The 71,199-nt window shown below is 41.4% G+C and overlaps 4 protein-coding genes across 6 annotated transcripts in view; 2 read left to right on the top strand and 2 right to left on the bottom strand.

Moving 5' to 3' along the window:
• The window catches only part of LOC117814596 (hyaluronidase PH-20-like), a 6,672-nt gene extending 6,281 nt beyond the window's left edge, over positions 1 to 391 (top strand). For both annotated transcript variants that reach the window (XM_034686029.1, XM_034686030.1), the window contains exon 4: positions 1 to 391. This exon is cut by the window's left edge and continues 37 nt beyond it. In XM_034686029.1, the coding sequence (XP_034541920.1) occupies positions 1 to 293 (293 nt within the window). In that variant the 3' untranslated portion in view covers positions 294 to 391.
• An 11,800-nt stretch (positions 392 to 12,191) lies between these two features.
• LOC117814635 (hyaluronidase PH-20-like) lies at positions 12,192 to 21,171 on the top strand. 2 transcript variants are annotated; one of them, XM_034686088.1, is made up of 4 exons: positions 12,192 to 12,321; positions 17,179 to 18,143; positions 20,345 to 20,434; positions 20,629 to 21,171. In XM_034686088.1, the coding sequence occupies exons 2-4, from the start codon at positions 17,199 to 17,201 to the stop codon at positions 21,046 to 21,048; spliced, it is 1,455 nt and encodes a 484-aa protein (XP_034541979.1). In that variant the 5' UTR covers positions 12,192 to 12,321; positions 17,179 to 17,198; the 3' UTR covers positions 21,049 to 21,171. The 2 variants fall into 2 exon arrangements, with proteins under 2 accessions (XP_034541979.1, XP_034541978.1); XM_034686087.1 differs by lacking the exon at positions 12,192 to 12,321 and adding an exon at positions 16,890 to 17,066.
• Positions 21,172 to 46,368: 25,197 nt separating this feature from the next.
• gpr37a (G protein-coupled receptor 37a) lies at positions 46,369 to 65,015 on the bottom strand. The gene is made up of 2 exons (XM_034684985.1): positions 64,113 to 65,015; positions 46,369 to 48,214 (listed from the first exon to the last, which is right to left on the bottom strand). Exons 1-2 carry the CDS (start codon positions 65,010 to 65,012, stop codon positions 47,381 to 47,383), a joined length of 1,734 nt encoding a protein of 577 aa, XP_034540876.1. The 5' UTR covers positions 65,013 to 65,015; the 3' UTR covers positions 46,369 to 47,380.
• Positions 65,016 to 68,278: 3,263 nt separating this feature from the next.
• Positions 68,279 to 71,199, bottom strand: part of pot1 (protection of telomeres 1 homolog) — an 82,762-nt gene continuing 79,841 nt past the window's right edge. Inside the window, 4 exon segments of the mRNA XM_034686309.1 lie at positions 68,279 to 68,576; positions 68,844 to 68,949; positions 69,030 to 69,124; positions 69,219 to 69,301. Of these exon segments, the coding sequence (XP_034542200.1) occupies positions 68,437 to 68,576; positions 68,844 to 68,949; positions 69,030 to 69,124; positions 69,219 to 69,301 (424 nt within the window). The 3' untranslated portion in view covers positions 68,279 to 68,436.

Below are 71,199 nucleotides of genomic sequence, written 5' to 3'. Positions count from 1 at the left end.
CCTTGAACCCTTACATCGCCAACGTGACGGCGGCCGCCATGCTGTGCAGCGAGGTCTTGTGTCAGGGGATGGGTCGCTGCGTCAGGAAGAACTACGACTCCGCCCACTACCTGCACCTGAGCCCCGCCCACTTCAGCATCAAGAAGGCTGAGGGGAAGTACGTGGCGGTCGGTCTTCCTTCTGCTGACGACCTGGACGCCTGGGCCGGAAACTTCACCTGTCAGTGCTACAGGGGGTCGAGCTGCTCGCCAAAACTGCTGCGTCCAACCGCAGTCAGACGCATCTGGGTTTAATCTGAAGTGCAATGCAAATTTAGAGAGACACATTTTAACATTTTATAAAACAAAATGAAGTTAAAACACTTTTACTAAGAACAAAACAAACTACCCAGACTACATTCATTTTTTGTACCAGACTGTAAACATGTTTATTTCTGCTGTAAAGATCATCTTCTTTGAATGGGTGTGTATGTGGTTTCCTGTGTTTCTGCAGTCAGCCTCTAGTGGACACTTGATGAACTGCAGTTTTTAACGCTTCCACATTGGCTTCAATTCTCGCAGCCGGAGTTTGCCGCTTGGTCAGCGGTTTGTTTTGGTGGAGAGAAATGGACTGTCCTGCTAATCACAGGTCATTCTGATGTGTCCTTTCAAAATAAAAGGCAAACAAATTTTGGAAAACTAGCGATAATTCTAGTTATTTTCAATCAGAGATTATAAACAAACCTCAGTTTCCACTGACTCATTATAGTTCAGACTCATAGTGGACAACCTCGTGGTGTAATTCTGCCAATCACAGCTCGATCTGATGTGTACATTTAAAATATCAGCCATTTGAAATTGAGATTCTTTTAATTCCACTCATAGTGGAAAGCTATATTTTCAAATTTCAAATAGTTAATATTTTAAATATGCACATCAAATCAAGATGTGATTGGCAGAATTAAATTATGAGGTTGTCTACTATGAGTCTGAACTATAACGAGAATCTCTGAATGAAATTTATCAAGGATAATCGCTATTTTTCCGAATTTTGTGTGGCTTTTATTTTGAAAGGACACATCAGAATGACCTGTAATTGGCAGAATTAAATCCTGAGGTTATCTACTATGAGTCTGAACTATAATATGAACATCTGAGTGACAATAAAAGGGATAATCTCTAATTTTCCGAATTTCGTTTGGCTTTTATTTTGAAAGGACACATCAGAATGACCTGTAATTGGCAGAATTAAATTATGAGGTTATCTACTATGAGTCTGAACTATACCGAGAATCTCTGAATGAAAGTATCAAGGATAATTGCTATTTCTCCAAATTTTGTTTGGCTTTTCAGAACACATCAGAATGGCCTGTGATTGGCAGAATTAAATTATGAGGTTGTCTACTATGAGTCTGAACTATAATGAGAACATCTGAATGAAAATAAAAGGGATAATCGCTATTTTTCCAATTTTTGGGGGCTTTTATTTTGAAAGGACGCATCAGAATGACCAGTAATTGTCAGAATTAAATTATGAGGTTATCTACTTCAAGTCTGAACTTTAATAAGAACATCTGAATGACAATAAAAGGGATAATGGCTATTTTTCCACATTTTGTTTGGCTTTTATTTTGAAAGGACACATCAGAATGACCTGCGATTGGCAGAATTAAATTATGAGGTTGTCTACTATGAGTCTGAACTATAATGAGAACATCTGAATGAAAATAAAAGGGATAATCGCTATTTTTCCTATTTTTGGGGGGCTTTTATTTTGAAAGGACGCATCAGAATGACCAGTAATTGGCTGAATTAAATTATGAGGTTGTCTACTATGAGTCTGAACTATACCGAGAATCTCTGAATGAAAGTATCAAGGATAATTGCTATTTTTCCAAATTTTGTTTGGCTTTTCAGAACACATCAGAATGGCCAGTAATTGGCAGAATTAAATTATGAGGTTGTCTACTTCGAGTCTGAACTTTAATAAGAACATCTGAATGAAAATAAAAGGGATAATGGCTATTTTTCCAAATTTTGTTTGGCTTTTATTTTGAAAGGACACATCAGAATGACCTGTAATTGGCAGAATTAAATTATGAGGTTATCTACTATGAGTCTGAACTATAATGAGAACATCTGAATGAAAATAAAAGGGATAATCGCTATTTTTCCAATTTTTGGGGGGCTTTTATTTTGAAAGGACGCATCAGAATGACCTGTAATTGGCAGAATTAAATTATGAGGTTATCTACTATGAGTCTGAACTATAATGAGAACATCTGAATGAAAATAAAAGGGATAATCGCTATTTTTCCAATTTTTGGGGGGCTTTTATTTTGAAAGGACGCATCAGAATGACCTGTAATTGTCAGAATTAAATTATGAGGTTGTCTACTTCGAGTCTAAACTTTAATAAGAACATCTGAATGAAAATAAAAGGGATAATGGCTATTTTTCCAAATTTTGTTTGGCTTTTATTTTGAAAGGACACATCAGAATGACCTGTAATTGGCAGAATTAAATTATGAGGTTATCTACTATGAGTCTGAACTATAATGAGAACATCTGAATGAAAATAAAAGGGATAATCGCTATTTTTCCAATTTTTGGGGGGCTTTTATTTTGAAAGGACGCATCAGAATGACCTGTAATTGGCAGAATTAAATTATGAGGTTATCTACTATGAGTCTGAACTATAATGAGAACATCTGAATGAAAATAAAAGGGATAATCGCTATTTTTCCAATTTTTGGGGGGCTTTTATTTTGAAAGGACGCATCAGAATGACCTGTAATTGTCAGAATTAAATTATGAGGTTATCTACTATGAGTCTGAACTTTAATAAGAACATCTGAATGAAAATAAAAGGGATAATCGCTATTTTTCCAATTTTTTGGGGGCTTTTATTTTGAAAGGACGCATCAGAATGACCAGTAATTGGCTGAATTAAATTATGAGGTTATCTACTATGAGTCTGAACTATAATGAGAACATCTGAATGAAAATAAAAGGGATAATCGCTATTTTTCCAATTTTTGTGTGACTTTTATTTTGAAAGGACACATCAGAATGACCTGTAATTGGCAAAATTAAATTATGAGATTGTCTACTGTGAGTCTGAACTATAATGAGAACATCTGAATGAAAATAAAAGGGATAATCGCTATTTTTCCAAATTTTGTGTGGCTTTTATTTTGAAAGAACACATCAGAATGGCCTGTGATTGGCAGGACGGTCCGTTTCTCTCCGCCAAAACAAACCGCTCACTCGATCACTTCCTGTATTTGGTACACTCCATTTCAAGAAGAATCTGCTGTTTGCAAATTATTTTTGGGACTGGTAAAAATGTTCTGTCTCTTTAAAAGTGTTTGTGATTTTGCAAATTTGTTTTCTTCTTGGTAAAAGTGTTTTAAAGTCATTTTTTTTTATAAAATGTAAATTTGTCTCCAACTTTATAAAAGTGTTTCTGATTTTGCAAATTTGCATTGGACTTCCCAGCCACCGTAGCTTATACTAATCTAAGTGTTACACATTATCTAAGGCAGGGGTTCCCAAAGTGTGGGTCGGGACCCCTTGAGGGGTCGTGAGACACCAATGGAGGGTCGCGAGATGTCTTTCAGTTTTTTATATATTTTTTAAGTCATCTAAACTTGCTTATTTTACCCATTATTGTAAAAATATTGACAAAAATTGTAGTTACGTTTTAAATAAAACCCTGCAAATAAGTACATTTCATTAGTTTTCTGCCTTTCTTTGTTGCCAGATGACTCCTAAAGTTAGGGTTAGGGTTACATAACAGTTAATTATGTAGGTAAACTAATTTTTAAATTTAGGTAAATGAAGTATGAAGCAATATTCAATCACTTTGAGGGACAGTAGGGGTCACAAGTCTTTGTCACCTATATTTTGGGGGTCGCGGGCTGAAAAGTTTGGGAACCCCTGATCTAAGGGATCATGTATAGTGAGCAGGTGCGAATTAGAATCCAGACCCTGATGCAGAACTGCTCTCTGAGATCTGATGGACAGCTATCAAAATGTCAATTTGTGTCCTTAGAAGTGCCAAAAGCAAATCCCAAATCAAAGAAAATATGACTTTAATTTGAAGAGCCCAAAGGCAGCTGAATAAAAACTCACCTTCAAACCCTTTTTTGTGGTCATTGATGGTAACAGGATCTACTGACTGAAAGGTGAAACGACCACAAGACTGTACAAGTCAAGTCGAGACAGGTCCAATAAAACCACCACTTAAGTCAGTGAGTCTGAGACCAGGCGGGGATCAGTAGGATCACTTAACATGAAGAGATTGAGGATTAAAGTGAAACATAAACATTCAGGGATTTGATCTCCTCTTGGCGAACACTCAGACTCCACCATGTTTGTCTTTTTGGTGTGTGCCTGGCTGGTTTGGTGCTCTAAAGGTTCAGACCTTTCTCTCCACAGACGTCTTGACTTGTTATAGCAAGATTAAAGCTCACGTAATGTTCGTGACAGATCCTCTCCTTTTAGGTGTGTCAGAAAAACAGCATGTGCAGTATCAAGGGCCTGGCAAACCTTAATTAAGCACAGTCATCATGAAGCTCCAAGTTTCCACTGTGTGTGCAGGAATTTAGAGCTTTGGGCCAAATGTGAAATAAGATCACTTTGTGCCGTGAAATAATGAGGGGAACCAGCTCCATCACGAAGGGCAGGTTTAAGTGTTCTGTAAAAACTTCTAAAGATCACCAAATCTGAGTTACAGCTACAGAATCACACGCTGTTTGTCCCTCTCTGCACACCGTAGATGCACTGCTGCAGGGGCTTCCTGCTGCCGCCATGATGTGAAGTGAGGACACAGCTTTTTAACATTTTTAGAGCAATATTTGTGATCTCCACATTTAGTGTTGTGAAAAATAAATTTAAGTAACAACCACTGTTAAATCCAATTGCTAAATATAAAAAATGCTAAATATAAATGTTAAGCATAATTGTTAAACATAAATATAAATGCTTAATGTAAATGTTAAATGTTAAACATCAATATCAATGTAAAATCAAAATGTTAAATCCTATTGTGAAATGTTAAATAGCAATGTTGATTGTTAAATCTAAATATCAAATATAAATGCTTAATTAAATCAAAATGTTAAATCAAAATGTTAAATTTAAATGTAAATTGTAAATATGAACTGTTAAATAGAAAACGTTAAATGTTAAATCTAAGTGTCAAATGTTAAATACAAATGCTAAATATAAATATATATATATGAAATATTAAATATACATTTTTAAAAGAACTATACATTTTAAATTTGAAATATTAATGCTAAATGTAAATGTTAAATATAAATGTAAAATGTTAATTATAATGTTAAATCCTATTGTGAAATTTTAAATGTAAATATACATTTTAAATATTAGTGTTGATTGTTAAATCTAAATGTTAAATTTCAATGCAAAATGTTAAATACAAATGCTAAATATAAATATATAAATGAAATATTAAATATACATTTTTAAAAGAAATATACATTTTATATTGAAGTATAAATTTTAATTATTAATGTTGATGTTAAATCTAAATGTTCATTTTTAAATCTAAGTGTTAAATCTAAATGTTTAATGTTTGATAAAATATTGATTGTTGAATCTAAATTTTAAATATTAATGCTAAATGTAAATGTTAAATATAAATGTAAAATGTTAATTATATTGTTAAATCCTATTGTGAAATTTTAAATGTAAATATACATTTTAAATATTAGTGTTGATTGTTAAATCTAAATGTTAAATTTCAATGCAAAATGTTAAATACAAATGCTAAATATAAATATATATAAATGAAATATTAAATATACATTTTTAAAAGAAATATACATTTTATATTGAAGTATAAATTTTAATTATTAATGTTGATGTTAAATCTAAATGTTCATTTTTAAATCTAATTGTTAAATCTAAATGTTTAATGTTTGATAAAATATTGATCGTTGCATCTAAATTTGAAATATTAATGATAAATGTAAATGTTAAATATAAATGTAAAATGTTAATTATAATGTTAAATCCTATTGTGAAATTTTAAATGTAAATATACATTTTAAATATTAGTGTTGATTGTTAAATCTAAATGTTAAATTTCAATGCAAAATGTTAAATACAAATGCTAAATATAAATAAATATAAATGAAATATTAAATATACATTTTTAAAAGAAATATACATTTTATATTGAAGTATACATTTTAATTATTAATGTTGATGTTAAATCTAAATGTTGATTTTAAATCTAAGTGTTAAATCTAAATGTTTAATGTTTAATAAAAAATTGATTGTTGAATCTAAATTTCAAATATTAATGATAAATGTAAATGTTAAATATAAATGTAAAATGTTAATTATAATGTTAAATCCTATTGTGAAATTTTAAATGTAAATATACATTTTAAATATTAGTGTTGATTGTTAAATCTAAATGTTAAATTTCAATGCAAAATGTTAAATACAAATGCTAAATATAAATAAATATAAATGAAATATTAAATATACATTTTTAAAAGAAATATACATTTTATATTGAAGTATACATTTTAATTATTAATGTTGATGTTAAATTTAAATGTTGATTTTTAAATCTAAGTGTTAAATCTAAATGTTTAATGTTTGATAAAATATTGATTGTTGAATCTAAATTTGAAATATTAATGCTAAATGTAAATGTTAAATATAAATGTAAAATGTTAATTATAATGTTAAATCCTATTGTGAAATTTTAAATGTAAATATACATTTTAAATATTAGTGTTGATTGTTAAATCTAAATGTTAAATTTCAATGCAAAATGTTAAATACAAATGCTAAATATAAATATATAAATGAAATTTTAAATATACATTTTTAAAAGAAATATACATTTTATATTGAAGTATAAATTTTAATTATTAATGTTGATGTTAAATCTAAATGTTCATTTTTAAATCTAAGTGTTAAATCTAAATGTTTAATTTTTGATAAAATATTGATTGTTGAATCTAAATTTTAAATATTAATGCTAAATGTAAATGTTAAATATAAATGTAAAATGTTAATTATAATGTTAAATCCTATTGTGAAATTTAAATATAAATATACATTTTAAATATTAGTGTTGATTGTTAAATCTAAATGTTAAATTTCAATGTAAAATGTTGCTCTGTGATCTTAAATATTAAGCTTTTATGTAAATTCACAGGCCTAGCAAAAATACCAAAATAAAAGCTTCATAAAGTGATACAGACTTAGCATTAGCAACTTAGCTTGTCCGTAGTGACTCAGCAAGTAAAGAAAGAAATGTAAAAAGTGTCAAAATGAAAAAATTTTGTTCTGTTTGATCTACTGAACAGAGTTCTGATATTTTGGTCCTATAATCCAGATTAAATTTAGCTCCATAAACAAAGATTAAGTTTCCTGATTTTCAAGATTCAACCTGAAAGCTTTAATCTGATCGGTCTACCGCTGAACACCCGAGCCCTGAAACAACCGGGGTCAAAGGTCAACACATTCCTGTTGTTGAACTTTCACTGCACCCTCGCGCTACAGAGTACAGGACAGGCATCAGGATAAAAACCACACACACACACACACACACACACACACACACACACACACACACACACACACACACACACACACACACACACACACACACACACACACCACAGGAGATAATGAGCTTGGCTTGATGAAGGATACAAGCCCAAACATGTGAGTCTGATGATCAGGTTGTTGTTTGTGCTGCAAGTTGAGAATAAAGGCTCCTACATTAATTACTGTCTCAGTAAATGTTAAATTGATCTTTGCTTTTACAGAAAAAATGTCAGTTTAAAAATGTTCATCACAGAATAAATGTCTTTCTGTACATCTGCTGTTCAAAGTAATCTGATTGGACTGGAGCCATCCAATAAGATCAAATCTTGAAAACAGGTTGTTCAAAAGAAAAAAGGATTACACAATCACATTAGATCATAGTGTAATCTTTGCTTTGGATCAAACTGCCAGTTTGTGTAACTCAAAACTTCCAGGAGCACTGGGAAAACTTTGATCCAGAAAATCAGGGTGGTTAAAATCCAAATGTTAAATGTCAAATCTAAATGTGAAATGTTGAATCTAAATGTGAAATTTTAAATCTAAATGTGAAATGTTAAATCAAAATGTTAAATCTAAAAATCTAAATGTGAAATGTTTAATCTAAATGTGAAATTTCAAATCTAAATGTGAAATTTTAAATCTTAATGTGAAATGTTTAATCTAAATGTAAAATATTTAATCTAAATGTGAAATTTTAAATCTAAATGTGAAATGTTAATTCTAAATGTTAAATCTAAAAATCTAAATGTGAAATGTTAAATCTAAATGTAAAATGTGAAATCAAAATGTTAAATATAAATCTATATGTTAAATGTTAGATATAAATGTTAAATCTAAATGTTGATTTTTAAATCTAAATGTTGTTTTTGAAATCTAAATTTTGATTTTTAAATCTAAATCTTAAGTATTAAACCTAAATGTGAAATGTTTAATCTAAATGTGAAATGTTAAATATAAATATAAATGTTAAATTTAATGTTCAATGTTAAATCTGAGTGTTCAATGTGAAATATTTAATCTAAATGTGAAATGTGAAATCAAAATGTTAAATATAAATATAAATGTTCAGTGTTAGATATAAATGTTAAATATAAATGTGGATTTTTAAATCTAAATGTTTAATATAAATCTAAATGTTAAATGTTTAATCTAAATGTTAAATCTAAATGTTGATTAATAAATCTAAATGTTAAGTATTAAATCTAAAAGTTAGATTTAAAAGTTAAATCTGAATGTGAATTGTTTAATCTAATTGTGAAATGTTAAATCTAAATGTTTAATATAAATCTAAATGTTAAATGTTAAATCTAAATAATAAGGGAACCCAGATCCTGCTGCTGTATACCAATAATTTGTATCCTTTCCATCCAGTTTTAAAATCAGCTCTGTGTTTTCAAACACTGTGCCAAGATAATTTAGTCCACAATGTGGACTTCACCTTTATTGATAATACTGGCTTTGGGTTTGGGGCAGTCTTTTCGGGGCTCCTTGGTCTTACTCACATTAAGATCTTAGAAGTTTTTGTCACATGGACAAAGGATGACAAAGCCACACCGTGGTCAGAGTCCGGGCCTTGAAGAAGGGACAACAGAGCAGTGTCGTCTGAGAACTGGACCAGATACTGGCCCTCTGGAGAAGCTCTGCAGCTGTCTGTGTTCAAGATGAACAGCAGGGGAGAAAGGACACAGCCTTGAGGGGGGGCCTGTATTGGACTTGATAGACTCTGACATGGAACCATTCACAAAAACATGCTGGACCCTGAAAAAGTTTAAAAGCAACAATAAAATCTGATCAGGCAAAGTTGAAATAAGAAATTAGTTTTTCAGTTAAAATGTGAGGCTGCATCTTATTATTTAAAGGTGACATATCATGCAAAATGGACTTTTTAATGGTTCTCTACCTGAAATATGTGTCCCTGTCTACAAACCCCCTGAGAATGAAAAGAATCCATTCTGCCCCTGTTCTGATTTCTCCACCTTTCTGTAAATGTGTGCTGAAACCAGCCGTTTCAGTTTTCAGTGTTTTTGTTACGTCACAACAATATCCGGTCTGTAACAGGAAGTCAGAGCTCGGAGCTTGTTCAGCCCATAGACTGTATAAAATACAACTCAACCCCTCCTCCGAATTTTCATTCCCTGCACACATGTGTGCTAACAAGGAGCTTAGGAGGGAGGCATGCTAGTTGTAGGCTGTCTTAATAAACACAAAGGTCGCTTTGACTCCCCACGTCTGCAGATTTGAAGATCTAGTGGATGATTTTTATTTTTCATGGAAAAGTGCTAGAGCTAGTTAGCATAGCCACATAGCTACATGTTCGTAGCTGTAGCTGTAGCTGTGTACCAAGACACACGTCGACATACTGACAAATAAAACAACAAGAAACACTAAATCTGTGACCAATGGTTCAGAAAGGTCCTGCTGCCTTTCTGGCAGAGGTCGGTTTTACTCCCCACGTCTGCAGATTTGAAGATCTAGTGGATGATTTTTATTTTTCATGGAAAAGTGCTAGCGCTAGTTAGCATAGCCACATAGCTACATGTTCGTAGCTGTAGCTGTAGCTGTGTACCAAGACACACGTCTACATACTGATAAATAAAACAACAAGAAACACTAAATCTGTGACCAATGGTTCAGAAAGGTCCTGCTGCAGGCGCCTCTCTGTCAGGATCAGATTCTGGATCAGATTCAGAGGGTTGAAGTAACGCGGGTCTGTGAGCAGCCGTGTATATTCAGCCAACATGTAAACATTAGATCAATGTGCTGGACAGCCGAGGCCACACCCACTTCCTGAGGGGGCGTGGTCAGACTGTTCTGAGGAGAGCTGAAGAAGAGGGTTTTTCAGGCAGACCAAAATCTGATTTCAAAGTGTTTTTTTGAGAATAAACTTTAAAGACATGTTTCGGGGACCTCTTAGACCAATATATGTTGATGAAAAAAGCGTGATATGTCACCTTTAAAGCTGAAGAAAAATCTGCAAATAAAAGTCTTGCATGGGATTCAGGTTTTTTCAAAGCTTCCTCAACTCCTTTCAAAGTTTTTCATCACAAGGGACGTAAGGGACCAGCTCATAGGAAAATAAATGTAGAGAGGAGATCTCAAAAGGGTTTCATTTCTGTCTCCTAGACAACAATGAGATCTGTTTGAAAGCAGAATGAGACTGTAGCTTATGTCTCCTGTTTCTCATTCTTGCCTCCAGAAAAAAAGTTACAAAAAGTCTCAGCTTAGTCTCCCTTTCAGTTCAAAAGAAGACCTGGTCTAAATCTGAAATGGTTCTCAGGTATTTCTCAAGTGTTGTGACTCCTTTTGAGCTCAGGTGGAGAAATCAGGGAGCTCTCTCAATCTAACCTCATCCATTTGTTTTAGTCAGACTCAGTTTTTGGGTCTCAAGTTGAGCTCAGATGGAGCAAAGAAACAGCCTGAGCTCATCTTTTCATGAACATTTATAGTGCCCTTCAAAATTAAGATTTCAATGTAATTGTCCACAAACTTACAACTCTCATTAAAACCTTTGAACCACTTGCAAGATCAGATATTTAGATGTGAAATGGTCTCTTCTTTGACTTCACAGCATGGTCCTTCCTTTACAAGTCTGTGTGGAACAAAACCACTTCACAAAGATTTAAAGTGTTTGAGAGAAACTGCAAAAGATAGAGATTTCATCCCAGGTATGACAGACGACTTATTTAAAATATGGGTCACAAAAGGGCCGACCAGATTTAGCCTGATTATTACAATTAAAGGGGTGGAGTCTTTTGGGCGCTGGTGGCCTAGTGGTCTAAGCGCCCCACATACAGAGGCCACAGTCCTTGTCGCAGGGGTTGCTGGTTCGATTCCCGACCGGTTGACCATCTCCTGTATGACTTCCCACATTTCCTGTCTCTCTTCAGCTGTCCTGTCAAATAAAGAAGAAGAAAATTAGCCATTAATGAGATCTCTCATATAAGACTCATGTCATGGTCTCAACTATTTCTCCTAGTGAATTTTAGGAGAAACTAATGAGAACTATTTGAAACTTGAATGAAGCTGAAGTGAGAATCTCAATTTTGTCTCCAGAGACTTGGAAGAGAAAGCCTTGAGCATTAAAATTTTCCTCTGGGAGGTTATGACAAACCAGGACCAAAGCAAACTTGATAACCTGATCCTGGATCCTCATAAGACCTTTTGAAGTACCAGGCCCTGGTCTCATTCAAGGTAACCCTGTCCTCTCTGTCACGGCGTGTTGACATGAGGCTGCATTTAGACGGGAAGCAGAAGTTGGTGGTGATTTGTGACGGAACAAACCGGGTTGTCCGTGTGTGATTCACCCCAGAGTACTCTTCCTTTCACTCAGAACACCTCAGCTGACCAAGTTCAAACTCTCCCTGCATTCTTTAGCGTGTCTGGACAGAGCCGTCGGATATGAGCCACTCTTGTGTCCACACATTGTCCTCATCCCGGAGCTTCCTGGGATATCATCCTGCGGGCAGGGAGGGAGGGGTGCTCATCCTCAGCCTGGAACACATCAGGACGTCCCAATAAATAACACAACACCTCAGGCGTGCAAATCATTCTGCTCTGACATGTTTCCACACGTGTTCTGAGCCTGCTGTCAGCCGGAGCGCCTGCTACAGCTTATTTAAAGAGGAGCTCCTTTGACTCCCACAGGAGAGCAAGGTGAGCGTTTATGACGGGCAGGTAATAATTCGGCGACCCAGAGAGCGAGCAGATTGGACGGCAGGAAGTTGGACCACCGGAGCAGGTTGGTGCTTCGTTTGTAACGTCTGCTCCCATTTAAGGTTCAAAGGTTTGATGTTGTTTTATCACAGAGTTTAACCTGAACATTACGGGGGTCACCTGTAACTTGTTCCACACCTGGACAGGAGTGGAGTTACTTTTAGAAAGTCATAAAACTGTCATGTGGAACTCCAGTAGCTTTGTCTCTCTGCAGACTACAGACCTCGTAAACACAGTGAAGCTAACACTCTGTTAAACGTGTAAAACTATCACTCGTGCTTTTATTGGGTCTAATGTTTCTCAGGCAGCAGAGCAGGTGAATGTAATCACAGAGTACTCACAGGTGCACAGAGACAGCTGTCAAAGGAGAGAGACTATAATCTGTAAATGAAAGATAAGACCATGAGACTTCATGATAACTATGTAAATGTCTCTCTTGTGTCTGGTTTCTGTGTGCTCCTGTTCTTAAATGTGGGGCGCCATTTTTAAAGTTCTGCACATTAAAAATACCAACGATTCTCCACATTTAGCTCCAAAACATCAGAAAAACATAGCGTGCAATTTTAAGTCACTTTTTTTTAAAATCACATTTAGAGCAGTATGAGTGATTTTCTTCACATTCAATATTGTTCTGAAAAAATATTCAAGATACAATCACTTTTAATGTAAGTGCTAAATATATATATATATACATTTTCAATTTTAAATCTAAAAAAATATATAACTGTTAGATGTAATGTTGATTGTTCAATCTAAATGTAAAATATAAATATAAATTTTAAATATAAATGTAAAATATAAATGTTAAATGCTAAATATAAATGTTGATTTTAAATGTAAATGTGGATTTTTAAATGTAAATGTTAAATCTTAATGTTACATTTTAAATCTAAATGTGAAATACTAGGTTCTAAATCTAAAATCTAAAGCTAAATGTTGAATATAAATCTAAAAGTTAAATATAAATCTAAATGTTAAATGTTGAATCTAAATTTTAAATAAAAATAAAATCTAGTTGTTAAATCTAAATGTTGATTTTTAAATCTAAATGTTCAATATATCTAAATGTTAACAGTTAAATCTTAATGTTACATAATCTAAATGCTAAATATTATATCTAAATGTTAAATATAGTTTTAAATATAAATGTTAAATATAAATGTTAAAAATAAATCTAAATGTTAAGTTTAAATTTTAAATCTAAATGTGAAATATAAATATGAAATATAAATATAAATGTTAAATATAAATGTTAAATATAAATCTAAATGTTAAATGTTGAATCTAAATTTTAAATAAAAATATAATCTAAATGTTAAATATATCTAAATGTTAACAGTTAAATCTAAATGTTAAATCTAAATGTTGATTTTTAAATCTTAATGTTAAATATAATCTAAAAGTTAAATATATCTAAATGTTAAATATAAATCTAAATGCTAAATACAGTTTTAAATATAAATGTGAAATATAAATGTTAAAATAAAATCAAAATGTTAAATCTAAATGTTGATTTTTAAATCTAAATGTTAAATAGGTCTAAATGTTAACAGTTCAATCTTAATGTTAAATATAATATAAATGTTAAATATAAATATAAATGTTAAATATAGTTTTAAATATAAATGTGAAATATAAATGTTTAATATAAATATAAATGTTGAATATAAATTTTAAATATAAATGTTAAACATAAATATTAATGTGAAATGTAAATTTAGATTTTTAAAGCTACATTATTTTTTTTTTTTAAATCTTAATTTTAAATGTTAAATATTAAATCTAAATGTTAAATCTAAATGTTAAATATTAAATGTTGCTCTGTGATTCTAAATATTTATTTAATATGCAGACTCACACTGCAGCCTAGTAGAAATACTAAACTAAAAGCTTCATAAAATGTTACAGACTTAGTAAAACTAACTTATCTTGTCCGTCCCACAGACCGGGTCAGTTCTGTCTCTGAGCGTTGTGAAATCTCTTGATGAACTCTAAAACTGCCTTTTTAACATTTTTACCTTGGGCACATTGAAGTGACCCGAGCTCAAACCTTTGTCTGTTTTAAGTCAGGCCTCTGAACGCCTCTTCAGAAACTAATGGGTGACATCACTGAGACTTCCTCCATGTTTTATACAGTCTGTTGTTCCCGTCAAAGAATTTCTGACTCACAGACCATAATAAATCATCCCTACACTTAATCTGAATGTCCAGGTACCCCACCTGACTGACAGTCAGAGACTAAGTGCAGAAGGAGGTGAACTATCTACCTTCTCTGGAGCTATAAAAGGCAACGAGGGGAATGACTGGACTTACTTTTATCAGACTCAAGCATTATCCCATTAGCATGAGCATGCTTCTCTCTCTGTCTTTGCTTTCTGCCTTTCGGCTGCAGAGGACTTTTCCCAAAGCACACAGAGATGAAGTGGTTCAATAATCTGAAGCGGGCTCGTCTCAGTTAAGACAGAAAAAGTGTTTCTGATATTTCAGAATCCCGACAGCTGGATTTGCTGCAACTGAAGCTGCTGATGCCTCATACCTCAACAATTACAGAGTCAGCCGTTCTCTGTCAGGATATGAAAAACACATAAATCTCTTTTAAGTGAAGACATGTGGCGCTATATCACTGCTGGCATATGAGAAACGGTCTCTGTGTTTTAACTTGATCTGAACAGCTCGACGAAGAAGAGGAGGTGAACTAAGACGTGAGGGTGGTGTGATTAAAAACAGATCATCTTTGATGATTTATTTCATTTCTGCTTAAAGAACACTTTCTACTTTTCCTTAAAGCTCCTGTGGGAAGCTTTCAGTCTGTGTTGAACTTAGCGCCCCTTGTGGACAGAGCAGTATCTCTTTATCCTATACATGTGTAAAAAAATATTTTTCCTTTTAAATGTGTCACTGGTAAAAAAGAAAAAAGGTTGTTTTAACTTAGAGGTGTTTATCACTGCATTCAACACCTACCCCCTGCTAGCTGTTTTGAATATTAAAAATAACTGCATAGAATTTGTCATTCTTTATTCTGATGGTCTCATTTGATTTTGTAGATCGTACAGAGGCATTAATGTTAATTTAAGTCAGTTTTTTACCCAGATAAAGTGTCCACACAGGAGCTTTAACTTTAAAGTCATTTATTTAAAGGTGACATATCACGCTTTTTTCATCAACATATATTGGTCTAAGAGGTCCCCAAAACATGTCTTTAAAGTTTATGCTCAAAAAAACACTTTGGAATCAGATTTTGCTCTGCCTGAAAAACCCTCTTCTTCAGTCCTCCTCAGAACACTCTGTTTTCTCTCTGACCACGCCCCCTCAGGAAGTAGATGTGCCTCGGCTCTCCAGCACGTTGATCTAGATGTTTACATGTTGGCTGAATATACACGGCTGCTCAGAGATCGCGTTACTTCAACCCTCTGAATCTGATCCAGAATCTGATCCTGACGGAGAGGCGCCTGCAGCAGGACCTTTCTGAACCATTGGTCACAGATTTAGTGTTTCTTGTTGTTTTATTTATCAGTATGTAGACGTGTGTCTTGGTACACAGCTACGAACATGTAGCTATGTGGCTATGCTAACTAGCGCTAGCACTTATCCATGATAAATAAAAATCATCCACTAGATCTTCAAATCTGCAGACGTGGGGAGTCAAACCGACCTCTGCCAGAAAGGCAGCAGGACCTTTTATGAAGGATTGGTCACAGATTTAGTGTTTCTTGTTGTTTTATTTGTCAGTGTGTCTTGGTACACAGCTACAGCTATGTGGCTATGCTAATTAGCGCTAGCACTTATCCATGACAAATAAAAATCATCCACTAGATCTTCAAATCTGCAGACGTGGGGAGTCAAAGCGACCTTTGTGTTTATTAAGACAGCCTACAACTAGCATGCCTCCCTCCTAAGCTCCTTGTTAGCACACATGTGTGCAGGTAATGAAAAACGGAGGGGGGATTCAGTATTATTTTATACAGTCTATGGGCTGAACAAGCTCCGAGCTCTGACTTCCTGTTACAGACCGGATATTGTTGTTACGTAACAAAAACACTGAAGTCTGAAACGGCTGGTTTCACACACATTTACAGAAAGGTGGAGAAATCTGAACAGGGGCAGAATGGATTTTTTTCATTCTCGGGGGGTTTGTAGCCAGGGACACATATTTCAGGTAAAGAACCATTAAAAAGTCCATTTTGCATGATATGTCACCTTTAAAAAAAACTGTAAAATTTCTTGCATTGAAAAAAAAAAAAAAGAAACTTTTTGGATCCTCAAACTTTGGTGTGAAACCTAAAAAAAAATGTTTTCATATATTACATATTCAGCCCTACAAATTCAAACCAGTGACACTACTGTTGGACCGGTGTTCCAGTTTAAAGAGCGACCCTGTAACCTGGAGACTTTCAGCCGGATGCATCCCTCACAAACGTCTTTACATCATCATTAAGTATCTGATGAGGATATTTGGACATTTGAATAAAAAATAAACTAGTTTGCATTCCCAGGAACTCCCTCTGTGTTTCAACAGCTGTTGTACATACACACTCCCTTCAGGGTAGACAAATTAAACCAATGCAAAACCTGCAGTTCCTCAAGTGTCCACTTGAGGCTGGCTGCAAAAGCAGAGGGCTCCCCATTAAGCCCCATGTCAAAACGGCCGACTGTACAACTTTTTGGTATCATGAGCTCACTGCTGTATTCTTACACGCTGCAGGGGGCATACATATTTTGAAACTCTTCCATCTAGATTATATTACAGCTGGGAGATCTGCATGGTTAAAGGTGAGGCTGAGTCATGATTTCAAATATGGCGCCCACCATCCTTAGGCCTCATTACGTCTCTTCAGAAACCAATGAGTGGTGTGATTCTGACTCTGCTTGTTTCCTCTCTCAGATCACTTCCCTGTTTCAGAAATGGGCCCAGCCAAACTGCTCGATGACAGACAGCGTGTCTTCATCATCCTCATCACCACGTTGGCCCTGCTGCGCTCTAGCCGGGCCTTACCGAGGACAGACCCTCCTTTGAGTCCAGACAAGCCCTTCCTCTTCATGTGGAACGCCCCGACTGAGCTGTGTGAAATCCGCTTCGGCATGCCGCTCGACCTTTCCTACTTCCACTACGTCAGCAGCACTCTGAAGACCGCAACAGACCAGAGCATCTCCATATTCTACACGGACCGCTTCGGCATCTTCCCGTATGTGGACGAAGACACCGGTGAGGTGTACGAGGAAGGCCTGCCTCAGCTGGTCGACCTGGAGGAGCACAACGAAGAGGCCGAGGACGACATCAGGTTCTACATCCCTCAGGATGGGACGGGCCTGGCTGTGCTGGATTTCGAGGAGTGGAGGCCACAGTGGGTCAGGAACTGGGGCAGCAAAGACATCTACAGACAGATCTCCATCGAAACAGTCCAGAAGAAGAACCCGTCTCTGTCCGAGGAACAGGTCGAGCAACGTGCAAAGATGGTGTTCGAGATCAAAGCTCGGCAGTATTTTCTCAAATCGCTCCGTATCGGGAAGAGGCTGAGGCCCAAAAGACTCTGGGGTTACTACCTGTACCCCGACTGCTACAACTACGACTATAATCAGGACATGCTCGGCTTCACCGGAGAGTGTCCCGCCCTCGAACAGACCAGGAATGATCAGCTGAAGTGGCTGTGGAACGAGTCCACAGCTCTGTTTCCATCGATTTACCTGGAGCTGGTGCTGAGAGACTCCCTGCAGGCCCGGCTGTTCGTCCGCCACCGCATCCAGGAGGCCATGAGGGTGTCATCACTCTCAGATAGCTCCTACTCCACCCCCGTGTACGCCTACATCCGCCCTGTGTACAAAGACAGCGTCGATGACTACATGTCAGAGGTCAGTCCCAAAGAAACAACCTTTTTTTCACCTTTAGACACAATGACAAGGTGACAGACAGGCCGGCATCATCATGTGAGACACCACAGTTAGCCTGTTAGCATGAAGGAGATTACTCTTGTTATTGTGGACGGAGGAGGAGACAAAAAACACTCAGTGTTAATCTACCAATCAGAAACGTTCAGCATTGCAGGCAGCACACTTTAAAATTTACAGCCACTCACAATGACTGACCTACGGGAGAGGATGGGACCACTGAGACCTTAGTTCTGAAAGAAAAGTCAGAATTCTAGAAATTAAAAAAAGTCAGAATTCTAGAAATTAAAAAGTCAGAATTCTAGAAATTAAAAAAAGTCAGAATTCTAGAAATTAAAAAAAGTCAAAATTCTAGAAATTAAAAAGTCAGAATTCTAGAAATTACAAAAAGTCAGAATTCTAGAAATTAAAAAGTCAGAATTCTAGAAATTAAAAAAAGTCAGAATTCTAGAAATTAAAAAGTCAGAATTCTAGAAATTAAAAAAGTCACAATTCTAGAATTTTTTTAAAAAGTCACAATTCTAGATTTTTTTTAAAAAAGTCACAATAAGTTCTGAAAGAAAAGTCAGAATTCTAGAAATGTTTTAAAAAGTCAGATTTCTAGAAATTAAAAAGGTCAGATTTCTAGAAATTAAAAAGTCAGAATTCTAGAAATAAAAAAGTCAGAATTCTAGAAATTAAAAAAGTCAGAATTCTAGAAATTTTTTAAAAAGTCAGAATTCTAGAAATAAAAAAGACAAAATTCTAGAAATAAAAAAAGTCAGAATTCTAGAAATTAAAAAGTCAGAATTCTAGAAATTAAAAAAGTCAGAATTCTAGAAATTAAAAAGTCAGAATTCTAGAAATTAAAAAAGTCAGAATTCTAGAAATTAAAAAGTCAGAATTCTAGAAATTAAAAAAAGTCAGAATTCTAGAAATTAAAAAGTCAGAATTCTAGAAATTAAAAAAGTCAGATTTCTAGAAATTAAAAAGTCAGAATTCTAGAAATTTAAAAAAGTCACAATTCTAGAACTTTTTTTAAAAAGTCACAATTCTAGATTTTTTTTAAAAAAAGTCACAATAAGTTCTGAAAGAAAAGTCAGAATTCTAGAAATGTTTTAAAAAGTCAGATTTCTAGAAATTAAAAAGGTCAGATTTCTAGAAATTAAAAAGTCAGAATTCTAGAAATAAAAAAGTCAGAATTCTAGAAATTAAAAAAGTCAGAATTCTAGAAATTTTTTAAAAAGTCAGAATTCTAGAAATAAAAAAGACAAAATTCTAGAAATAAAAAAAGTCAGAATTCTAGAAATTAAAAAGTCAGAATTCTAGAAATTAAAAAAAGTCAGAATTCTAGAAATTAAAAAGTCAGAATTCTAGAAATTAAAAAAAGTCAGATTTCTAGAAATTAAAAAGTCAGAATTCTAGAAATTTGAAAAAGTCACAATTCTAGATTTTTTTTAAAAAAGTCACAATTAGTTCTGAAAGAAAAGTCAGAATTCTAGAAATGTTTTAAAAAGTCAGAATTCTAGAAATAAAAAAAGTCAGAATTCTAGAAATAAAAAAAGTCAGAATTCTAGAATTTTTTTAAAAAGTCAGAATTCTAGAAATTAAAAAAGGTCAGATTTCTAGAAATTAAAAAGTCAGAATTCTAGAAATAAAAAAAGTCAGAATTCTAGAAATGAAAAAAGTCAGAATTCTAGAAATTTTAAAAAAAGTCAGAATTCTAGAAATAAAAAAGACAAAATTCTAGAAATAAAAAGTCAGAATTCTAGAAATTAAAAAAAGTCAGAATTCTAGAAATTAAAAAAAGTCAGAATTCTAGAAATCTTTTAAAAAGTCAGAATTCTAGAAATGAAAAAAAGTCAGAATTCTAGAATTTAATAAAAAGTCAGAATTCTAGAATTCTGAGAAAAAAAAAATCAGAATTCTAGAGATAAAAAAAAGTCCGGATTCCTGAACTCTGATTCTAAAAGTCAGAATCAGCCCCGATAATACGAACCCCCCGGAACTAAATTTAGACCCTGGTTCCTGCTGTTGAAACACACAGAGCTCCAGAAAAGGTTCCTAGTTCCAAACGTTGGTTACTCTTGATCATGAACAGCTCATTTTTTGTGACTAACCTCGATGATGATGTTTTAAGATTTAGTTTTAGTAATTTAGTTTCTAACGGCCTTCTCTCTTCACAGTTTGATCTGGTGAACACCATCGGGGAAGCTGCAGCTCTTGGTGCCGCAGGAGTCGTTTCCTGGGGGGACATGAACGTCACAGACACAGAGGTAAAAACTGTTACACTGCAAAACCTCTGATCTCAGCAGGTGTCCGTCTTATCTAAAGACATCCAGAGAGGGGAACAAGGCCTGACTTAAGTAATGAGCAAAGAGATCTGCTAATGTTGAGTTTGCAGTTTTAGAGTTATCTGGAATAGTTTGAACTTTTTTATTATTATTGCTTTTTTCCCATAATCCTGCAGGACTCCTGCTTCGATGCTCGAAGCCACCTGGAGCACATCATGAACCCGTACATCCTGAACGTCTCCACGGCCACACTGCTCTGCAGCAGAGCGCTGTGTCAGAGCCGAGGTCGCTGCGTGAGGAAGCGCTGGGACGATGACGTCTACCTTCACCTTGACCCGCGTCGCTTCAGGATCCAGCGGCAGCGTCGAGGCGGCCCGCTGACCGTGAGCGGCGGCCTCTCGCAGGACGACATCAACACGTTCGACCGCAGCTTTGACTGCATGTGTTACAGCCGGGAGCCGTGCAGGTCGGTCCTGACCATCAACCTGCTCCCTGGGGCCGTCTCCAAGCCGGGGAATCGAGGTGCTGACAGGCCACGCCCCCTCCTGCTGCTGGTTTTACTGATCTGTCTGAAGTTTGTCATCATGGGAATATAAAGTCCAGGACTGGAGGAGAACGACTTCAGGATTCATGTGTTTGTTACTTTTCTTTTGTGTTTTTTTTAGACTGCTCATGTCTGAATTTAAAAAAAGACATTTAAAAATCTTAATTCTGTCAAATCTTTGTCTCATTCTGGAGGAGCTTATCTTCATGCACACATGAGGACAGTTTAAACTCAGACAATGTCTTTAAATGTGTTAGAATCTCAGCCATTACACAGGGTGGTGCTCGGTGTCATGGGGTCAGATGAGGTGGGACCATCAAAGTGCTTTAAAATGTACAGCCACTCACAATGACTGACCTGCAGGAGAGGACTGAGACCACTGAAACATTAGTTCTGAAAGAAAAGACAGAATTAAAGAACGCTGAGAAAAAAAGTCAGAATCCAAGAACTTTAAAAAAAGTCGGAATTCTAGAACTTTAAAAATGTCAGAATTCTAGAACTCTGAGTAGAAAAAGTCAGAATTCTAGAAAATAGAAAAATCCAGAATTGTAAAACACTGAGGAAAAATATCAGAATTCTGGAACACTTAGAAAAAAGTCAGAATTATAGAGCTTTAAAAATATCAGAATTCTACAACTTAAAAAATGTCAGAATTCCAGAACTCTGGGTAAAAATGTCAGAATTCCAGAAAAAAATTCAAAATTCTAGAACTAAAAAAATGTCAGAATTGTAGAACTCTGAATAAAAAAAGTTAATATTTTTGAGCTTTAAAAATATTTGAATTCTAGAACTCTTAGTTAAAAATGTAATTTCCAGAACTCTGGGTAAAAAAAATCTGAATTCTAAAACTCTGATTAAAAAAAGTCAGAAATTTTGGAAAATAGAAAAATCCAGAATTGTAGAACACTGAGGAAAAATATCAGAATTCTGGAACACTTAGAAAAAAAGTCAGAATTATAGAGCTTTAAAAATATCAGAATTCTACAACTTAAAAAATGTCAGAATTCCAGAACTCTGGGTAAAAATGTCAGAATTCTAGAACTCTGGGTAAAAATGTCAGAATTCCAGAAAAAAATTCAAAATTCTAGAACTAAAAAAAAAGTCAATATTCTTGAGCTTTAAAAATATTTGAATTCTAGAACTCTTAGTTAAAAATGTAATTTCCAGAACTCTGGGTAAAAAAAATCAGAATTCTAAAACTCTGATTAAAAAAAGTCAGAAATTTTATTTTTTTATTTTTCAGTATTCTGAGATTGAAGTCAGAAAGAAAACTCTCAGTGGCCCGAATCCTCTTCTGTACTGACCTTACATTGTTGCTTTAACACTGATTGACATTTAACTGCAGTTTTTATTGGTCTGAGGTCACTGAAGTGGGCGTGGTCTGCAGTAAAGAAGGGAAACTGTACAGGAAGTAAACATGATAACTGATAAGGGGAATGAAACAGTTTAAGGTTAGTTTGCCAACAAAAGTAAAATGTTAAGGATGAATTATTAGATAGACTCTTAAACTGTGCTGTGTTTTCACTTCGGTTCACTTAAGAGAAAAAGTTTGGAGTCAGTTTGCTGTGAAAAAATTTGCCTCAAACATAATTTTAAAACAAAAATATTTCTCCAACTTTTTTTACAAAAGAAATATTAAAGAGGACGCTGGCCTTTAATAAAAACATAATAGGATGTTGTGCGTGGATCATTTGATGGACTGAGAGATCTCTTTACAAAGAGCTGTCCCTGTTGTCCTGACTCCACTCTGCTGTAAGTCTGACATTAAGATCTTCATTCAGTTAGCGCCCCCCTGTGGACAGAGCGATACCTATCATCTCTTTTCTCATTCTGTCCTGTGCATGCAGAGGAAGAGTCTTCTGAAAAGGACACTTCAGCTGTGACGTGTGTCGTTCATTATGAATGTTTCCTGCCTTACAGAATGATTTGTTTTCAGATTTTCTGTCTGCTCTTTTATGAAATGTGTTGTTGTCCGTGCATTGCAGTGATTATTTATGTTTTCTGTGTAATAAAGTCGTCTGAAATGAGCTGAATTTAATTGAATCGGCATCACATCTTAACCAGAGACAGAGGGATCAGGTTGGGTTGTCCAAATCTGGAGTCTTGGATGAGTCAAGCCTTCTTTTGTGGTTACTTTTGATGTCACTTCAGCTCAGTGAGGAGTCAAGACGAAGAGAGAACTTGGTTTTAAAGCAACTGTAACTTAAAAAATATTGATTCTGTTGCAGAGTGTTGAAAAAGTCTGAGCTGTGCTGCAGGTTGTTGTCCTGCAGGGGGAGCCAGAGCTCTGCCTCTCCACGTTGCAGTCTCTGGTTTTATGAGAGTGCAGCATGAGGAAGAGAGGAAGACAAATGCCGAGACAACGTTGCTGTTTGTTTCCATGTAGAGTGAAATCTTGAAGGCTGTGGAAACAGAAACATCCACTGGAGCTGCTGGCTCCACCAACGTTCTCAAGAGTCACTCCTAAAAGCATAAATGAAGCCTTCTCTGCCCCGAGCTTTGTCTTCAAGGCTTCACGTCCTCGCAGGGTGCATACAAATGTCTCCTCTCTTGCTGAGCGTGACTGAGACTAAGCGCAGTTAACTGAGTTATAAGTGCATTTAAAACTACGGCGTCCCTGCAGGTCAACAAAACGATAATAAATGCATCCTTGTAGGGCGCATTTCAAGATCGACTGACTCACAGCAGTGTGTTGAATGCTTCCTACTTTTCCAGGGCTTTAAAGATGCATTGAGTGCATCCTTTATGGCCCAACATTACCCATAATTCATTGTGTGTCCATTCAAAGAAGATGGCAGACTCTGTTTCCGGTAACAAACGTTTCAATGTAGGTATTTAGTTCAAACACAAACACGTAAGAAATTAAATTGTCTTAAAGTAACAGGTAACACTGATTGACTTTAGTCATATTAGCTTGTTAAGGTGCAGCTTTTGAAGTTGCTATTGACAGTAGCCTAACTAAAAGTGCTGTTCAACCAGAAGTACCAGGAGTTTTTAGTTCCAGGAACGTCTCTTCAAGCAATAAAAGGTGCATTTGGACCAAGAGTTCCGGAGTCTTTTAGCCCTGAGAACTACTTTACCCAGAAATAAAAGGTTCCTGGTCCCCTATTGTTGTCTGCGTTTCGGGCAGCAGGGCTGAAGTCTCGGGTAGATTGTGCAAATCAGGCCAGTGACGCATGGAGGAAAAAAAGTAAATGCACTACACCACCAGACCAGTAGAGGGCAGTAAAACAAAGAGGAATGCCATTCATCATTCATGACACCATAGAAGCAGATGGACAGGCCGGTATCATTATGAGCAACACAACAGTTAGCCTGTTAGCATGAAGAGACACAGCTGGCGCTGTTTTAGATGGTGTTATATTTCATCACAGATGGGAAAAAAAATGACTGTGAATGGTTTTTGGAAAAAATTGAAAAAAAAAAAAATTTGAAAAAAAAAAAAAATTGAAAAAAAAAACAATTTGAAAAATGAGTTGACAAAGAAATTTGAAAAAAAAAATTGACAAAAAGAAATTTTTGAAAAAAAAAATGTTGAATTTTTTTTTGAAGTTTTTCTTCAAAAAAAATTTCAACATTTTCTTTAGAATAAAAAATTGAAAAAAAAAATTGAAAAATTTTTTTGAAAAAAAAAATTTTGAAAAACAAAAAATTTTAAAAGAAATTTTTGAAAAAAAATTTTTTTCAAATTTTTTTTGAAAAAAAAAAGACATTTTGAATGAAAATCAAAAAAAAAAAGTTGAAAAAAAAATTAAAAATAAAAAAAATTGACAAAAACAAATTTGACAAAAAAGTTGACCCGGAGCCTGTTTTAGATGGTGCTATATTTCATCACAGATGGATTCACTGAATCAACACGTGAGAGGAGATAAGCGCGAGTAGCAAAGACGTTTCAACACGGCTTTAAAATCCTTTTGAACTCAAAAAGCCGTGATCGCAGAGATCGGACGGTGTTTTGGTTTAAACGGCGACCCTGTTAACTGGAGACTCTCAGCCGGATGCATCCCTCATAAACGTCTTTAGACCATCATTAAATATCTGATGAGGATATTTTGAATTCTTAATAAAAACTAAACTAGTTTGCATTCCCAGGAACTCCCTCTGTGTTTCAACAGCTGTGTAAACTCCACAAACACTGACACGTTCAGCTGAAGGTCTCCAGTTTACAGGGTCACTTTTAAAACCGGAACACCGGGAGCTGACAGAGACGCATTCACACTATCAGGATCAGAGAAGACCGATGTTCAGGAGGTATTAAACCAAGTGAATCACAGATGTGTGTGATGTTATTGTGGACGGAGGGGGAAATAAAAACACTGTGGGTAATCTACCAATCAGACACCTTCAGCAATGCAACCCCACCCCCAAATACTCTAAAGTTAGACCCTGGTTCCTGCTATCGAAACACGCAGAGCTCCTCAAAAGGTTCCTAGTTTCAAACATTGGTTACTTTTAAAGGTGAACAGCTTATTTTTATAGTTAGAAACTATATAATGTAGTTCCTAACAACCTTTTCTCTTCGCAGTTTGATCTGCAGCACTGCAGGCCCCGCCCCCAAAAGTTCCTGGAACTTTGGAAAGTACTACCTTCCAAGCATGGGCTTTTCAAGGGGAGATTAACTACCCAGGAACTGCATTTAGACCCTGGTTCCTGCTGTCGAAACGTACCTTTAGTAACTAAAAGGTAAGGTCAGGAACAGCTGGTAACTTATCCAGGAATCCTCAGTACAGGTTGTTTTTATTCCTCCATGTTTCTTCCTCGGTATCTCTCAGCAGCATGTGTGTCAAGCATGTTTTCAAAGGTCCATGTGTCGGTGAAATTAATCCCTCTGTAGTGCAGCCAGATACTGATGCAACACCAAAGAGACTCAGGCTAACAGCATGAGCACAAACACTCTGGATGTACAGTATGTGGAGCGGGATATGCTGCAGAGCTCTCATGTGGGCTGTATTACTCTCAGTGTGTCAGTGACTGTGTCCTCCAGGCAGCGGGGTTTTCTTCTGTTCTCGGTTCTGCTGTCAGGAACATTTTCCTCCTCCAGCGGCGGGCTGTGATCGTCCTGCTGCGTCTGATTTCACACACGAGATCTGAGAGAGACACACTAGAGCTCCGCACCAACACAACCAGAGGAGAAGATTATTCTAATTTCATCAGTCTGCAAAAAAATAAAAAAAAGAGGCAGAGATGGTGGAAGTGTTTGGAGTCAAAAGTGTACGACTACTGAAGCTTTGATGCTCATGAATCACTGAGTTCCCCGGTGAATCTGCTTCTGTCAGAGGTTTCTGATCAGCTTTTACTGAAAAGATTATTACCTGACCCAACAGGTTTCTGAAGGATCTACAAGATCTGTGTCCGGTCCGTCTCTGATCCGCTGCGGTCCGGAGCAGGACCTCCGGACAGCTGGAGTCATGTGACCGAGGTTCTCTCGCGGTAATCCCTGAATCAAGGATTCTCCTCCTCCTCCTCTCCTCATCCATGTTGTCTTTCTGGTCCTCTGAAAACCTCTGACCTGTTGACTCCAGGCCTGGCTCCGCTCATCATGACTTTGGTTTGTTGTTGTAGTTAAGTGAAATACGATCTGGTGATAACACAGAGTGTTTTATTCTGAAAATTAACCGGATGTTTTCATTTTGTTTTGGTGAAACCTGACTTCCTGTCCCGCTCCATCTGCTCTGTTGAGATTGATGCGTCGTGGTCCGGCATCCGGCAACAAATAGAAGTCTTGTGTATCTGATCCGGAGGACTCCGACCTGCTGGATCAGAGACGCAGCCGGAACGCAACGGAGTGGATCCAGTGGAAGTTAACACATTGACTAGAGTAGAGACCTGTTAGATCTGGTTGACGAATCAAATAAGAGAGTCCTTTACTCGTCCCACAACGTGGAAATTCAAGTGTCACAGTAACAAAGTAGACAGTGCAAAAATTATAAAGCAAACAAGAGCCTATAAAATATCAATTATTAAAAATGTATTAGCAATTAAAATTAAAATTAAAGAGGTAAAAGATAAGCATATACATATATATATATACATATATATATATTATTGGTTATAGAGTCTGACCACTGCAGGAAGAAAAGACCTGCGGTATCTCTCCGTGAGACACAGCGGGTGAAGAAGTCTGTCAATGAAGGAGCTCCCCAGTGTTGTTATGGTCTCCTGGAGGGGGGGGGGGGGGGGGGGGGGGGGGGGTGACGTGTTGTCCATCAGAGAAGATAGCTTTGCTATCATCCTCCTGTCAGCCACCACCTCCACAGGGTCCAGCGGGCAGCCCAGGACAGCCTCCTCCAGTCAGCAGCAGAGATGCTGCTTCCCCAGCCGACCACTCCAAAGAGGATGGCTGATGCCACCACAGAGTGAAAGAAGGACTTCAGAAGAGCCCCCTCCCCACCTTCTGTAGGATCAGTATCTGTAATATGATGATAATGTTGATCTAAGAAAGATTTGGTTTTGTAGCGTGGCTTCAAATTTGTATTTAGAGTTGGTTTATGATACTGCAGAAACACTTATTTGGTTAAAGGCCCTGTGAGGAGTTTTGAACTGAAAATGATACTGATGCCTCTTTATGACCTTCAATAGCAAACAAGACCATCAGCAGCAACACTGACACCTTCTCTGTTGTCATTTTGAATGCCTGAAACCGTCCTGAGGGGGTCGGTGTCAGACCAGATGATGGATATCTCGCTTCAGAAACAGCCTTTATTTGACTGTTTTCATGGAAAATAATCACATTGCCTGATAAAGTTGACAGGTACAAGACCATAGGATGAGGTTTTTGTTGAAAACACTACTTTTGCATGTATAGGACAAGAGATAAGAGGTATCACTTTGTCCACAAGGGGGCGCCAGAATCGATACAAAACAAAAGTTCCTCACAGCAGCTTTAATATAAGACAGAGTAGAATGTTTGCATAAGGTCAAATTGTTTTGAAGTTTTATGCACGAGTAAAGAAACATCTGCACAAAAATCAGGTTAAAAAAGGAGGAGAGTCACAGGGAGCAACTTCCTCAAGTCTCTGCAGGTCGTTTGGTAATCGCTCAGAGCCGGAGGTGCACTTAAATGAACTTCAGCAGAGCAGATATGACCTCAAATGTTGGGGAAAGTTTTAAGATTTAAAACCTGAAGATGATTTTAAAAACACCGTGAGGCAACACGCTGAAACAGTCTCTACGTTTAGCTGATTAATGAGTGTAACGAAACACACCAGCCTCCACGATTTAACATCCTCTGACAGCAGCATCCGGTCCTCCGGCGGGAACATTAATGTGTGCTTAACCCCTCTGAGAGAGAGCAGGGGGAAAGGGTGCAGATAATTATGGAGGAGAAATGAGAATCGGCAAAGGATCTGAGAGCCCGTCCGACCAATTATCAGCATGAAAGAGTCTCCTGACGAGCAGTCTGAGTCAGCGTCCATTATGGCTCTGCTCTGACAGAAAACAGACGCTGGAATCGTTTGACAGATCGCAGCCCGGCTGTTGTTGCTGGGAGCGTATTTCTAATTGTGTTCCTCCACACAGCAGTGGGAGAAATATGGGGAGGGGGGTGGAGGGGGTACGGGGGAGTGGGGGTGAATTCCCTCAGTGGAGAGGCAGTTTGGGCAGCGGGGCGTTCAGTCACAGCCGGTGACCTAGAAATGTTGCTGCTGCAATCCCCAACAAAAGAGGAGAACCGGGACAATACAGCTCTTATTCCCCCTGGACCACAGCAGATTATACAGGCAGGAGGAGGAGGAGGAGGACCGGGGCCGAGCCGAGCCGGGCCGGGCTGAACCAGGCTGCAAGAGCACGGAGGGAGACGGCTCCACCAGGAAGAGGAGGTGGAGGCAGCAGCAGCTTTTTGAACACCAACACTGCAAAATCTCAAACCCTATCAAGTGCATTTGTGTCATTACTGATCAAAACATCTCTTTACTTTAATTTAAACCACCTTCACAGTAAAAGTCCAGATGCAGCTTTAATTCAGGGACACAACACGATCACAATAAAGACTGAGCTAACAGGTAATATGTGTACATTTCTGAAAATGTAGCAGGTAAAGTTCTCAGGTTACATTTCTTTAAAGAAGATGCAAAACTCATTTCACTTACGCTCTGTCTCCCCGTGATCGAAGAGAGGTGGAAGAGGAGAAAACAGAGGGAGGAGCAGGTAGAGGGATGGGGGAGGCAGAGACAGGGTGAGAAGCTCATTTGGGCTAGAGCTCACCTCAACCAGGTTAGGCTGAATACTTTAACTCTCCTTACTTCTTTTAATTTTACAAAGGAAGAGAGGAGCTAAAAGAAAGAGGACAGATAGAAGAGTCTGCAGAGAGATGTTTGAAAGACCTGCAAAGACCAGAGCTCATCTCTGCTGGGTTAAACTGTACGCTCTACCTCCTCCTAATCCCCCAATTTTCATGAAGCAAGAGAGGAGAGAGAGAAACAACTTACTGTTGTTATCAACCTCCATGCTGACATTATCTCTCCTCGTTTAGATCTAAAGACTTCTGTTGTACAATATTTCCGTCACAGTCTTTCATAGACTCCGCCCACACACTCCCAGTCCTCCCAGTAATGAGATCTTTGATCATCCAAGGAACCCTCTACGTCCTACTTCCACTGACTTTCCTTCCTTATGAGTCTTCCGTAAAGACTCAGGTCCTCCGGCTGCTCAGAGGTTTTTGCAAACAGTAAACAGGTTTCTGTGAAACATCTGGAGTCATCGAATTGAAGTGACTCAGTGTGGCGTCACAAACTATAACACACCTGCCAAAGAAGCAAGCCACACATTAACAATCTGGGCGCCATCCCTCTGAAAATGTCGTTGTGACATTATCAGCTGAGACGCTTTCTGTCGAACTCACGGGTCGGAGCAGAAACCAGGACCCAGACATGAAATATTCATACGGTGCACAACAGGCCGGCTGTTGGTCAGAGCAGCTCCGTCACTCACACACTGAGTCCTCTGAGGGAGCAGCTGATGCTGTCGAGTCCTGAATATGGATGAGAGGACGTGAAATGATGTGTTGTGTCATAAAATCTCAGTGTGCTGTAAAACTCAGTCATTCAGACGACTGAACAATGATGGTGTGTTTCAGCTCCGAGCTCGGCACATTCCAGACCGTGCAATGTGTTTGAGTTCACAACCGACACCCCGTTTAACGTGGATGGAGTCCACGGAGGAAGAGTCTTTCCTGCAGACGGAGCCAAGCTGGCTGCTTCCTGCAGTTTACAGTCTAACGGACAAATTCCACCAGATCCGTGTCCGGTCTGTCTCCGATCCGTCACAGCACCAGATCTGATAGGTTTCTATTCTAGTCCATGTGTTAACTTCCTCTGGATCCGTTCCGTTGCGTGCCGGCTGCGTCTCTGATCCGGCAGGTCGGAGTCCGTACTGAGTACCGAGGTTTTCCCGCGGTAATCACTGAATTAAAGCGAAAGAACGACTGAAGCCTTCAGCGAACTTTGGAAAGTCTTTCAATCGTCATCGTTCTTCTGAAACTCCAGCTTCTGAAGCTCATCTCTAGAAGCTAAAGTCTCATGTGTTTCCCTCTGAAGGAGAGTCATGACTCAAAGTCTCTGCGACAGCTCAACAAGACGCTCAAGGTTTAGTACCTGTGGTCCAAACATGGTGACCTGCAGTTCCTTGAATGTCCACTTGAGGCCGTTTTAACAAGTTTACAGCCGGTACAAGAAACCTGTTGGGTCATAGTCGCTCTTCTTATTTAAAAGCTTGCATTGGACTTCTATCAAATCCGGGTCCGGTCCGTCTCCGGACAGCTGGAGTCATGTGACCGAGGTTTTTCCCTCCCCCTCTCCTCATCCATGTTGTCTTTCTGGTCCTCTGAAAACCTCTGACCTGCTGACTCCAGGCCTGGCTCCGCTCATCATGACTTTGGTTTGTTGTTGTAGTTAAGTGAAATACGATCTGGTGATAACACAGAGTGTTTGATTCTGAAAATTGACCGGATGTTTTCATTTTGTTTTGGTGAAACCTGACTTCCTGTCCCGCTCCATCTGCTCTGTTGAGATTGATGCGTCATGCTCCGGCATCCGGCAACAAATAGAAGTCTTGTGTATCTGATCCGGAGGACTCCGACCTGCTGGATCAGAGACGCAGCCGGAACGCAACGGAGTGGATCCAGTGGAAGTTAACACATTGACTAGAATAGAAACCTATCAGATTCAGAGCTGTGATGGATCGGAGACGGATCTGGTGGAATTTGGCCGTAACAGCTGCTACGTCTAAACTCTGCCTAAGATCGTTCCTAAATCACTCCTCAACTCCAGCGTACTCAGAGTCAAGAGGTTCGAGTCTTTGAGTCTTTGAGTCTTTGAGTCTTTAAGTCTTTAAGTCTTTGAGTCTTTAAGTCTTTAAGTCTTTGAGTCTTTAAGTCTTTGAGTCTTTAAGTCTTTAAGTCTTTGAGTCTTTAAGTCTTTGAGTCTTTGAGTCTTTGAGTCTTTGAGTCTTTAAGTCTTTGAGTCTTTGAGTCTTTAAGTCTTTAAGTCTTTGAGTCTTTGAGTCTTTAAGTCTTTAAGTCTTTGAGTCTTTGAGTCTTTAAGTCTTTGAGTCTTTGAGTCTTTAAGTCTTTAAGTCTTTAAGTCTTTGAGTCTTTAAGTCTTTGAGTCTTTAAGTCTTTGAGTCTTTGAGTCTTTAAGTCTTTAAGTCTTTGAGTCTTTAAGTCTTTGAGTCTTTGAGTCTTTGAGTCTTTAAGTCTTTGAGTCTTTAAGTCTTTAAGTCTTTGAGTCTTTAAGTCTTTGAGTCTTTGAGTCTTTAAGTCTTTAAGTCTTTGAGTCTTTAAGTCTTTGAGTCTTTGAGTCTTTAAGTCTTTAAATCTTTGAGTCTATAAGTCTTTAAGTCTTTGAGTCTTTGAGTCTTTAAGTCTTTAAGTCTTTGAGTCTTTGAGTCTTTAAGTCTTTGAGTCTTTAAGTCTTTAAGTCTTTGAGTCTTTAAGTCTTTGAGTCTTTGAGTCTTTAAGTCTTTAAGTCTTTGAGTCTTTAAGTCTTTAAGTCTTTGAGTCCTTAAGTCTTTGAGTCTTTGAGTCTTTAAGTCTTTAAGTCTTTGAGTCTTTGAGTCTTTAAGTCTTTGAGTCTTTGAGTCTTTAAGTCTTTGAGTCCTTAAGTCTTTGAGTCTTTGAGTCTTTAAGTCTTTGAGTCTTTGAGTCTTTAAGTCTTTAAGTCTTTGAGTCTTTGAGTCTTTAAGTCTTTGAGTCTTTGAGTCTTTAAGTCTTTGAGACTTTGAGTCTTTAAGTCTTTGAGTCTTTAAGTCTTTGAGTCTTTAAGTCTTTAAGTCTTTGAGTCTTTGAGTCTTTAAGTCTTTGAGTCTTTGAGTCTTTAAGTCTTTAAGTCTTAAAGTCTTTAAGTCTTTGAGTCTTTAAGTCTTTAAGTCTTTGAGTCTTTGAGTCTTTAAGTCTTTGAGTCTTTGAGTCTTTAAGTCTTTGAGTCTTTGAGTCTTTAAGTCTTTGAGTCTTTGAGTCTTTAAGTCTTTGAGTCTTTGAGTCTTTAAGTCTTTGAGTCTTTAAGTCTTTGAGTCTTTAAGTCTTTAAGTCTTTGAGTCTTTAAGTCTTTAAGTCTTTGAGACTTTAAGTCTTTGAGTCTTTAAGTCTTTAAGTCTTTGAGTCTTTGAGTCTTTAAGTCTTTGAGTCTTTGAGTCTTTAAGTCTTTAAGTCTTTAAGTCTTTGAGTCTTTAAGTCTTTGAGACTTTAAGTCTTTAAGTCTTTGAGTCTTTAAGTCTTTGAGTCTTTAAGTCTTTGAGTCTTTAAGTCTTTGAGTCTTTAAGTCTTTAAGTCTTTGAGTCTTTGAGTCTTTGAGTCTTTGACCCGGGCTCTATTTCTTATAAAACGTCTCTTTAGTCTTCTTTAAAAATAGAAGTCTTATCGTATTTGATCCGGAGGGCTCTGACCTGCCGGATCCAGTGGAAGTTAACACATTGGGTAGAATACAAAACCAGATCCGGTGCCGTGACGGATCAGAGACAGATCTGGTGGAATTTGCCCGTGAGTTTCCTCTCGTTTGTTGGATACTTTGATTTCTATAACGAAGGACACGGCCTCTCGTCTCAGATGTTCTTCATGAAAGGATCAGAGAGTGTTCATTGAGGCCGGTCAGAGCGGTTCCTCCTTCACTCACTGTTTGTTCCTCTCAGTTTATAACCACATTCACTTTGAAGTGACTAAATCACCATTTCAGCCCAGAGGCAGAAGTGGGTCATTTTAGGTTTAATGCCACGTTGTGCTATATATCATAAGTACCATGAAAGTACCGCTGCTACTCTGGTTGGCGGGCGTGACTTCCTCTCACTGTTCCCGACGTGAAGTCAATATTCATGCAGCTTTGTACCCCTCAAAGACAAACCCAAAAAAACACTCTGCACAATAAGCTTCTTACATGGAGCCTGAAGAAGTTCTTCTTCTCTGTCCATCTGAACTCAGCAGCAGCAGACTGTGACACTTCAGCATGTTCAGTGTGTGAAGAAGCAGATTGGATGTGAGGAGTTTGTGGAGCGAGCTGCAGCAGCAGACGCCCCGGGTGGGGGGGGGGAATCAGATCATTGCAGCTCTGTGACAGAACACCGCAGTCGGCCTCTTTTAAGACTCACCACCTGCGGGCTGAAGACGCTGCTGCAAAGTCAGAGGCTGTCAGCAGCAGGAGGACTGTCACACTGCAGGAGGAGGGAGGGAGGGAGGGAGGGAGAGAGGGAGGGAGAGAGGATGGTTATGATGGTGTATAAGATGTGCAAAGGATGGTTCCTTAAAATGCTTCATGGCTGGATTAGATTAGCATATTTACCTGCTGCAGTAACTTCTGTATTTGCTGGTTGAACTCACTGTGAGATGATGTGCTGGAAGAAATGTTGCACAAAGTAACAGCTCTCCAAAAGTGAAGCCAAAACATGTGGACCGATGAATCATAAAGCACATATAGCTAACTTATTAGCTTGTGGAGAGCTTGTAGAGAGTTGATTGCCTGCTTCAGCAGCTAGTGGGCCAGGGGCTTTAGCTTCAGGTTGGTGAACATGCTTGTAACAGAAAGCGAGCTAAGCAGTTAGCGCTAATGCTAGCCCCGGTTAGCTCACCGCCAAGCTATTTAGCCATATAATTCTTAGGTAACCTACCAGCAACACCGTGACGTGAATCCTTCCCAAACAACTCTGTTAACAAGTCCTCATCCTATAATGGGGGGACAGTTGATCCTACAACTGGACCACGTTGGTGGCGGTGCTTGTTGCTCAAAGCTACTTTCATGTTCCTGATTTTATTTCGTAGGTCTTCTACTGAGCGCGCTCAGAAACACCACACGCTTTGACCCTGTTCAAGATCTGAAACCAGGCTTTCCCTCTCTCCTTGCTCGAAGGCGGCAATAGCTCAGTCCATAGGGGGCCTGGCTTGGCAACTGGAGGGTTGTCGGTTCGAGTCCCAGAATGGACGAAGTCTGGCAAGTGGACTGGTGGATGGAGAGGTGCTGGTTCACTTGCCTGGGCACTGCCGGGGTGCCCTTGAGCAAGGCAACCCAAATCTGCTCGGGGTGCGCTGGTTGATGGCAGCATCCTCACTCTAACATCTCTCCCTAAATGCATGTCCACTGCATGTTTGTGCATATGTCAGGTGCATTGTATGTATATACACCAAACTGTGCGAGTAGCGTGACCAAAAACATATAACACAAGTGGAAAAATTGAATTTCCTCCCTTGGAATTAATAAAGTATGTTTCTTCTTTCTCCTTGTTTGTTCTGTTTGAGAAATTAACTTGCTGATAACAGCTGTTTGTTCATTCTATATTATTCTAATCTAATGTCCATTTCTTCTTGATCTTCTCTCAGTCACAGCGGTACCGCTCGCCTTGTTTATTGTTGTTTATGTGTAGTAGGCATGCACAGTTTGAATTTGTTGGATCAGGGTTTTCCAGGAGGTTCCCTGGACATATGACGTTTTGCACCAGCCTCGCTTTCATGGCGTAATTAGTTAACTGGCAAATTATTTGCAGTCGTGCATGCGGCTAACGCTACGGCCAAATGGGCCGTTCCATAACGGTACGTTAAAGGTGACATATCACGTTTTTTTCATCAACATATATTGGTCTAAGAGGTCCCCAAAACATGTCTTTAAAGTTTATGCTCAAAAAAACACTCTGAAATCAGATTCTGGTCTGCCTGTAAACCCCTCTTCTTCAGCCCTCCTCAGAACAGTCTGTTTTCTCTCTGACCACGCCCCCATCAGGAAGTGGGTGTGGCCTCAGCTGTCCAGCACGTTGATCTAATGTTTACATGTTGGCTGAATATACACGGCTGCTCACAGACCCGCGTTACTTCAACCCTCTGAATCTGATCCTGACGGAGAGGCGCCTGCAGCAGGACCTTTCTGAAGGATTGGTCACAGATTTAGTGTTACTTGTTTTATTTGTCAGAATGTCGACGTGTCTTGATACACAGCTGCAAACATGTAGCTATGTGGCTATGCTAACTAGCGCTAGCACTTATCCATGATAAATAAAAATCCTCCACTAGATCTTCAAATCTGCAGACGTGGGGAGTCAAAGCGACCTTTGTGTTTATTAAGACAGCCTACAACTAGCATGCCTCCCTCCTAAGCTCCTTGTTAGCACACATGTGTGCAGGGAATGAAAAACGGAGGAGGGGTTGAGTTGTATTTTATACAGTCTATGGGCTGAACAAGCTCCGAGCTCTGACTTCCTGTTACAGACCGGATGGCGTTGTGACGTATGAAAAACATTGAAAACTGAAACGGCTGGTTTCAGCACACATTTACAGAAAGGTGGAGAAATCAGAACAGGGGCAGAATGGAGTCTTTTCATTCTCAGGGGGTTTGTAGACAGGGACACATATTTCAGGGAGAGAACCATTAAAAAGTCCATTTTGCCTGATATGTCACCTTTTAGGACTAATGGTCCCGTTTGTGTAATGGCTGGACGTGCATGCGGGCCCAGGAGCTAAAGCTAACCTACAGCTAACGTTATCAGCTAAATATTACAACCAAAACTATCTTCCCTAAATCCTGGAAACTCTCACCTCAGAATGATCCAATTAACATCTTCAGGTCCGGGGTTGAAACAAAACGTCTTCATTTTTTGCTGATATTTCCTAAATGAAAATAACATGACCGTTGTGAGCTGTTTAACGTGGCTGTCAAAAGATGAAGACTGGTGAAATGAGACTCAGAGTTTACACAGACAGGGGTGGACGGATTGGGAGCTGGTGGGTCTCTTTACAAAGTGTTTAATTTACAGTTTTTGATCGATTGTCTTTAGTAAGTTTTATTCTTTCCATCAGTTAAAGGTTCACCTCTTTTTTCTATCTTGTTGCTCGCCCACACCTGATGCTGTGATACAGATTAGCCACACCCCTTTTAAGTTGTCTGTCTTTGCAAAATGTTCACCTGATGAAGATCAAGCACCGAAACGTTGCCATTCAACTTTTTATTAGCAGGTTGGACAGTGTGCGGGATTCCTACAAGACCAGACATACAGCTGTTAATAATATCCTCATGTGTTGTCCTTCTTAATGGGAGAAATATCAAACAAACACATGCAGGACTGATGCTCATAACTTTTCTTTGTATGACTCCTTAAACCTTCCAGGACCGTCCAGGACGAGGTTTTGTTTCCGAGGCAGCCTGGCTCCTCGCCACCAATCTGAGGGCAGCGATCCCAGCCCTCCCAGGACGCCCCGTCTCATCCCTTGAAAACAGTCCTGAGACCATTTTGGAGAAGGTCAGTGAGCAGCGTGTTCGGCGGCGGAGCCTCAGTGTACCCGTCGCCCCCTTTGTCTCTGAATGAATGGGGACGTCTAATTACTGGAGCAGCGACTGGGGCCGCCAGTCCTCGCTTACAAAAGACACGAACACGCAAAGTTTGGTGCCAGAGCACAAATCAAAGCCAAACGGGCGATTAGAGAAGAATGTGGTTTGTATACAAAGAGTCCACTCTTGTTGATTCTGTGATGAAGACAATTAGAGACAAGAATGTTATGTCATTAACGAAACTTTCATATCTTAAAGAGCTCATAGTGTCCTGTTACCCCTCTAGAACACTACGCTCCCAACATGCAGGCCTGCTCATCGTACCTAAAGTCTCTAAAAGTAGTATGGGAGGTAGAGCCTTCAGTTATCAGGCCCCTCTCCTTTGGAATCATCTACCAGTCAGGGTCTGGGAGGCAGACACCCTCTCTACTTTTAAGAGTAGGCTTCAAACTTTCCTTTTTGATAAAGCTTATAGTTAGAGCTGGATCAGGCTTGGACCAGGTCTTAGTTATGCTGCTATAGGCTTAGACTGACACACTGGGATCCTGTCTTTCCCTCTCTCTCCTCTCTCTGCCTGTCTCTTACTTTAACTCTTCCTGTCCCATTAAAGTTACTAACCATAGACCTTTCTGGAGTCCCTGAGCTCCCTTGTCTCGTAGATTCCTCTGAGCTGCCGTAGACGTCCTCCTGCTGCGGATGATCTGGACTCCAGCTGATACGGACGTGCTGGACTCCAGCGGCAACAGCTTCTACTACTCGTCTCATCACTATCACTTCTCTCTCTTACTCCCCTCTATCTGTCTTTCCAGACCCAACTCGGTCTCAGCAGATGTGTGTCTAACATGAGTCTGGTCCTGCTCCTATTACCCCTCTAGAACACTACGCTCCCAACATGCAGGCCTGCTCGTCATACCTAAAGTCTCTAAAAGTAATATGGGAGGTAGAGCCTTCAGTTATCAGGCCCCTCTCCTTTGGAATCATCTACCAGTCAGGGTCCGGGAGGCAGACACCCTCTCTACTTTTAAGAGTAGGCTTCAAACTTTCCTTTTTGATAAAGCTTATAGTTAGAGCTGGATTACAAAGCTTATTTTGGGGTGGCAAATTGGATTTCAAGTGGTGCCAGTGCCACCCTTGGCCACCCCTCTGGACACGCCACTGCATAGACCTTTCTGGAGTCCCTGAGCTCCCTTGTCTTGTAGGTTCCTCTGGATCTCTGCCGTAGCTTCCTTTTATGGGTCTGTTATTCATCCTTTCTTTCTATACCTTTTTTCTTCCTTCTACTTTCTTTCTTCCTTCCTTTTATTCCTTTTTCCTTTCATTCTTTCTTTTTTCTTTCATTCCTTCATTCTTTCCTCCTTTCATTTCTTTCTTTCTTTCGTTCTTTCTTCACTTCTCTTTCTTCTGTCTCCCTTTCTTCCTTCCTTTCTCTCTCTCTCCCTTTTCTTATCCCGTCCTTTCCTTCTGTCTTTCCTTCACCATTTATTCTCCTCTTTTTCTTTCTTCTGGTCTCCCTCTCTTCTCTCTTTTCTTAGACCTTTCTGGAGTCCCTGAGCTCCCTTGTCTCGTAGGTTCCTCTGGATCTCTGCTGCTGTGGACGTGCCAGACTCCAGCTGCTACAACTACTACTATCCGTCTCCCCACTATCATCTCTCTCTCTCTCTCTCTTCATCTCCCTCTATCCCTCTCTCCAACACGGTCTCAGCAGATGTGTGTCTAACATGAGTCTGGTCCTGCTGGAGGTTTCTGCCTGTTAAAGGAACTTTGTCCTTGCCACTGTAACTTGCTAAATGCTGCAAAGTGCTCTGCTCATGGTGGATTAAGATGAGATCAGACTGAGTCCTGTCTGTAAGAGGGGACTGGATCTTATCCGGTCTTGATGTTTGGGTCTCTGTTAATAACTTAACATAGAGTACGGCCTAGACCTGCTCTGTTTACACACCCCTTCTTTTTAAAGGATCCCTGGAAATGGCCCCAAAAAGAGGTGATTTTTGCCCCTTTTTCCCAAATATCTCACTTCCTGTCTACATTTCACGATGACATTAAGAGACTTTTTTGTAAGTGTCAGGAAGCTGGATATGTTTACAAAAAAATTATGATTCTAGGAGAACCTGCTGCAGTAGGGTCGGCTCCTAAAGCCTCCTATGGGGCGCTATTGAGCCAAATTCTCCCCTCCTGTATTTGAGAACAATGATTTATCACATTTTTCTTACCAGGCCTTGTGCACATGCATAAATCAGAGACTTTTCAGATATGTTTAAGAGCACAAAATTAGCAATCATTCATGGAAGGAAATTATCAAAACCTTTGCATCATTCTTTACTTGCACAAAGACAAGTAGCAGCAGCTGAAGTGTCCACCATGACTCAGCAGTCATTCGTGTAGCTGTCAGCAGTTCCACCTGCCTCTTCATTAAACCAGCCGTTAACAGGAAGTGCTCTGTCGAGGTCGGACTGTGCCGGATCAGACCAGAAACCTTGCTGCTTGTCACAATAACCGAGCCTCAGAGCGTCGTCTGTCTGCGTGTACTGTAGCGCCGTTCACTGCAGCAGCCAGCTGAGAGGAAGACTCCCTGCGTGGTCATGACAACGAGGGTGGGGGGGTGGGGGCGCGAGGACAATGGCGCGCTGTGTCCTCCCCGGCTGGGCGGCTACGACGATGACGAAAACGATGGCGAGAGGAAAAGCAGCTGTGGTTTGTGCTGAGAGTGACACAGCAAATGAACTGTGATCAATGAGGAGCAGTCTGTTTCTGTTTCTACGTTGAAGAAACTCCTGCATGATCATTTCTGTTCGTGCATCTTCGTCTAACGCCAGACTGCTCTTTGTTCAATCAATCAATCAATCAATCTTTATTTGTATAGCGCCAAATCACAACAAACGTTATCTCAAGACGCTTTTACAAACATAGGAGGTCTAGACCACACTATGTCAAATTATGAACAGAGACCCAACACCAAGACCGGGTAAGACTCAGTCTGACCCCACCTTAATCCATCATGAGCATTGCACATCGCAGTATTTAGCTAGTTACAGTGGTGAGGAAAAACTTCCTTTTAACAGGCAGAAACCTCCAGCAGGACCAGACTCATGTTAGACAGCCATCATGCCTCGACTGAGTTGGGTCTGGAAAGACAGATAGAGGGGAGTAAGAGAGAGAGGTGATAGTGATGAGACGAGTCGTAGAAGCTGTTGCCGCTGGAGTCCAGCACGTCCGTATCAGCTGGAGTCCAGATCGTCCGCAGCAGGAGGACGTCTACGGCAGCTCAGAGGAATCTACGAGACAAGGGAGCTCAGGGACTCCAGAAAGGTCTATGGTTAGTAACTTTAATGGGACAGGCAGAGTTAAAGTAAGTGGTGAAGGGGTTGGGGGGAAGAAGGTGAGCTAGGATCCCAGTGTGTCAGTGTGCGAGTTCCCCCGGCAGTCTAGGCCTATAGCAGCATGACAAAAGCTGGTCCAAGCCTGATCCAGCTTAACTATAAGCTTTATCAAAAAGGAAAGTTTGAAGCCTACTCTTAAAAGTAGAGAGGGTGTCTGCCTCCCGGACCCTGACTGGTAGATGATTCCAAAGGAGAGGGGCCTGATAACTGAAGGCTCTACCTCCCATACTACTTTTAGAGATTTTAGGTACAACTAGCAAGCCTGCATGTTGGGAGCGTAGAGTTCTAGAGGGGTAATAGGGCACTATGAGCTCTTTAAGATACGAGGGTGCCTGATTTTTAAGGGCTTTGTAGGTTAAAAGAAGGATTTTAAATTCTATTCTACATTTTATTGGGAGCCAGTGTAGAGAAGCTAACACTGGAGAGATGTGCTCCCTCTTCCTAGTTCTAGTCAATACTCGAGCTGCGGCGTTTTGAACTAGCTGAAGAATCTTTAGAGACTTATTGGGGCGGCCTGATAAGAGGGAGTTACAGTAATCTAACCTGGAGGTAACAAATGCATGGACTAGTTTTTCTGCGTCGCTCTGAGATAGGAAGTGTCTAATTTTAGAAATATTGCGCAAGTGAAAATAGGCTGACCTTGAGATTTGCTGAATTTGGGAATTGAAGGATAAATCTTTGTGGGATCTTTGTTGACGTCTGAGTGAGATCCAGCTGTTTATTGGACCTGCTGTAACTCTGAATGAGGACATGTTGAGTCTGAACTTTACAAACAAACAATCGCAGCTGTGTCCTCGGGTTTAAACAATCATCCTTCATCCTAAACATCTCCTTCCATCCCAGAGTGAGGGGATGGAAACATCAAACATCACACTCTGGGCCTCCATATTTCAGCTCAGTGACGGCTGTTTAATCAGGATCATGACTCCGCCTACTTTTGCATCACTTTGTCTTAGACTATCCCCGTGTCTCTCCATCTTTCATCCCCCTGGCGCTGTAGTTGTGAGCGACAGCTGGCCTCAGTAACAAGACGCCATCTAATGTAGTGCACGAACATTTGCATTCAATCCCCAAATCCTTAATATATAAACAACCCCACTTTTCTCTTCAGACGTAATTTGAGGGAAAGAAAGTCGAACAAAAGTACAAACTAAAAGAAGTGCTAGTTGAATCTAACATAAGCCCCGCCTCTGACAAGTCAAACAGCCAATCGCGAGGCCTTACCTGCCAACATTGGACTGTGAAAAATAGGGAGATTTTCTGGAGTATTGGATGTTAAAATCAGCCAGTACCCAGCAACCCCGTCCATATATGACCCTGAACTGCAGATGAATACATTTCATAAACAGATATGTAAGTTAAACACTTTAAATGTCTCTTAATTTCAAGGTTTGCAGTCAAATGAAATAATGAAAACATAGAACATTGAAAAAAATCCATGTCTTACAAATATGACAAAATTCATCAACATGTTGAAGAGTGAGAGTAGAGTGAGCCACTGCAGGGAGGAGTAATTGTGAGTTTAAGGCAGGTTATTTACACCCCTTAACACCTCATGTGTCTTTGGATGTATAGCATCAGAGCCATAGACATCACCTCTTGGTTTTTGAAGAGATGTTAGAAGCCCAAAATTGACCAATGAAGCTGTAAAGGCCACGTAAAGTCGAGCATTTTAACATGCGACTTAATGGGGATTCCTTTACCTTTGGAGGCCGCCTCTAGTGGCGACTCCAGGAACTGCAGTTTTTTTTACACTTGGCTTCTTGCAGCTTGGTCAGAGCCAAACGGTCCTTTCTTGTGCCTCAATCCAGCGCAAAATCCCACACCTGGACACCAACATGACACAGTTGGGGATGCAGTGTGTGTGCACAAGTGCGTGATGGTGGGAGAATGTTCCAGTGCTGTTGCACAATCACAATTTTTAAAGGGCTATTCCAACATTTATGTGGCAATTTTGAAAAGTGTGATGCTCGGAGTGCTTATGTTCCCACATTTCCTTTGTCATATATTTGTATCAGATGTTATCCCCCCCACCTGTTATTGAGTAGTAATGGACTACAGATGGAATGTAGCTTCCAGCTAAATCTGGTGCTTCCAAAAAATCTTGAGGGAGGATCGGGCTTCAATTGAAGGGAAACGTAAGAACACAAGACCTCCATCCATCCATCCATCCATCCATCCATCCATCCATCTTCCTCCACTTATCCGGGTCCGGGTTGTGGGGGCAGCAATCTCAGCAGGGAAGACCAGACACTCCTCTCTTCTGGGAGGACACCGAGGCGCTCCCAGGCCTGCTGAGAGACATAGTCTCGACAACGTGTCCTGAGTCTTCCCATGGTCTCCTCCCAGTCGGACATGCCCGAAACACCTCCCCAGGGAGACGTCCGGGAGGCATCCTGACCAGATACCCGAACCACCTCATCTGGCTCCTCTTGATGTGGAGGAGCAGTGGCTCTACTTTGAGTCTGAGCTCCTGACCCTCTCTCTAAGGCTGAGCCCAGACACCCTGCTGAGAAAGCTCATTTCGGCCGCTTATTCTCAATCTCGTTCTTTCGGTCACTACCCACAGCTCGTGACCATCGGTGAGGGTTGGGACGTAGATTGACCGCTAAATTGAGAGCTTTGCCTCCTGGCTCAGCTCTCTCTTCACCACGACCTGATTTTGAAAATGTCCTTGAAATGTGGGAACATAGGGATGATGGCGTCATATTTGTTATCAGCATGAAGGGCAAACAATGTTTGGAAACTTTTTTTAAATTCATATATGAACTTAACTCTCTTTAAAGTGATACTCCACACATCGTCTTCATAGCATCCTTGCCGATCGATGACTTTCAGAATTGAAAATACTCGAACACACGAAAGTCTAAGACAGCTCATGTCACTCCCCTGCTCATCTCGCTACACTGGCTTCCAGTTGCAGCTCGCATCAGATACAAAACTCTAATCATGACTTACAAAGCAGGAACCAAAACCGCTCCAGTTTACCTGGAACCCCTCATCCAGGTCTACTGCCCTTCTCGCCCGCTACACTCAGCCTCTGAAAAGCGCCTAGTGCTTCCAGCACACAAGGCCTCAAAATCACTAGCTGGACTCTTCTCTTCTGTTGCCCCTAAATGGTGGAATGAATGTTCCAACTCCATTCGATCTGCAGAGTCCCTCTCTACTTTCAAAAGACAGCTAAAGACCCAGCTCTTTAGGAAGCACTATGCACTTAGCTAGACTGTTCTCCACTGTTGTCCCCAGTGGCAGATCATGTCTTCCAGCTACAGTTGACTCACACTGTCCTGCTCTACTCTGGGACTCTGTGTTCAGGTCTGGAGTGACCCAGCACTTGGTACTTTGGTCATTATTGTGGCGATGTTAATTGTTGATGATGATAATGGAAGGTCTTAAATGGTTTGATTGCTTCATTGTAGATGTTCCTTATTTACTTTTGTGCATTGCTTTTACACTGCTTGGCAGTACCTGCACCCAAATGGACTTGAAGCACTTTGTTACTCTTACTGATCTTGTTTCCTCTTGTCAGTCCCTCCATGAAGTTGCGATTTCGCGATCGCAACTATCAACGCAAATTCAACCAATCAGCGCGATTTTTTCGCGGCCCTGCAATTTTTTACAATGACCGCAACATTCCCGCAAATATGACCAATTACCTCAACCTCAGCCCCTGCACGTCATCGGTTTTGTCATCAATTTGACTTCCTTGGAACATAAACGTAAGTCCTCACTTGATCGGCACTTTTCAACAACAAAACACGCACAGAGAACGGGTGAAAAGAGGGGACAGCAGGCAGGACAAGTGACCATGACAACGTTGTTATTTATAGATTGAGGGGCTCAGTGTTAGCTTGGTCTCTACCTGCAGCAGGTGTGCTTTATGAACCAGCTCTCCTCACCTCCATGCATCTGTCTCATCTTCATTGATGATTTTTACCCCCGGTGTGTGTTAGTGACAAAGACACAACCGGGGGACGTCTGTTTACTATTTGATGTTTGACGTTGTTGCCGTGGTTACCGTAAAAAGCTCTGCATCTACAGCTTGATTTAATCCAGTTTGGTGAAACATCAGACACATTCAGTAAGTTTTGATCAACTCCTCGTCATCAAAGATGCAGATTCATTTCAGAGTGCCGTGAACTGACTGTGCATCAGTCGCAGCGAGGTGCATTCAGGGACCGTCGTAAATGTGCAATACAGTCCTTTAATGGCATTTTTCTGTGAATCAAGAGAATCAAAATACAGTCAGTGGCCACATCAAGAATCCTTTCTAAAAACAACTGTAATTTAGCATTTTTACTTGCCCCTGAAATGTTATTGGGGGAAAAAAGCAAAAAAAAATAATCGCAACTTTCACCGCAATTTTTTCAAAAAGCTGTCGCAAATTCAGGCTTTTTGGGGACGCAACAATCACAAAACAATCCCGCGAAATCCTGGAGGGACTGTCTTGTCTAGATCTTTGCTTGTGTTGTTCTTGTTCTTGTATGTACGTCTCTTTGGATAAAAGCGTCTGCTAAATGACATTGTAACTTTGTAACAAGTCAGAAAATTGCCCCCTAAACTCAGGAACTGGAACCATCCGGTGGAGCATGATTGCAGCGTAGTACGGCTCCACTCCTCTGGACACACCTCAGCTCAAATCACCCCAAGGTTTAAAAACTCAGTACTTTAAAATATTCTTTAATTAAAGTGGTTCTTCTCTCGTGGGCTAAAAAATAAAACAGTAACATCACATTACACACTGAGCAAAGACACACACAGCCAGAAGTGATACGCACCTCACAGCATCAACAGCTGTTTACAATATATTACTGTGTTTCTTACAGACTCACACAAAGTAACAGAAGAAGACATCCAAAAAGAAGAGACGTACAGGAGCTGAGAGCTGACACGGTGTGGGGTTCTTTTGTTCTATCGTCACCCAAACACATACTTTATATTTAGGGTATGATTTCTTTACACTGAAGTTCCCTTTAAGATGATTAACAAGGTTGAATCGTGGTTAGTTGATGGTGTAGTGGCTTGGACGGGACTTCAAGGAACTTGCATACACCTGATTTTAACACTGTTAGCTTTGGTTGTGAACCTTACATGAGGATTACGTTGTAGCCATTGAAGCAGTTTTGTTGCAGCAGGAAGTTTTTAACTCACCCGGGACTTCCACCAGATCCGTGTCCGGTCCGTCTCTGATCCGCTACAGTCCAGCTCCTTGCTCTCTCATCCGTCAACACCCACCGGTTGCGTACAACTTTACCTCCATTTACTAGATCAACATACTGACAAACCACGCCGCGCTAACAGACGACATCTATCACCTCTGCTTGTTTACATCCAGGTAGTAGAGCTTTAAAGCGTTGTGGCAGCAGACATTAACTGGAGCTACAGCCCCATCTAGTGGCAGAAGTCTGCGTTACAGCTTAGACACAACATTTGATTAACCCTCCTGTTATGTTGCGGGTCAATTTGACCCATTTTAAAGTTCAGAAATGTAAAGAAAAATAAGTATTTTTCTGGTATGAAACTTCTTCTGCTTGGCTTAATTAGCGCAATCAACATATAGAATAATTTATCATCATCACTTCATAAAAAAATAAAAAAATAAACAAAAATTGAAATCTTGTAAAACTATTATAATTATATTTAGGTCTTTCCAATGTACATTAAAAAAAATGTAACATGAATTTTCATGAAAAGGAGTGAGTTATCCTCATTGAAACATGATCGTTGAAAATTAAAGAAAACCATTGCACTAAATATTGATTTAAATGGTTAGTTAATAATGAGATTAAAAAAAAATGTTTATTGGGATGTTTTGGGTTCTGACACTTTTGGATCATTAAATATGCCCCGGGTCAAATTGACCCAGGAACATTATTGCTGTCCCAAAGAAACAAACATAACAGGAAAGTTAATATTTTGGGCCTAACTGGCTTCTAGATCTATCATTTCCAGATCCGTCTCTGATCCACTGCAGTCTGGCTCTGTGCTCTCTAGTCCATCAACACCCACCGGTTGCGTTTTCAGAACGCAGCACGGAGCAGGACCGCCGGACAGCTGGAGTCATGTGACCGAGGTTTTTCCCTCCTCCTCCTCCTCATCCATGTTGTCTATCTGGTCCTCTGAAAACCTCTGACCTGTTGACTCCAGGCCTGGCTCCGCTCATCATGACTTTGGTTTGTTGTTGTAGTTAAGTGAAATACGATCTGGTGATAACACAGAGTGTTTGATTCTGAAAATTAACCGGATGTTTTCATTTTGTTTTGGTGAAACCTGACTTCCTGTCCCGCTCCATCTGCTCTGTTGAGATTGTTGGACTCCAAGCTGCTGGATGAGAGATGCAGCCGGAACGCAACGGAGCGGATCCAGTGGAAGTTAACTCATTGAGTAGAATAGAAACCGATCAGATTCAGAGCTGTGACAGATCGGAGACGGATCTGGTGGAATTTGGCCGTAACAGCTGCTACGTCTAAACTCTGCCTAAGATCGTTCCTAAATCACTCCTCAGCTCCAGCGTACTCAGAGTCAAGAGGTCTGAGTCTTTGAGTCTTTGAGTCTTTGAGTCTTTGAGGCTTTGAGGCTTTAAGTCTTTGACCCGGGCTCTATTTCTTATAAAACGTCTTTTTAGTCTTCTTTAAAAATAGAAGTCTTGCGTATCTGATCCGGAGGGCTCTGACCTGCTGGATCCAGTGGAAGTTAACACATTGTCTAGAATAGAAACCTATCAGATCTGGTGCTGTGACAGATCAGAGACAGACCGGAAACAAATTTGGCCTTCAGACTCCAAAATCTGGATTCTAGTCTTCTGTTGTCCCTCGGTGGTGGAACGAGGCACTGCATTCAAGGTGGAGAGTCCAGTTCAACATTTAAGAACGTTTTAGACCCAGCTCTTTGTTATTCGATGCTTAAGATGATGTTGATGGCCACTGGTGATGATGATTTTCTTTGTTGCTGATACTTAGAAAAAGGAACAGGGTGTACGGTCTAACCAGGGTCCATGTCTGCTCTCAGCTTCTGTCACAAACAGTGAGAACAAAAATACGACCGAGTGCACTTTCAGTAGAAATACTGGTGAGTTAATGAAAAGAACTACACATAGGAACGTTTGTATCTAATACAGACTGAGTTCTTTCAGATATAAACTTTGTAAACAGTGAAGAGACAAACAGTACCTCCTTCAGTCCGTCAGTAAACACCAGTGAGCTCCAGAGTTTGCAGTTTAATGTCTCAGACGTTTACAGCCTCGACTCGTCCTCCATGTTTCTGATCACAGTCCGCCTCAGCAGTGCGTCCCCACGGCGGCGTACCCAGCAGAAGTGGACGCCTCCCTGCGGATGGTGCTGAATGGCGACAGCTCCAGCTCGGTGGTGGTGCACTCGTTATCGACGTCGCTGGTGGCGGTGGCCGGGGAGCGAGGCGTGCCGCACTCGTCGCAGCAGCAGCAGCAACAGTCCAGGAAGGCTCTGGTGAACGGCTGGCACAGGCAGAACAGCAGCACCGGCGTCACGGCGGACTTACAGAAGAGCAGCAGCTGGCTGACCAGGTGCAGGATGTCCAGGGTCTTCCTGGGAACGCCGGCGGCCATGTACGCGTTGATGATGTTGCAGATGTTCTCAGGGATGATGCAGAAGCCGTAGAGGATCGCCAACGCCACCACGGCGCAGTTCATCTGGCTCTCCAGCTGGATCTGCTTCTTGCTGCCGCGGACGCACGCCCGCTCTGCTTGGCGGATCTTGCGCGCGGTGACGAGCGAGCTGAGAATGGTGAACAGCGTCGGCAGGCAGAAGTAGCAGCCGAAGTACCACCACAGGCGGGCGCCGTCGTACGTCAGGCCCAGCACGTACAGCGTGTCCGGTAGGTCGGTGGAGATCCGTACGACGCAGCGCTCGCACGGAGCCACGTCGGGCGGGTCGCCGTCCTCGGTGACCAGCTGTCGGATCAACAGCTCGGGCAGCGCCAGCAGCAGAGCGCCCACCCAGATGACGGCGAGCTTGGCCGTGGTGGACGCCCAGTTCTCGATCATCTCGTAGTACATCTGTACGTTGGTGGCGGCTCGGAAACGGTCGATGCAGAGAGCGCAGAGCGTGAAGGTCGTGACCCCGAGGGAAGCCACCTGGGAACAGAAGAGGGAAGGAAGGTCATCTTTCTGGATCCACTGTTTACTTCCTCCACTTTAAACTTCGTCTTCATCACACAAGAACTTTGAACTGACTTGTTGCTTAACGCTCTACATAAATAAACTCGCCTTGAGGAGGAGAGAGGCAAAGGATGAAGGGAGCTAAAAGAGGAAAGGGGGCAGGGCGTTTGCACTGAGGGGTCCGACACTCTGGAACCTTCTGATCAGGTCTTCTGAGTCAGAGAGCTCTTTTTAAATCTCTTCTTAAAACATATTTTATTTCAGAGCCTTTTCTGATTATATCTGAATTTTATTTTATTCTAACCATCTTAAGAAATATATTTTAATTTTTTTATTCCCTAAAGTTCTTTTAGGGGAATTTTATGTCTTTTAAAATATGTTTTATTTCTTTATCTTAACTTTGTAACTTGGTTTTTGAAAAGTGCTCTACAAAAAAAATCATTTAATTAGTATTATTATTATTGCTTTCATTCAATACTGACTTAACATCCACTAACATCCCTGGTCGTATGTCATGGTGACTAAATAAATGTTCAATGGCGTTTAGACCAAGCAGTATCTTCAAGTAGATGCGTAAGTGCAAAAAAATGCAGTTCCTTGAGTGTCCACTAGAGCAGGGGTTCCCAAACTTTTCAGCCAGTGACCCCCAAAATACAGGGGCCAAAGATTCTCGACCCCCACTGTCCCTCAAAGTGATTTAATGTGGCTTCATTTAGCTTCAATTAGCCTACCTATATGAGCATGTGTCTGTGTTTCCTGTGCCGTTATGAATGAACCTGCAGCTACTGATGCTTTAGATAATAACTGTTCACTAACCCTAAACTTAGGAGTCATCAGGGAACACAGAAAGGCAGAAAACTCATTACATTTTATATTTTCAAGGTTTTATTTCAAGTCTAGCTACTGTTTATGTTGATCTTTTTGACTATAAAGGGTAAAATGTACTATTTTTAGATAACTAAACAAAAAAAAAAACATTCTGGAAGACATCTCACGACCCCCCAAGGGGTCCCGACTCACACTCTGTTTCAGGGGACAAAAATGTCTGTAAAGTGCGTCTGATACACCACATTTTATAGTACTTAAATGAGGATGAGTTACACCCAAGCTGTAACCTCCGGTCTCAAAATATGAAGCCCATGCGGAAGTGCAATAAACTGCAGTTCATCGAGCGTCCACTAGAGGCTGGCTGCAGAAACACAGGAAACCACATACACACCCATTCAAAAAGAGACGATCTTTACAGCAGGAATAAACATGTTTACAGCCTGGTTCAATCGGCACGCTGTACGGAGGTTGAATATTGTATTGTACAAGTTTTGCCCAAATAAGGGCGTGGCTGACTTCACTGACAGTCTAAAGGCCCGCCTTGACTCCAATTTGTTGCCTCATGCTAGGTCAACCTAAGTTAAGGGTGGCTGTGTCTCAGTAGGTAGAGTCGGTCATCTATCAGTCAGAAGGTTGACGGTTCAACATGCCGAAGTGTCCTTGAGCAAGACTCTGAACCCCGAATTGCTCCCTCTGTTGTTCAGAGGTGTGTGGATGTGAACGAATGAGATCTGGTAACACTGATGGTCCCTCACTACATAGCAGCCTCTACCATCAGTGAGTGAATGGGTATGAATGGGTGAATGTGACGAGTAGTGTAAAAGTGCTTTGAGTGGTCAGAAAGACTAGAAAAGCCCTATATAAGTACAAGTCCATTTAACATTTACCATGTTGAGTCAGCTTTTCCAATATGGCAGCAATAGGCTTCAAAACTCTCCTTCAGAAGCAAATCGGTGACGTCACATTGACTAAGTCCATTTATTATACATGTATGGGGCGCTGGTGGCCTAGCGGTCTAAGCATGTCCCATATACAGAGGCTATAGTCCTTGTTGCAGAGGTCGTAGGTTCAATTCCAGCCGTGACCATTTGCTGCATGTCCTCCCCCTCTCTCTACTCCCCACATTTACTGTCTCTCTCCTACTGTTCTGTCCATTTAAAGGGGACATATCACGCTTTTTTCATCAACATACATTGGTCTAAGAGGTCCCCAAAACATGTCTTTAAAGTTTATGCTCAAAAAAACACTTTGAAATCAGATTTTGGTCTGCCTGAAAAACCCTCTTCTTCATTCCTCCTCAGAACACTCTGTTTTCTCTCTGACCACGCCCCCTCAGGAAGTGGATGTGCCTCGGCTCTCCAGCACGTTGATCTAATGTTTACATGTTGGCTGAATATACACGGCTGCTCAGAGATCACGTTACTTCAACCCTCTGAATCTGATCCAGAATCTGATCCTGACGGAGAGGCGCCTGTAGCAGGACCTTTCTGAACGATTGGTCACAGATTTAGTGTTTCTTGTTGTTTTATTTATCAGTATGTCGACGTGTGTCTTGGTACACAGCTACGAACATGTAGCTATGTGGCTATGCTAACTAGCGCTAGCACTTATCCATGATAAATAAAAATCATCCACTAGATCTTCAAATCTGCAGACGTGGGGAGTAAAACCGACCTCTACCAGAAAGGCAGCAGGACCTTTCTGAAGGATTGGTCACAGATTTAGTGTTTCTTGTTGTTTTATTTGTCAGTATGTCGACGTGTGTCTTGGTACACAGCTACAGCTACAGCTACAGCTACAGCTACAGCTACAGCTACAGCTACGAACATATAGCTATGTGGCTATGCTAATTAGCGCTAGCACTTATCCATGAAAACTAAAAATCATCCACTAGATCTTCAAATCTGCAGACGTGGGGAGTCAAAGCAACCTTTGTGTTTATTAAGACAGCCTACAACTAGCATGCCTCCCTCCTAAGCTCCTTGTTAGCACACATGTGTGCAGGTAATGAAAAACGGAGGAGGGGTTGAGTTGTATTTTATACAGTCTGTAAGGGCCATTTCAAGATGTTTGTGTGTGTGTTTGTGTGTAGGACATTAAGTTGTCCACTAGGGGTCTCCCCTGTCCAGTGCACATGCATATTTAGGTAGGAACCTTTCACCAGGTAGCAGGTGTTGCTAGACGGGGAACACAAAAAGTTTTTTGACCGCAACGTGCCGCAACGCCAGGACGCTGGCAAGGTGTAAATGGGAATTAATTACGTTTTATGGTTTTGATGGACACTGTGTTTGATCTTGTATGTTGACACGGTTGGAGAAAGGACGATGAACAATAAAACATTCGTAAATTGCAACCTGAAGACGTCAGGATCTTATTTCCACAAGACACACAAGCAAGAGCGCGTCAACTATATTTAAGCCCGTCTAGGCAGCCCCTCAGTGGCTTTAAGTGTGAGGCTTGGCCGCTATATTCAAGTCAAAAAACTATGTTAAAGGACGCTGGAGGAGCTTCATCACAGCGGCGATATATGTCGGCAGTTTCAGCTGAGTGGACGCTGTAAACGGACATTCAATCACCGGAGTTCAGCTGCTACATCCAGCTACTGCTATCGGCTACAGGACGCCACGGATTGCTTCCAGCTCGGCGGAGAATCAGCACGTTTTCTTCCCTCGGATCAAATCCCTTCCACCAGTGTGAGGACAACAGGAGCAGCTCTCCAAACGCCGGCGGAGGATTCGTTCACCAGGATCATTCATGGCGCCCAACGTGAGGTATGTGTAGCGCTACTAGTTATGAATGGCCATTCATGTTGTGTGCACACTGTTCGGGACGTAAATCCAATGCATTGGTTGTTGAAGATAAATGACAATTGACTTGTCGACTTCTTTCGTGGTTCTAAATTATGGATGCGCGTGAAACCGCGGACATGCCCGGTGAGGGTATTGCGCAATCAGCTGATTCGAACATTAACGCGGACAGCGATGATACGCGAAGGGACAAACCAAAACGTGTTGTAAAGTTAACTGCTAAAGCTTATGCCGACAAGTTGGAAAAGGTACAAAATGACAGGAAAGCTAAGCTAAATAAGGCTAGTAATATGAGAAAAAAGATACAAGAGCTTATGCTAAAAAGTGATAAAAAATCAGAGGTGCAAAATGCTCTTGATGAGCTTGTCAATTTATGTGATGAAACAAAAGGTGTTCAATGTTCTTTGATGGGTTTGTTACCTGAAGAAGAAAAAGAAAAACATGACATTTGGTTCAAAGCAAAAATGATTGCAAATGATGAATTAATTTCCGATGTGAAAGTGTGGTTAAAGTGTTCTGAACAACATGTATTTTATGGTAAGGATGAAAATGGTGATGATGAAGTAAAACCAGAGGACAGTGTTTCAAATGTTGCAAGCAAACACACAAGCAAAAAGAGTGCATGCAGTGGAAAATCAAGCACTACGTCATCTGCAAGAGTCAAAGTAGAGGCAGACAGAGCTGCTTTGCTTGCCCGTGTTGAATCTTTGAAGAAGATGCATGCTTTGGAGGAACAACAGCAACAACTACAAAGGCAAAGAGAACACCTTGAGCTGGAAGCTCTGCTAGCAGCATCAACTGCTAAACTAGCAGTTTTTCAGGCCTCTGAAGTTTCAAGTGTTTCAAAGGCATCGAATGCAATGAATTCCTATTTGCAAAGGGAGAAAAGGAAGGAAGCGACTGCAAACAAGCTAAATCCCCTGGCAAAGGATTACAACCCTGAAAGTCAGAACAAACTGCAGCAAAGTCAGGATTGGACGTTACCAACAACGTACCCAGCACCAACTGTTACACAGCCTCCTGCTTTCAGTACGCAGGCTGTGGAGGAAAGGCAACCCCCTGCGTTCAATGCCCAGTCTATGGAGGAAAATCAGCTGCCTCTTTTCAGTTCGCAGCATGTGGATGAAAGACGACCTGGAGGTATTTTCACCATAATGCAACGACAAAATGAAATTACAGCAGCTCTTGTCCAGCAACAACGTTTAATGGCATTACCAGCAAGAGACATTCCGGTTTTTGACGGAGATCCTCTACAATATATCTCCTTTAAAAGGGCATTCGAGCAAGGAGTGGAGGAAAAGGTTGGCAGTGCTGATTGTTTGTATTACTTGGAACAGTTCACGAGAGGACAGCCTAGGGAGTTGGTACGTAGCTGCCAACACATGCTACCTGGTCAAGGCTATGACCAAGCAAAAAGGCTGCTACAGGAACACTTTGGCAATGAATATAAAATTGCTACTGCATATATGGAAAAGGCATTGGCTTGGCCCTCAATAAAACCTGAGGATGTGAATGCTCTACAAGCCTTCTCTCTTTTCCTGCGTTCATGTTGCAATGTCATGGAGAAGCTGCAGTACATGCAAGAGTTGAATATGCCAAGCAACATGAGAGCAGTGATGGCTAAGTTGCCATTCAGGATGAGAGAGGGATGGCGAACTGTTGCACATGGCATACTGGAGTCATCTAAATGTAGAGCTTTGTTCAAGGATTTAGTTGCATTCATTGAAAAACATGTAAGAATTCTATCCGATCCTTTATTTGGAGACATTCGAGACCCGTCGTCTGGAACTGCTGGTTCAAAGGTTGTCAACAGATTGAAGCCACAGTCAGGAAGCAGAGTTACAGGAAACAGCTTTGCCACCACCATTGCTCCTGTGCAGTCAATGGAGAACTTCAGAGACTCAAGGGCATTCTCAGATACTCGTGGCTCTACAAGGTCTAAGTGTAATTGTGTGTGTTGTAATCAAAATCATTCATTGGAAGAATGTCATCAGTTCAAAAGGAAGAAGCACAGAGACAAAATAAGCTTTCTAAAGGAGAAAGAGCTGTGTTTTGGCTGCTTACGTCCAGGTCACAGGAGTCGTGACTGCAATGAGCGTTTGACCTGCAGGAGTTGTGGTCAAAGCCATCCGGGTGTGCTTCATATCGACAGAAGAGATGAAGCCAACACAAACAACGAACATACTAAAGAGCCAGTTGCATGCAACATCACAGCATCTCATACAGCTTGTGGGCACACAGGGGCCGGAAAAGAGCGCTGTCTTCTTTCTATCCTGCCAGTCCAGGTCAAGTCCGTCAAAGGAGATCGGATAATACAAACGTATGCATTTTTGGATCCTGGCAGTACTGCCACCTTCTGTTCGGAGCATCTCATGCAACGGCTCAATCTGACTGGTAGGCAAACCCGCATTCTTCTGCAAACTATGGGACAGGAAAAAGTCGTTCCAGCTCATGAATGTACAGGCTTGGAAGTGTCTGGTTTGGAGACCAACCTCTTTTACAAGCTCCCAGAAGTCCTCACCCAGAAGAAAATGCCAGTGAGTGCAGACAATGTTGTGACCGAAGGAGATCTGGTGAAATGGGAACACCTGTCAAAGGTACGAATCCCCAGCATAAAGGCTAATGTGGACCTGCTGATTGGAAGCAATGCACCCAAGATGTTGGAGCCTTGGGAGGTCATTAATAGCCTTGAGGATGGCCCATACGCTATAAGGACAGCGCTTGGGTGGGTCATAAATGGACCTTTGCAAGGAAAGACGAGCAGCTGGGAAACAGAGTGCCATTCAGCAGTTGTCAACAGGATTTCTGTGTCTAGGTTGGAGGAAATGCTGAGTGAGCAGTATAATCATGACTTCAACGAGAGAGCTACAGAGGAGAAAGGCCTGTCAAGAGAGGACATCAAGTTCATGGAAGCTGTGGAAAATTCTGCAATACTTGAGGATGGTCACTACAGCCTGAAGTTGCCCTTTAAGAAGGAAAATGTGGCTCTGCCCAACAACTTCTCTGTGGTGAAGCAAAGGTTACTCAGTCTGAAGAGGAAGTTCCTGAGCAATGGACAGTTTTATGAGGAGTACACGGCATACCTCAACGAGATGATTAGCAAAGGCTATGCCGAGAAAGTACCCACGCAGCAGCTGGATTGTGGCATCAGCAGGGTGTGGTACATTCCCCACCATGGTGTATATCATCCAAAGAAAAGGACACTGAGGGTGGTGTTTGACTGTGGTGCGTCGTTTAAGGGAACATCATTAAACCATCAACTCTTGCAAGGCCCCAACCTCACTAGTACTTTGATTGGAGTCCTCCTTAGATTCAGACAGGAAGCTGTGGCGTTCATGGGCGACATTCAGTCAATGTTCCATCAGGTCAAGGTGGCAGAGGAGGATAGAGATTTCCTTCGTTTTTTGTGGTGGCCAGAGGGAGATCTTACCAAGGAAGTGGCAGAGTTTCGCATGACAGTCCATCTGTTCGGTGCTGTGTCTTCGCCGAGTTGTGCAAGCTTCGCTCTCAGGAAGACGGCAGATGACAATCAGTCCAACTTCCCAGCCGACGTGGTTCAAACTATCAAAGAGAACTTTTACGTCGATGATTGTCTGAAGAGCATGGACTCAGAGGAGGAAGCTGCCTTCATGGTAAAAAATCTTATTGCTCTCTGTCAGAAGGGAGGATTTACACTGACCAAGTGGATAAGTAACAGTCGCTCTATGTTGCAAACTCTTCCTGAAAAACTTAGAGCCAAGGATCTGAAAGAACTGAATCTTGACAGAGACAGCCTTCCTGTTGAGCGAGCTCTTGGTTTGCAGTGGTGTGTTGAGACTGATTCCTTCAAGTTCAAAATGGAGGTCCCTCAGAAGTCTTACACCAGACGTGGAATGTTGTCAGTGTCGAGTTCTGTATACGATCCTCTTGGTTTTCTGGCACCAGTTGTTTTGCCTGCCAAAGTCATGCTTCAGGAGCTCTGCAGAAGAAGCTTTGGATGGGACGAGACTGTACCTCAGGACATCTTGTATCAGTGGACGAGATGGATGAAGGACCTGGATATGTTGTCTGAGTTTAAGGTTGAGAGGTGCGTTAAACCCAGTGGCTTTGGACACCCCATCCAAGCTCAACTCCATCACTTTTCGGATGCTAGTGAAGCCGGATATGGAGCAGTCACTTATCTCAGGATGCAGAATGACAGAGGTGGAGTTCATGTTGCATTCCTGATGGGAAAAACCAGGGTTACACCTCTGAAGACAATTACCATTCCCCGCCTGGAGCTGACGGCTGCTGTACTGGCTGTTCGTGTCGACCTGATGCTAAAGGCAGAGCTAAGGTTCCAGATGCAAGATTCAGTCTTTTGGACCGACAGCACTTCAGTGCTCAAGTATGTATGGAATCAGGACAAGCGTTTCCATATTTTTGTGGCGAACAGGATCACAACAATCAGAGAAGCCACCAAAACATCTCAATGGCGGTATGTCAGCTCCAAGGAAAACCCAGCGGATGATGCATCCAGAGGAGTGAGAGTTGGAGACTTTATTCAGGACAGCAGGTGGATTCATGGTCCAATGTTCTTGTATAGGCCTGAAGAGGAATGGCCAGAGAATGTGGTGGAGTCTGCGATAGGAGCAGATGACCTGGAGGTCAAGAAGGAAGTCAAGGTGAATGCTATTGAGGTGAAAAGCTCACCTGATGCCACTAGTCGGTTATTGGCCTACTTTTCCGATTGGAGGAAGCTAAAGGTAGCAGTTGCATGGTTCCTTAAGCTGAGAAAGACTCTTGTGGAGATGAGTCACCGGAGGCTTGAGCCAGACGCTTCTGATGTCAGCAAACCAAGGCTGGAAAACGTCATGCGGCAGAAGAAGCAGTGTTCAAGAGGACAAAATTTGTCAACAGAGGATCTGTTGGAAGCTGAGCTTGCCATCATTCGATACTGTCAACATCAAAGGTTTGAAGAGGAGATTTTTGTACTGTCATCTGGGAAAACTACAGTGAGCAGGCAGAGTGCCATCTACAGGTTGGATCCTTATGTGGATAATGGGCTCTTGAGAGTTGGTGGACGGTTGACAAAAGGTTCCTTGCCAGAGGAAATTAAACATCCACTCCTCCTGTCAAAGGATCAACATGTAGCTAATCTCATTCTCAAGCATATTCACCAACAGCTTGGCCATAGTGGTCGCACCCACACGCTGTCCACGCTGAGGAGGAAGTACTGGGTGACAAGTGCCAACTCAGCCGTGAGAAGAATGATAGCGGAGTGTAGCTTTTGTAGGAGGTACAATGGCAGAACGATGGAGCAAAAGATGGCAGATTTGCCAAAGGAGAGGATTCTTCCTGATCTTCCACCGTTCACTAATGTGGAAACGTTGGATAAGAGAATATCTACCCTTGCTGCAGGAAAGGCAAAAATGGAACCAGAAGAGGCGGAATCTGGAACCTGGAGACATTGTCGTCATCATGGATCCCACTGCCCCAAGAGGCTCCTGGCCACTCGGAAGAGTCTTGGAGGCTTTCCATGATAAAAAAGGATTTGTGCGCTCAGTGCGTCTGAAGACAAAGTCTAGTGTCCTTGAAAGGCCTGTGACAAAGCTATGCCTGTTACTTGAAAACAAGAGTTACTAGGTCATTCGATGTATTCTGTGGGTTTTGGAATATGCGACTAAAAATGTGGTAATGCATGTTCCTCATTGTGTCATTTTGGTTATGGCTCCTTACTTTGTAAATATTGGAATTGTTATGCCTGTAAGTCATTACAATTAGGGGCCGGTGTGTAAGGGCCATTTCAAGATGTTTGTGTGTGTGTTTGTGTGTAGGACATTAAGTTGTCCACTAGGGGTCTCCCCTGTCCAGTGCACATGCATATTTAGGTAGGAACCTTTCACCAGGTAGCAGGTGTTGCTAGACGGGGAACACAAAAAGTTTTTTGACCGCAACGTGCCGCAACGCCAGGACGCTGGCAAGGTGTAAATGGGAATTAATTACGTTTTATGGTTTTGATGGACACTGTGTTTGATCTTGTATGTTGACACGGTTGGAGAAAGGACGATGAACAATAAAACATTCGTAAATTGCAACCTGAAGACGTCAGGATCTTATTTCCACAAGACACACAAGCAAGAGCGCGTCAACTATATTTAAGCCCGTCTAGGCAGCCCCTCAGTGGCTTTAAGTGTGAGGCTTGGCCGCTATACAGTCTATGGGCTGAACAAGCTCCGAGCTCTGACTTCCTGTTACAGACCGGATATTGTTGTTACGTAACAAAAACACTGAAGTCTGAAACGGCTGGTTTCACACACATTTACAGAAAGGTGGAGAAATCAGAACAGGGGCAGAATGGATTCTTTTCATTCTCGGGGGGTTTGTAGACAGGGACACATATTTCAGGTAAAGAACCATTAAAAAGTCAATTTTGCATGATATGTCACCTTTAAGGTGAAAATGCCCAATATATACAACATCCGCTTTAAGCCACACCCACTTCCTGTTTTATATCGTGCATACAGATAACGCCGTCTCTGCACACTCTTATTGTTTCAGCTACAGGGGGCGCCAAAATCAAAGTCCAGTAATGTTCCCGTTCCTGCAGGTTGACAGCTTAGCATCAGAAAAACCACAATCAGTAACGTCATGAGAGGTGAAATCCTGCGTCGTGGCCTTCATGTGAACCCTGAAGGAGTGAGAACGGACCAGATCTAAGGGGGTCAGGTGGTTTACAGTCTTCAGACAAACACTCTCTTCATCCTCCTGCTCTGTGTCACACTGTCTCAGCAGCTGTAAACACTTCACGCTGGAAGAAGGACAACACACAGGCTCACCAGATGTTTGTGTGTGTGTGTGGGTGTGTGTGTGTGTGTGTGTGCCATGCAGCGACTGTCATAAACAACCAAAGTCCTGAGGCAACTTCTTGTTTTGTTGCTTCTCTGCGGTGTCTGTGTTTTACTTTCAGGTTTCTGCAACAAAATGTGAATTATTGGACTCTCTGACCCGTGATTATCCTCCTCAGTGTCTCCTAAAGTCAACTCTCTGCTTTCATATCTGTAATCACGGCTGTATGAGAAGCATGCAGGCTCAAGGCTGTGTGTGTGTGTGTGTTGGAGGTTCCACACTTAATCCCTGTTGTTGAATATCCTTAGATTCGTTGAACACTGAAGTGTCAGGAATGCTAAGACGAAGAAGAAGATGTCCCATCACTCGCACCATGTGGGTCATCATGTCAAACACACAAAGAGAGCTGCTGCTGCTGCTAAGAGGATTAACCCTGACCTTTGTCTCTACATTAAAAAGCTTTCCTCCGTTGCAGCGCTGTTGCAGAAGACAGCAAGGAGGTGATGGTTGAATGTAGGTGTGCAGAACATGCAGCCATGGAGAGTCTCTCCTACCAGACGGACCCCGTTAGTATTTATTTTGAGGTATATATATATGGGGTCTGAAACGGCATTGAAGAGTATCTGTACGAGGGCTGAATTGGATTACATTAAAGCTACTATAGGGAGTTTTCACCTGTTCATGAAACAGTCTTAAAGTAACACAGATGCTCCTCTTAGACCTGCAAAAGCAAACGAGACCATCACTGACAGGACTGACTATTTCTACACGGTTATTTGTGATGGCCAAAACCGCTAGCAGGAGGTAGGTGTTAGCTTAATGCTATAATAAGAGTTTTTTTTTCTGATGAATGATACATTAAAGTGTCAAAACAGGAACTACGTGTGTTTGGACCGGTGGACCCAGGGTCTAACTTTAGTTCAGGGGTAGATAATCTCCCCCCTAAAAAGCTCCTGCTAGGGGGGTAGTACTTTTCAAAGGTCCCGGGACTTTCGGGGGGCGGGGCCTGCAATGCTGAACGTGTCTGATTGGTAGATTAACCGCAGTGTTTTTATTCCTCCCTCCGTCCACAATAACATCACACACATCTGTGATTCACTTGATTTCTCTTTCTTTCATTAGTTTTTATTTGTTCTATCTTTTTTGTATGTGTGTGTACTTTTCAAAAGAAGAAGCTGTGATTCTCTTGATTTAGCAGCTTGTAACAGTAGTCTTCTCTCAGCCCACCGTGAATGCGTCTCTCCTCCCGGTGTTCCGGTTTTAAAAGTGACCCTGTAAACTGGAGACCTTCAGCTGAACGTGTCAGTGTTTGTGGAGTTTACACAGCTGTTGAAACACAGAGGGAGTTCCTGGGAATGCAAACTAGTTTAGTTTTTATTAAGATTTCAAAATATCCTCATCAGATATTTAATGATGGTCTAAAGATGTTCATGAGGGATGCATCCGGCTGAAAGTCTCCAGTTAACAGGGTCGCTGTTTAAACCAAAACACCGGCCGATCTCTGCGATCACGGCTTTTTGAGTTCAAAAGGATTTTAAAGCCGTGTTGAAACGTCTTTGCTACTCGCGCTTATCTCCTCTCACGTGTTGATTCATTCATTGCATTTTACATGTTTTTAACCACAGGCGCAACATTTTCACTTTTTTTCAAGTTTTCTCTGCTTTTGAAGCACAATTTCAAATTTGAGGAAAATTTATTTTTTCAACAGGCTCAGGGTCAACTTTTTTGTCAAACTTTTTTTTCAAAATGTTTTTCTTCTTCAAGAAAAAAATTCCCAAATTTTTATTTTTTTAATAAAAAATGTGTCAATATTTTTTTTCCATTTTTTTTTTTTCAAATTTTTTTTTTTCAATTAATTTCTTTTCAAAATTTTTTTTTTTCAAAAACAAAAAAAAAAATTCAAACTTTTTTTGTCATTTTTTTTTTTTGTCATCTTTTTTTCAAATTTTTTTTTTTCAATTTTTTGGGTAATTTCTTTTGTTTCAAATTTTACCGCAGTGTTTTTATTCCGCCCTCCGTCCACAATAACATCACACACATCTGTGATTCACTTGATTTCTCTTTCTTTCATTAGTTTTTATTTGTTCTATCTGTTTTGTATGTGTGTGTACTTTTCAAAAGAAGAAGCTGTGATTCTCTTGATTTAGCAGCTTGTAACAGTAGTCTTCTCTCAGCCCACCGTGAATGCGTCGCTCCTCCCGGTGTTCCGGTTTTAAAAGTGACCCTGTAAACTGGAGACCTTAAGCTGAACGTGTCAGTGTTTGTGGAGTTTACACAGCTGTTGAAACACAGAGGGAGTTCCTGGGAATGCAAACTAGTTTAGACCCCGGAACTCTTGGTCAAAATGCACCTTAAAAAGCTCCCTTGCTCACCCCTCCCATGGTGGCCTTTGAGGACAAGAAGCTCCTTTGATGCATGAGGAGTAGGATCCTACATTTGTCATAAACTTCTAAACTCTGTCTTCCTCTTCTTCTTCATCTAAAATCACACACTGCACCTTTAAGTATAATCAGGCAGAGGTAGAGGCGCAGTGGTCGGTGTTGTAGAACAAGGCGGCTTGTTTGCATGTTCCTCTGGTAGAAAGAGAGGAAGGTGTTCTCATTTCAAACCCCTTCTGTTGTTGGTGACTAATATCCTGCAGTGCACTGTGCTTCTTGCAATCAACAACAGGACCCTGTTGTGCCCCAAATAAAGGCCTAGGGTCCAAATAAAGGACCCTGTCTCTGTGTTTGCTCTGCTGAAGGATTTCCGTTGAATCTTAAAACCTGGCTCTGAGGATTTACCCCCTTTAAGCCAGAAGAGCGTAAGTGAGGTCACACTCTGGTTTTGGGTGATCTGAACTGAGCAGGTTTATCCCCAAAGGTGTTAGACCGGGACGAGGTCAGGGTCAAGTTCTTCCAAACCAAAGTAAGAACCAGGAAAGGGACGCACACGAGCTCCTCCCACAAAGCTGTTTGCATGTTTGTTTGTTTTTTTAAGTGGAAACAGATTCAGGATGAAAGAAGGGACAGAGTCCTCATGAATCCGGATCTCCTCTCAGACCTTTCCGTGTTCCCTCTGATGAAGACTCATCCGAGGGGGGTCGTCTTTCCTTAATCTCAGCCCTCATTAATCCTGATCTCCGCTCTGATTGGACAGCAGGTGCCTCCCTGCTCTCTGCTGCCTGACTCGACCCTGAGCAGATTAAGGACCCCCTCACATTAGGCGTCATTAGACCTGATTTAAACCCTGCTTGCAGTCTGGAGCCCCTGTCCCCCCCCCCCCCCCCCACCCCCTTACAACGAGCACTCAGATGTGACCCGTTAACATGCACGAGAGTCTGATGTGAACCCTGCACTTTAAAAACTCATCTTTTAGGATTATCTCTGCAGGATTGGATCACTTTGTGGAGTTCAGACATTCAAACATTTTGCAGCACAGATATAAGATCATATTAAAAGCTTCTGTGGCAAGTTTGGCGCCCCTTGTGGACAAACTGGTCCCTCTACATCCTTGCAGATTCGTCCTGTTCATGTGTGAGAAGTGTTTTCTGACTTCTTCTTACTTTAAAACAGTCAGAGAATCACTCACCCGTCACGTGTTCCTCAGCTGCAGAGTCAGATTCTGCAGCTTGCTGTAAATCAATCAAAGCGACACTCATCCCCTCACGTTGGGGACAAACTTTAAAAATGACAACATAGAAGTTAAAATCTTTCCTCTGATGGTCTTGTTTGCTCTCATAGGTCATAAAGAGGCGTTTCCCTGATATCAAATACTACCCAGCATGCATTTTGCTCCCTTAAACAAAGCCTTCTAATGGCGTACATCCGTCCTGATATGTAAAAAGATGCATAACCATTTGGAGCTTCCCCTGGTGGCTGACTGCAGTATAGGTCCTAAACCCCGCCCCCTCCATGTTGGGACCAGGTGGAACATGGGTCAACTACAAATCTTTATACACGTCAAATAAAGCTGCACTCGAAGAAATAATTTGTTGGGTGAACGTAATAAAATTATTTCATTTTGCGAGACACAATTTTGTTGACCAAACTAAATGTAATTATTTTGAGTGAACATAAAGTATTGATGTTACCATTACTTACTTGGAAGGTTTGGGTCCAACTTAATTTTGAAAGGTACAATAACACTAATTAATCATGCTGACTGAACAAAACTAAAGTCAGTTCATCCGTCCATTATCTTGACCGCTAATCCCGTTCGGGGTTGCAGGGAGATGACTTCAGGCGGAAGGCAGACAACTATTCACACACACACACACCTATGGGAAACTTAGAGAGACCAATCAACCTGGTGTGCATTTCTTTGGACTGTGTGAGGAAGCCGGAGCACCAGGAGAGAACCCACACATGCACAAGGAGAACATGCAAACTCCACACAGAGAGGAACCTGACTCGAACCCAGAACCTTCTAACTTTGATGCAACAGCTTTCACCCGCTGCACCACCGTGCCGCCCGTATGTCCAATCATCAGAAATGATTTGAGCTGTGAGACAAACCTTTTTATCATGTGAAAATAAACTCTCAAATAGTCATTTTTGAGAAAATAAGACGTTTTTTGACATATCAAGAATGTTTACATTTAGCAGTTTAAAGTCCCGACTCAGTTTAACCCCAGCTGGTGTCAAGTTTGGAGAAAGACCACAAAACAGACCGGGTTTGTTGGAACAGAACTCTACTCCTCAGAGAAGGCAAACAATGACAAACACAACATATGGATCTTGACTTGGTAGCCTTTAAAATAAGTTCTTACTGATTAAGACATTTCTCCACCGTAGATGTTGCAGGTTACTGCCCCCTCTGCTCTGGAGAGGTACTGCAGATGGGATTCTACCTAAACCTTTTAGGTTGTGTTGACATAAAGCAATCTTGTAGTTTGAAGGATTTTGCATGTCGTGTTAAAACTACATGATTTAAACATGTTTGAATTATTATAATAGAAGCTACATGTTATACTTATGTTGATAAAATAGACACCCATGCTGCTTTTTTTGAGTGTGGTTCTGTCATCATAGCTAGCTTCTGGCATGCTGATTTATGTCCAAGTGTTTCAGAGGAGTTTAGTTTGAAGTTTTCTATAAAAAGAGAGGATGTGACATCATGATTGACAGCTCTGTTGACCAATGAGGCTCCTGCAGCGCTCTGCACAGGATTAGCAGAGTTCAGGAGGAACTGTAAGAACTCAACTGAACACTTTCATGGATTTTGTCCCTCTGCACTTTCACTGAGAGAATATTAGGGTGATATTTTGGCCTTGGTACAAATGTCAACCTGTGCTTTAATTTGGGGGGGTGTCCAAAAAATGACGTCATGAGTGATCATCCCTACAAACAGCTGTCTCACCTGTCAGGTGACATGGTACTCATGCACTCAAACACCTGCAGTCTGCAACATCAGCAGCACACAGACCCAGACCCCCTCCCCTCCCCTCTCACCTCCAGGTAGGGGATGATCCTGCACGAGAACTCCCCCAGCAGCCAGTTCTTGGTGAGCTCGTGAAACACCACGAGCGGCATGCAGAAGAAGATGATGATGAAGTCCCAGAGCGCGAGGTTGGCCAGCAGCGAGTTGGAGATGCTCCTCATGTAGTAGTTGTGACAGACGATGCACATGACGGACACGTTCCCGATGATCCCCACGCTGAAGATGACGGCGGCGATGATGATGACCGCGTACGCGCCGTAGGACTCCGCGGTGACCGGATAGAACGGGTTCTTCACCTGCTTCCTCCGCGTGTCCCCCGGCACGACCGGCGTGGTGTCGGGGAAGTCTGGTAGCGGGTACTCCTCCTCGTAGTCACTGGTGTTGAGTCCCAGGGGGAACTCGGCCTCTTGTTCCTGAGCCATGGCTGCAGGCAGAGCTTCCAACGCGTCGCTCCTTTTCGTCCTACCGGGCTTTGCGCTCCGCCTCTGCCGCCGGCTGTGTCCGGTCCTCCCGGTTCTGCATGTGCTGCCATGCGGGGTTCGTGTATGTACCTCTCCTGGAGGGCACCCACCCCTCCCCGGCTTATCATGCTTGTGTACATCCGTGCGTAAAGCTCCAGGTACAGTTTGCGCGTCGCTTTTACGCACAGCGCGCCGTGGAGTCTGTTTCCCCTGCAGATCAGAGAGTTTTACAGAATCCAGCCAAGAGTCCTGCGCTCTTACACCACTCGTCCCCCCATTGTCCTGCCCAATAACTGTGCGCCATCTCCGGCTCTGCGCATTCCTTTCAGCGGGGTCGGATTCATAATGAGGGCTGAAAGTGGTCTTTGTTTTCTGCCAGTGGAGCTGACTCGCCACGGCCTCACTGCAGAGCCACGAGTACAGTACCCACGAGAATGGAAGCAGCATCATGTATTTGAGTCTAACCCCTGAGATCGAAATGGTTCTTCTTCCAAAATGATCCTTCCATCTCTGAGAACAAGTCCAAAATCAGCACAGATGTTTTGCCAAAAGTGTCACAGAACTCAGTTTCCCTTCATCTTTGTGCGCAAACAGAACTCACGAGGTCTCTGCTGGTGTGCGAGCAGTGCACCTGCCCGGTTTGGGTGCGTCCCGGAGCGACTCCAGTCTGAAGGCATCACCGAAATGAAGAACATCAGAGCGTGAACATGTCCTCAAACTGGGTTAAACAGAGAAAACTGAGGGTTCAAATCCTCTGGAGTTGAGGGGGGAGAGAGTTTAATCCCAGCCGGAGAGGTCCACCTCTGCCCCGGGGAGTTCTGCACGCTCAGCCGCTCTGGAGGTGCTCGGAGACCGGGAGGAGAGGAGTGACGAGCTGCTGGTGGAGACGATGAGCTCCGTGTGAGCGAGACAAGGGCACACAAGGGGAGGAGGAGGAGGAGGAGGGAGAGGAGGGGGAGTCATCTGTCAGACAGGCTCTGATCCGATAATAAACTGAGACTAAAAGTGTTATCTGCACTGGATTATATCATCAACATGATTCTTATTTTGAGGTGAAAATAAAAATAGATTTATTTACTTTTTAAGATGCTCTGAAATCAGCTGTCCTCAATTTTCCTCACACATTTATCAACTTAAAAATTAAGATTTCTTTTAAATTTGTCTTTTAAAATCGTCGTTATGTTGATAAAATATACAACATTTAATTTAAACAATAACCTATTATTGTTGGCTCCACATTTAAGAGAGTAATACATTAAAATATTCAATCATTTATTTTAATCAAACTAAATTAAATTACAAAAACACAAATAAGCACATTTGCTTTCTTAAAATTCACTAATAAGATTTAACCGTGCTGTCCTATTTTTTGTTTTCTACATCCTTAAAAGGTGCATAATAGAGCTACTCAGTTTCCCAGAATGCATCTGCAGTGGTTTGACTTAAAGTCAAAGGAATAAACTTTGTGAAGTTTTCAGTTGTTCCTTCAAGAGCAGAATATTTCTAGCTCTTGTGCGCCCTCTGGTGGAATAAAGTGAGAACAACAATACTGGTGTTGCTACACTGACGCCCCTACTCTAACCCTGTGTGCCTTTATGTGATAAATAAATGAAAACAAGCAGAGTATAAAAGGTTCCTTAAACTCATACGTACCTGATGGATGTCATCATGTGAAGGGTTATGGGTTCCTCTGAGGTGTTGGAGCTCAGTGAACAAAAATAAACATTCTTGTCGATGGCTGCAGATTTTAAAGATGGTGGTAAAGTCAGAAACCTCCTTCCCAAAGCGCCTCTACTTTTAGAAAGTGCTCTCCTCCATGCAAGGGATGTTTTAGAGTCAAATAAAACTCAATGAGAGTTAAAAAGACGAGCGATTGGAATGAACTGACGTCTGACATCTAGACCGTACTCTATGTTCTATTATTAACAAAGACCCAACATCAAGACCGGATCAGATCCAGTCCCATGTTCCAGACAGGACTCAGTCTGATCTCATCTTAATCCACCATGAGCAGAGCACTTTGCAGCATTTAGCAAGTTACAGTGGCAAGGACAAACTTCCTTTAACAGGCAGAAACCTCCAGCAGACCAACTCATGTTAGACACACATCTCTGAGACCGTGTGGAGAGAGGGATAGAGGGAGATGGAGAGGAGAGATAGAGAGAGAGAGAGAAGAAAGAGAGAGAGAGAGAGGAGAGAGAGAAGAGAGAGAGAAGAGAGAGATAGAGAATGACAGAAAAAGGACATAAAGAAAGAACATAAGGAAGGATAATAAAGAAAAAGAAAAAAAGAAAGGAAGAAAAAAAGAGAGAAAGAAAGAAAGAAAGAAAGAAGGAAAGAAAAGTAAGAAAGAAGAATGAAAAGAAGGAAAGAAAGAAAAAGGAAGAATGAAAGAAAAGAAAAAAAGAAAGAGGAATGAAAGAAAGAAAAGAAAGAAGAAGAAAGAAAGAAGGAAAGAAAGAAAGAAAGAAAGAAAGGAGGAATGAAAGGAAAGAAAGAAAGAAGGAAAGAAAGAAAAGAGGAATGAAAGAAGGAAAGAAAGAAGGAAAGAAAGAAAGGAGGAATGAAAGAAGGAATGAAAGAAGGAAAGAAAGAAGGAAATGAGGAATGAAAGGAAAGAAAGAAAGAAGGAAAGAAAGAAAGAAAGAGGAAAGAAAGAAAGAAAGAAAGAAAGAAAGGAGGAATGAAAGAAGAAAGAAAGAAGGAAGGAAGAAAGGAAAAGAAAGAAAGAAAGGAGGAAAGAAGGAAAGAAAGAAAGAAGGAGGAATGAAAGAAGGAAGAACAGAAAGAAAGGAGGAATGAAAGAAGAAGGAAGAAAGGAGAAGAGAAAGGAAAGAAGAAAGAAAGAAAGGAGGAATGAAAGGGAAATAAGTAGGAGAGAAATGAGTAAAGAAAGAAAAGGAAAAGAAAGAAAGAGAGGAGAAAAGAAAAGAAAGAAAGAAAGAAGAAGAGGAAAGAGAACAGAAAGAAAGAAAGAAAGAGAAAGAGGAGGAGAAGAAATGAAAGGAAGACGAAGGAATGAAAGAAAGAAAGAAGGAAAGAAAGAAGGAATGAAAAAAAAGAAGGAAAGAAAGAGGGAAAGAATAAGAGACAGACCCAAAAAAGAAATCTACAGCAGAGATCCAGAGGAACCTACGGGACAAGGGAGCTCAGGGACTCCAGAAAGGTCTATGGTTAGTAACTTTAATGGGACAGGAAGAGTTAAAGTGAGAGACAGGCAGAGAGAGGAGAGAGAGGGAAAGACAGGATCCCAGTGTGTCCGTTCGACTCCTGTTCTTTGCAAAGTGAGTGACGGAGGTTTGCAGTCCCAAGGTGGAGAACAAAGAGGAACAAAAACAGCTTTGTTCCTGCTGCTATCCCTGAGATGTACAAGATGTTGTGATATTTGCACGAACAGCAGAAACATTATTTATTAACACTATTCTATATTTTGTTTTCAACCAAAGGTGCTTTATTTATTTATCAGAGTCATATTTACTCACATGTCCTGCCCTCTGAGGAAGGTTCCTGCAGAGGAAACAAGGCCTTATTTAACCTCCTTGTTCTGGTTTTGTGAGATCAAAAGTCCCTCTTTTTTTTTCAAAGGATGACTGCAGGAGGTAAACGGGCAGGAACAGAGAGACCACAAAGACTGAGCAAGTCTGCATCCTCCATTTGAGGAGCGTATTTCCTGCACTCGTCCAGCAGATGGCGCTGCAACACAACACATCAGTCAGTCAAGGATTCAAACTTCTTTTATTTTGAAAGAGTCATTAAAAGGCTACATGAGCCCAACAGGAGACAGTTTGGAGCTCTGCAGAGTAACTTTAGATAAAACAAAGAACAGGATGTGATGTAGAGGTTTTCAGGGGTGACCTTTGACCTACAGGGGGCTTCAGGCGGGGTTGGGGTTCGGGCGTGTGGGCGGAGGTTTGGTGACGGTGGTCTGACAGATCTGGTAGCAGGTTTGGTTTTGTCCTCCGTCTTCTTTCGGTTGGTACGCCGTCAGACACAGATCTAACCAGGGACGCTCACCTGAGGACGACACACACACACACACACACACACACACACACACACACACACAGCAGGTTCTTATTGCGTCTGCACAATCATTTAAGACGTCATATGCAGCGATACATCCCTCAGTGTTTGATATGCAGATGGAGAAAGATGAACTCTCCTACCTTACACACAGAGACTACATATCCCAGCATGCATTGCGCTCAATTTGCACAGATCTTTGCACCACAAACACAAAGAAATGGAGGAAAACGCGACCATACAGAATAAAAAGTGTACCAGTGCTGCCCCCTGGTGGACAGAGTGCCTCCATTGTTTGCCGTATGCTGTCCTGAGCCTCCTGATTGGCTGCTGCGTCCTCTGCCGACACGCCGAAGAACATCTCCTGATGAGAGGCGCAAACAGTCGATGTTAAAAATGACAACACGGGATGATAATCTGCCGGCGTGGCGGTCCGATACTCACAGCGCCCCTCCACAGGAAGACGTCCAGGGAGTCCGTGGCGTCCTGAACCTCCAGCTTCATGAGGAGGACGAAGTGCAGCAGCTGCACGCCCAGAGCTGCAGACCAGAGACATCAACGTCTTTTAACTTTCATCCACTTGAACTAAGTGAGCAAGAACAGACCTGGAGCCAGCCGGGTCAAGAAGGTCACCTTCTGCGATGGTCTTCTCATCGATCAGCTCGAGTCCCTCTGCGCTTTGATCCCACACTGCGGGTTTGGAGCAGCGGCGACACCTGAAACACACAAACAGCTCGTTGATCATATTGCTGGATCCAATATGAAAATGTCTGTATCCTGCCGATTTAGCATGCTAACTGAAGCTAACGGTTTAGCCATATTTATTTTATGCTAATGGAGGCTAATGGTTTCCCCTCACCTTACGGTCTATGGTGTCAACAAGCAGGAGCTCAATGTGTCTGAACTCTTTTCTGTGGATTGATTTGACATGACGTGTGATCAAGTTTGTCTCTGGAGACGCTCATGTTAGTGAAAGTTAATAACCGTCGTCAAGGGTTTTAGACCAATCAGAATCAAGCATTCTTACACAACCTGAAGATCAGGAAGAAAGTCGTGGTGAGAAAGCTGCGAGAAAGTTCTTCTGATCATGCCGTTTTTAAGAATCTCCTCTTACAGGCAAATTCCACTAGATCTGTCTCTGATCCGTCACAGCTCCCAATCTGTTAGGTTTCAATTCTAGTCAGTGTGTTAACTTCCACTGGATCCGCCCCGTTGTGTTCCGGCTGCGTCTCTCATCAGGCAGGTCCAGGTCCTCCGGATCAGATACACAAGACTTCTATTTTTGCCGGATGCTGGAGCACGACGCATCAATCTCAACAGAGCAGATGGAGCGGGACAGGAAGTCCCGGGTTCCACAGATCCGTGTCCGGTCCGTCTCCAATCCGCTGTGGTCCGGCTCTGTGCTCTCTCATGTTTTCAGAACGCAGTACGGAGCAGCTCCTCCAGACAGCTGGAGTCATGTGACCGAGGTTTTCCCTGTGGTAATCCCTGAATCAAGGATTCTCCTCCTCCTCCTCTCCTCATCCATGTTGTCTTTCTGGTCCTCTGAAAACCTCTGACCTGTTGACTCCAGGCCTGGCTCCGCTCATCATGACTTTGGTTTGTTGTTGGAAAACACATCCCTGCTCCTCCTATTGGTCAAGCACCATCATATCTTGGGGTACCCCATCACCCCTCTAGAACATTACATTCCTAGAATGCAGGCCTGCCTTTGGAACCTTAACACCAGACTTCTGCCAGATCCGTGTCCGGGATCTCTCGTCCTGCGTTTTCAGAACGCAGCACGGAGCAGGACCGCCGGACAGCTGGTGTCATGTGACCGAGGTTTTCCCCGCGGTAATCCCTGAATCAAGGATCCTCCTCCTCCTCCTCCTCTCCTCATCCATGTTGTCTTTCTGGTCCTCTGAAAACCTCTGACCTGTTGACTCCAGGCCTGGCTCCGCTCATCATGACTTTGGTTTGTTGTTGTAGTTAAGTGAAATACGATCTGATGATAACACAGAGTGTTTTATTCTGAAAATTAACCGGATGTTTTCATTTTGTTTTGGTGAAACCTGACTTCCTGTCCCGCTCCATCTGCTCTGTTGAGATTGATGCGTCGTGCTCCGGCATCCAGGCAACAAATAGAAGTCTTGTGTATCTGATCTGGAGGACTCCGACCTGCCGGATCAGAGACGGAGCCGGAACGCAACGGAGCGGATCCAGTGGAAGTTAACCCATTGACTAGAATAGAGACTTATCAGATCTGGTGCTGTGACGGATCGGAGACGGATCTGGTGGAATTTCGGCTGTGACAGCTGCTACGTCTCTACTCTGCCTCCTCATTGAGAGAGAAGCTTCTCCAAGCTGCTCTGAGATCGTTCCTAAATCACTCCTCAGCTCCAGTGTAATCAGAGTCAGGAGCTCTGAGTCTTTGAGTCTTTGAGTCTTTGAGTCTTTGAGTCTTTGAGTCTTTGAGTCTTTGACCCGGGCTCTATTTCTCATAAAATGACTCTAGTCGAAAAAGTTTGGGAGTTGCATCTGCAGATTTTGTCCTTCCTGCAGCCTTGAGACCGGCTGTGACCACTTCACTGGGAGCTTTAGATGTTTGTAATGAATCACTAATTATACTGTG

This window comes from Notolabrus celidotus, chromosome 6 (genome assembly GCF_009762535.1).
Source record: "Notolabrus celidotus isolate fNotCel1 chromosome 6, fNotCel1.pri, whole genome shotgun sequence".
Taxonomy (NCBI): Eukaryota; Metazoa; Chordata; class Actinopteri; order Labriformes; family Labridae; genus Notolabrus; species Notolabrus celidotus.
This window is presented reverse-complemented; position numbering and strand designations above follow the sequence as displayed.

What these genes read in the sequence shown, in the direction of transcription:
- LOC117814635 (XM_034686087.1), top strand. An exon ending in TCGATGACTACATGTCAGAG is followed by an intron (nt 18,144 to 20,344) that starts GTCAGTCCCAAA and finishes CTCTCTTCACAG; the next exon opens with TTTGATCTGGTGAACACCAT. An exon ending in TGAACGTCACAGACACAGAG is followed by an intron (nt 20,435 to 20,628) that starts GTAAAAACTGTT and finishes ATAATCCTGCAG; the next exon opens with GACTCCTGCTTCGATGCTCG.
- gpr37a (XM_034684985.1), bottom strand. Translation starts at nt 65,012, where the DNA reads ATGATGCTGCTTCCATTCTCGTGGGTACTGTACTCGTGGCTCTGCAGT. An exon ending in GGATCATCCCCTACCTGGAG is followed by an intron (nt 48,215 to 64,112) that starts GTGAGAGGGGAG and finishes TTCTGTTCCCAG; the next exon opens with GTGGCTTCCCTCGGGGTCAC.